General features: G+C 41.7%; 2 protein-coding genes across 3 annotated transcripts in view; both read left to right on the top strand.

Moving 5' to 3' along the window:
* Positions 1 to 429: 429 nt before the first annotated feature.
* Positions 430 to 23,900, top strand: LOC130839745 (leucine-rich repeat-containing protein 37B-like; the record flags this gene model as incomplete). Its single annotated transcript, XM_057714122.1, has 5 exons — positions 430 to 801; positions 3,248 to 3,319; positions 5,633 to 5,774; positions 8,173 to 8,296; positions 22,840 to 23,900. Coding segments are annotated over exons 4-5 (1,131 nt in total), but the record flags the coding sequence as incomplete, so codon positions are not given.
* An 18,117-nt stretch (positions 23,901 to 42,017) lies between these two features.
* Positions 42,018 to 72,089, top strand: part of LOC130839744 (leucine-rich repeat-containing protein 37A3-like) — a 198,706-nt gene continuing 168,634 nt past the window's right edge. Inside the window, exons 1-6 of one of the 2 annotated variants that reach the window (XM_057714120.1) lie at positions 42,018 to 42,140; positions 51,694 to 51,765; positions 52,278 to 52,352; positions 62,995 to 63,113; positions 65,188 to 66,989; positions 67,366 to 67,470. In XM_057714120.1, the coding sequence (XP_057570103.1) occupies positions 42,121 to 42,140; positions 51,694 to 51,765; positions 52,278 to 52,352; positions 62,995 to 63,113; positions 65,188 to 66,989; positions 67,366 to 67,470 (2,193 nt within the window). In that variant the 5' untranslated portion in view covers positions 42,018 to 42,120. The remainder of the gene's footprint in view (positions 42,141 to 51,693; positions 51,766 to 52,277; positions 52,353 to 62,994; positions 63,114 to 65,187; positions 66,990 to 67,365; positions 67,471 to 72,089) is intronic. The other variant, XM_057714121.1, reaches the window with a different exon arrangement.

Consider the following 72,089-nt stretch of genomic DNA (forward strand, 5'->3'; position numbering starts at 1 on the left):
CCAATGCACGAGTCATGGGTTCGATCCCTGGTCCAGGAAGATCCGACATGTCACGGATCAACTCAGCCCACGTGCCACAACTACTGAGCCTGCGCTCTAGAGCCTTCAGCCCACAAGTACTGAAGCCCATGAGCCTGGAGCCCAGGCTCCGCAACAAGGGAAGCCTCTGCAATGAGAACCCCTTGCACCACAATGAAGAGTAACCCCCACTTGCCATAACTAGAGAAAGCCTGGGCGCAGCAACAAAGCCTCAATGCAGCCAATAAGTGAGTTAAAAAAAAAAGTTAACCTCAGGTTGCAACCTACAGGACAAGAAAATACAGAACACTTACATTAATATGAATGCCATTAACTCATAATTTTGATAATTTAAGTTAAATTAATATTTAAATATTAACTATTTAAGCAGATGAATTATGTAAACAGTATTGTCCAGAACACATTAAGTTACCAAAAAAACAGACTGTTATTAAGGATTGCAGTGCAGAATCATTATATCAATATTAAAAATATGTAAGATGATGATTAACTGGTATATTTAGAAATGTTTACACTAAATAAGTATATCAGAAATGCACCTCACAAATATCTCTCCAGCCTCTATTTTTTTCTGTTTTTTTGTTTGTTCGCTTGTTTGTTTTGTTTTGTTCTTTGGGCTGCACCGCCCTGCTTGCAGGATCTTAGTTTCCCGACCATGGATTGAACCCAGGCCCTCGGAGTCCACTGGGCTGCCAAGGAATTCCATCTCCAGCTCCTTTATCAAAGAGGAAATGCTTGCATAGTATTTCTGTTTATTTAGGGGTAAGTAGATACTGTGTTCTTTGCTCCAAAAGCTCAATTTTTGTCCTTTGTTCATGGCATCCAAAGCTGTGTATGTCATTAATCCTTATTAAGCCAAGTAATGATTCTGTTTAGCAATCAGATTCTTCTTGCAAATATAAAAGGCTTAGGGAAGTGAGTATAAGGAGCCTGACATGCCACTAAAAATAGTTATTTTAATTATCAAACTTTCAAAGCCTTAAGGGGCAACCACTTTTGTTTAGATTACTTATTTATTTATTTATTTATTTATTGGCTACATTGGGTCTTCATTGCTACTCGCGGGCTTTCTCTAGCTGTGGCAAGCAGGGGCTTTTCATTTCAGTGTGCAGGCTTCTCATTGAGGTGGCTTCTCTTGTTGCAGAGCACTTGCTCTAGGTGCGCGGGCTTCGTTAGTTGCGGCACATGGGCTCAGTAATTGTGGTGCATGGAGTCTAGGTCGCATGCACCATAACTACTGAGCCTGCATGCTGCAACTACTGAAGCCAGTGGATTAGGCCTGTCATTACTTCTACTATGAAATACTTTATAAGCTAATTATTTCATGTTAGCATAGGTATTCTCATTCTTTAAAAAAATAGTCAATCAATAAAAAAGCTTAAAAAGAATATGCTAATAAGCACTATGCCTAGTGTTGTGAACACAAAGATGGGTAAGACAGGATTCCTTTTAGCAACTCACGATCCCACAGGGAAAATAAACATATAAGCTCAAACCATAATGACATAGTGCTGTAGAGACACAGAAGAGGGAACCATGAAGTAATAAAACTGTTTCTTTTAGAACAGTCATTTTCCTCCTTCTGTTCCCTCCTCAGATATTTGTGGATTTTATAAATATTTGAGTTTGCTTTATGTCCAAGCGTTGGCTTTAACCATGATAGACAATGTGCGTGATCTAGTCCATCCTTTAAGGAGTTTATGCACAGAAGAAGTGGGATAAATGGGATGCAAAAATAGCTATATTTAAAAAAGGAAATGGATATGGGCAATGAGAGCTGTAGGTTGGTGTTGGAGCACAGAAGAGGGGAAGAAAAAGACTTCAAGTTGGATCAGGGAAGATGTTACTAGAGCAGTGGTGTTTAAACAAGACCTTGAAGGGCCATTGGGTATCATCAGACAGACATCTTGGGAAGATTACGCTTGCAAAAGCAACGTGGGAGAAAGGCAAAACACAGGAAAAAATACTTTGAGAACCTGTAGAGTACAAGCAGGGAGAGTAGGAGATTAGAGGCAGATTATCTAGGCCTTTGGAGGCCAAGCCGAGGCTAAGATGCCAAGCCACCATGTTACCACAGCAGTGCTCTGAAACAGTCACTTGGAAGACTTGTTAAAACATAAGCTCCGGGCTTCCTAGGTGGCGCAGTGGTTAAGAATCCGCCTGCCAATGCAGAGGTCATGGGTTTGATCCCAGCTCCAGGAAAGTCCCACATGCCACGGAGCAACTAAGCCCGTGTGCCAAAAAAAAAAAAAAAAACCATAAGCTCAACCCCCATAGTTACTGATTCAGTCGGTCCAGAGTAGGGCTGAGTATTTGTGTCCTCGGTAAGTTCACAAGTGATGCTGGTGTTTGGAACCACCTTTGGAGAGTTAATTGGTAGATTGCGTGGAGGGTGGCTTAGAAAGGGAGAGAGTGGAGGTGGAAACAGCAGTCAGAAGACAGTTCTACCCATCCAGGTGAAATGAGAGACTAAGCTGGAATCAGTGGCAATAAGATAGCTATAGTCAAGAGTGAATATTTTCGGACTTCCTAGGTGGCGCAGTGGTAAAGAATCTGCCTGCCAATGCAGGGGACACGGGTTCGAGCCCTGCCCTGGGAAGATTCCATATGCCATGGAGCAACTAAGCCTGTGCGCCTAAAAAAAAAAAAAAAAAAAAGAGTGAATATTTTCAAATAAAAGTCAATGTGATAGAAGGTATAATATTGAATTAATTAAAATTGCATATTAATGAGAGGAGTAACTTCCTTTCAGGTTGTATGGAAAGATATCTTTTCTTTCTTCTGGTATTGAATTGGCCTAGGAAAAGCAGAATTAAATGGGAAGCATGTAAATATAAGCATATTCCTTTTAATATTAGAAATTACAATGACACTTGGAGATAAAAGCTTTGAGTTCATAACCTAGTCTATGATGAGACCACAAAAGGTGGAATCTAATCAATTCTTCTGCTCTCAGGAAAGATTACCTCCAAAGTCTATCTAGACCTAAACTTGTATATTTAATTTATGAAGGTCATGAGGGTGAGACTCTTAAGAGAGGTGAAGGCAGAGTTAGGGGCTCTGGAAGGTTCAAATAACATTCCTCAAGATTTGGAGTTTAGACCAGAGCTACTTATTTATTATTATCATTCTAACCTCTACTAGTGATTGCTACTAATTAGATACCTAGTAGCTACTTGAGGCAATATATTCCTTTTCCTTTTCCTAGAGATTTATCCTGCAATAAAATACAGTCTATTGAAAGACGTACATTTGAACCGCTACCTTTTTTGCAGTTTATGTAAGTAACAAATGTAACTTCATTATACTTGGAATTTTTATACAAGTTTTTATAAAATTAGTTACTCATTTTGAAATACGATTACAATTACTACTAAAATTATGTAGCAAATCCTTTTTGTCCCTAGCAAAGATTAGTGTGAGAAGTATTACACAGATCAGAGTGAATCGTTACAGAGCAGTGGTTCTCAAGCAGGGTGATTTTGCATGCAGGTGACATTCGGCAATGTCTGGAGGTGGTTTTGCCAGTCAGGCCTCTATATGCTGCTGCCACCTAGTGGACAGAGGCCAGAGATGCTGCGAAACATCCAACAGTGTACAGGAGAGCCCCCCACAACAAAGAATTATCCAGCCCAAGACGTCAATAGTGCTGCTTTTCTAGAGAAATAAAGATGACGTCACACAAGTATTTATTGAGCACTTACTATTTTCTCTCTAATGTATGACATATATAGTCATGAAAGTATAAATCATGATATCTTCCACAGCGAGATTTCTTTAAGTATATGGAAGGAGTAGTGCTGTTATGTTTCATCATATATAAATTAGAATGATTGCCAAAGGATAAATGTTCTGAAAGAACATATATTTGTCTTCTTTTGCTTGTGTCTTTTTTTTTTTTTTTTTCTAGAAATCTAGGTTGCAATTTACTCACAGACCTGAGCTTTGGAAAGTTTCAGGCCTGGCATGGAATGCAGTTTTTACATAAGTTGTAAGTGAAATAGAAGATGAATACATGTAAAAAAAATTATATGTGAAAACATCATACAGTTATTGGTTAGCTGGGTGTAAGCCCAGTATGAATTCTGGAAAGTATGTCTTGAGATCCATTTTTTGTTTTTCAAATGAGGAAACTAAGATACAAAGAGGACAAGAGACTTTTCTAACTCATGTACCTCAAATGCTCTGCTTTCCATAGTACTGATCTTTGGCGCGGGCAATCGAAGGCACCAAGTGAAAACACTCAAATTAGCATTGTCATGGAATCCCAGTGCTGCTGCTTCAATATGCGAATGGTCCGTGAAATGCCATGTTTGAATTTACACTGATTTCCTGGTCAAGTGCAGAGTTCCACACTGCTTCAAGTGTATGCAACACAGAGCTGCAAAGAACTAAGTTTAGCACAGAATTCTTCAGGGAGCAAGAGGTGTGGGTGCTTCCTCAACCATTATTCACTTCTTTTAAATGATGAAGCAGAAAGAATTTGTCAACACCCACCACAGGGCTCTCCCCAGTCTCCCAGAACATTATTTTTCAAAAAGCATGTACCTCTGAAGTGAATTATCTGTGGCCAATAAGAACTTTTGAGGTATGGAAAAAGTTGTTTGTGTTCAGCTGTAGTGTGAAAAGTATAAAGAAAATACATTACTGTAGCCTGATTCTATATGCAGTACTTTCTTTCCTGACTAGTCTTCAATAAGAAATGTGGGTTTTAGACCCCTTCAGCTGAAAAATTCTGTGATTTCTCTGTGACACAAGCAAATCATAGTGGGTATGTTCAATGGCCTGAAGAGGATTTTAGAGATTCAAGGTAAAGAGCCTCCTCTCCACCTGGCTTTGGAAAAGACTCTCTTACCTGTGTTGACTTAAAAAAAATGCACAATGTGAGAGTTTCGAGTTTAATTTTATTTGGGGCAAAATGAGGACTGGGTTGCAAAAGAAGAGCTTGGAGACAGCATCCCAGATGGCTCTGAGAAACTGTTCCAGTGAGGTAGGGGGGAAGCTCAGTATATATGTGGTTTTGGTGAAAGAAAAACATGCAATCAAGCACATAGTGTTTACAGAAGTCACTGCTAGTCTCGTGCCGGTTACAGCTAGTCACAAGGAGCAGTCGTCACCATGAAGGATTTTAGTGTTTTTCTAGATATGAGGAGATACAAGAATTGGGCCTGTAAAGTTGGCTCCTGAAAATATCTAACTATCTAAAGAGGGGTCCTGGCAGTTTTCACAGAGCACAGAGGGCCTCATTTCAGCTCTCCACTCTGAACACCTTTCAGGGAGCTGTTGGCAGTCAGAAGCTGCAGCAGCACATGATTGAATCTTTGTAGCGATAGATGGGAAATGCCAATGGCGAGTGCCAATTGTAGTTGACAGCTCTCTTGTGGTTCAGAAATCCGATGTCACACCGTTCACTTCAGGTTAATGAAGGTGCTGAGGGCGTGTCTGGAGCTCAGGTAAACAGTTCCCGCAGATGCCAATCTGTGGCGGCCTCCTTCTTCCCCTCATTAGCAACCAGCAGTGGTTGCTAATCCTCAATGTGAAGTATACTTTTTTTCCTGACTTTTAAGTGCTTCTCCTTCATTCACCTACACAGGTCCAGACTGATGGCTTATTTTTGTAAATTCTTTTCATCGCTTCGTCGGTTTTAACAATACAAGTTCCATGACTTTAGAAAACTAAAGGAATCTACAGTGTCCAAAGAGTACAGAGTACATTCACATGCTGGCTTGTCTATGGTACATCGATATTTTGATATTTTGAGGTGATGAACATTTTGACTTTGGTGATGCCTTCATGGTATGTGTGTATGTGTGTGTGTGTGAACACAGATTACTGTATGTCAATTACACCTCAAAGAGCTGTTAAAATAAATATTATATAATAGAGACAATTGGGGAAATCTGCATAGCAACTCTTTATGAGGTAATATTATTGTGTAGGAATTTAATTTCTTCAGTACTGTGTATTAACAGTAGTGTAGCTATATAGGGAAATACTTTTGAATACCCAGAGAGGAAGGCATCGAGCTGACAAGAGAGGGATCAAGATTGTGGCAGGTGCTGTGGGAGGCTGAGGAAGATGAGGCTAGAGCAGTGACCAACAGATTTGACAGTGTGGTGACGACAGTCACTTGTCAGCTGACCTGACAAAGATGATTGGAACAGACTGCTAAATGCAGGGCCCTTTCCCTATACTAATCTCATGCAATCCCCTCAACTAGTCTTGCCATAACGGGAAGTTTCTATTAGCTTGCCATATTGCAGGGGGGATGGCACAATTTAAGGTGCTGTCGGTTGTGTAATAAATTGTCACAATAGGGCCCTACAAAAATAGATTTTTAAAATGTAAAAAAATGAAATTTGACCCTTCCCACACACCACATATGAAAATTAACTCCAAATGAATCATAGGCCTAAATGTAACTATACAACTTCTGGAAGAAAACAGGAGAAAATCTTTGTGATTCTAGATTAGACAATGGGTCTCAGACACAGGTTTCTTAGATAAGACACAGAAAAGCACAAACCATATAATAAAAATTGCTAAGGGACTTCCCTGGTAGTGCAGTGTGTGGCAGGAAACAATATACACTATTCTTCCCTTCCTGGTGGCTCTGAGGAAAAACGTACATGTTTTGCGCACAGCTTATGCCAAGGGAGTGCCTTGAGGTCCCCTGGGCATTCTCCTGTAATGCGCCATCATTCCGGGGCAGCATATACTCAAACAGTTATTCTCATAGCGGCTTGTAGTTTGCTTTCCACCGTAGAAGTGCTATTTCTCTTTCAAATGGAATCAGAGCAAAAGGTCAAAAGTAGCAGGGGTGTCCTGCCATACTTCAGACATTTAACACATGCAGGCTTTGATCCACAGCCTAGGGTCTGAGCATGGGCCAGGGGCGGAGAGGTACCCCTACATGCTGGTCCAGGAGACCTTGGGGTGGCTTACAGGGCTTGGGGGAGGGCAGGCCCATTCTTGGGAAAAAGCTCCACTGATCTCTGCTGGGGTTGTGTGCTCCGTCTGCCTCTCCAGGGAAGGTGTCCGTCCTGTCTCTGGAAGGTTGAAGTCCCAGTGTAAGCAGATTGGAGGGGTGGGGGGTGGGAAGGGGTCCCAGGAGGAAGAGAACCCTATCTAGTTTTCTGACATACAGAAGCCATTTTCTGATCTAAGCCTGGCCACAATACTTGCCCTTGAACAAGTCTCAGTAATTAGTGACCTTAAAGCAACAAAGGAATGCAGGAAAAGCAATCAAGAAACAATAATTGGGCAATAAAAACAGGAGTCCTGGTTCCTCCTTAAGGGAGAGAGATAATACTCTGATACATGTCTTTGAGTTGTACTACAGGAGCTAAGGGCCCCCACCCAGGCGGAGGGCTGTAACTACATGCTCAGACCGCAGACTGGTGGAAAATTAAGGAATGATGATGTTGACCTTTTCTGACCCTCGTGACTTCCGTCAACTAAAGCCTGGACTCTGTCAACCTCTGCCCCTATTCTATGTTGGGTTCCCCTCTGCTGAAGCCCCTTCATGAAGGGGCATACACCACCCAAACCCCTTCACGAAATATGCATGTACCCTTAGTTGAAAACTGCCCCAACGTTGCTGTTTGGGGAGATGCCGTTTTGGGAAAGATCCTCAGTGTTCTCTGTAGTTGCTGCAAGTAATAAATCCTTGCATTTGGTCTTTGACTTGGTTGCGTTACTGAATTGGTCGACTGGACCTGCTCTGGGGTCCTAGCCACCGGAGACCCCTGGTCTCCACCAGGAAGGTTTCTAAATGCAGAAGTGGAAGGTAGTTCTCAAATCAAATTCTCAACCCAATTCAGGTGGAGACACCATATATATAAGAGGCTCAAGGTAAAAGGGCGTGAATTGGAAAGAGAGGGAGGAATATTCATGAGTTATCCAAGAACAGGGGTGTGGTTTGGACCCAGAACTGATGCAATACTCGTTTTCATTCCTTATATGGGGTTATCCAGTTGTTGTGGCAATTGTCAGCTGTCCTGGCGCTGGTGGGTGTGTCATTTAGCATGATAATTCATTACAAAGAGCATATAATGAGGCTCAAGGTCTATTGGAAGTCAAATCTTCTTGAACCTAGGTGGTTCTAATCAGTTCTTGTTTTTCTCTTTACAGCTTCCTCCTGAAACTTAGATAAGAGCAATTTGTTTCCATTTGAGGGAGGGGCAGATGTATGATTCTGGAGCAACCTTGGTAATAGCTGTCTTTTGGCTCCACACCAAAGAAGAGGCGAACCCAGGTAACACCAATGACTCTTCCCACTTATAGAAGTGGCTGTTGGCGTTGTGGTCTGCCCCTTCTGTAATTCTCCAGGAGGGAGAACTGTTGTGGTCCCATCAGGGGTTGGGAAAAGAATTTTCAGACATGAAGCATTTCACAAGAGAGTGCGTTTATCGAGAACAGAGAGCAGGGTTTAGTGAGGGGCGCTGTAAAGACGGCGGGACGACTTCCTGGCAGACCAGGGAGAGCCACGCTTCTGATGGTCTCACAGCCAACTTTTATAAGCCCAAGACAAGGAACATGCCTGCGAAGAAAAGGGCATTAATCAATTGGTCAGTGCACCATAAGGCAAAAGGTGTCATTAGGTGACAGGCTAGGGTCCTACGTGGTGAAGACCTTCTCTAATATGGGGTTGGGTTATTGGCTAGCCCAAGTCGTGAATCACATATTGCTATGGGGGGGGGTCAAGATAACTCCGGCATTTTGTCTTGTGACTTTGGTATAGTGTTGGAGGAACCGGTAGAGGTAGGCAGGACATCGAGGCTTATAATGCAGGACGCAATGTTTATTGTACCAGTACATGCCCAGTGGATTCACATCCAAAGACTGAGCCCAAAACCAAAGGAAAGCTTCTCCTTTTATAGACCAGTTCCCGCACTTTTGGGAGCCTGTAGCTATGTTTATCTATGCAGAAGCAATGTACAGAAGCCAGAGTGCATACCTTAGTTTTTCCTTATCTCTTTGACCCAGATGTTTGCGCTGCCCATGGCGGGATCTTGTGAAAGAGGCCATAAGTTATTTATTCCCTGGGGCTTCATTTTCCTATGTTTGCCTTGTCCTTTCCTGTGTTTGTTATTGACCTGCCTCAATAGGGCCCCACAAGAACCACCCCATCCTCAGCTTTATGCTGGATGAGTCTGACTGCTGAATGCTTTCACTAGGGTTCATGGTTGAGCAGGAAGATTTAGAACTAAGGACATAGAGGCAAAGTGTTCTCAGTGTTAAACTTAATTTAAACAAAGTGGAAAGTAAGAGATCTACTAGGGAAATCCAGTTATCTTGGCAAAAGGACAGTGTTTCTGCTCATAATTGGTACAGCAAGAGCCTCACCCGCTTGGCAGAAACACACCCTCCCTGCTAATGGAGCTTGTAACATCCCTCAGTTATTCTGATAGGGACAGGGTGAAGGGACAAAGTAGCTGATTAAACAGTTAATCCCACTAAGGGATTAGAAGCAGAAAAACAAGTATGGGAGACCCCTGTAAGTTTAACAATTACCCAAGAAAGCAGGTTTGCTTAACCACAAAACCGAGCAGGCTTGCTTAGCAACAACACCATGCCACAGAAGCATGGCATGCCCCCAAACAATAAAACAGTGGTGGAATGAGACCCACACTGTGCCCAGTGAGCTCAGTAAGCTAATAACTGCTAGGACATGCTCTCTGCACACATAAGAACAATACTTTATGGAAAGATGACTTTTCATAGTGAAATACCTTCATTGTACTGAGACCTGAAATAATTTTTCCATAGTGCCATGACAGTGCAGGCTTTACCACGTAGGGACAAGAAAACTCCACCTGACATAGAAGAGGAACTAATGATGGAAGCGTGACCTCTACTCAAGAATGAGGAAGAAGGTGGTCTTTTCCCCCTCCCTACTTTTTCTTTGATTATAAAAATGTAGCCCACTAAGTTCTCAGGGCACGGCACCCTCTTACCCACCCGTTTGTAAGCCTCACAAGCGTCCTATTCTAATCAAGCACTTCTTATCTATCACTTTGCCTCTCACTGAATTCTTTCTGTGCTGAGACATAAAGAACAGGAGTTCTTCAGGACCCCCCAAAACACCACCTAGCAGTTTCATTTCCAATGAATTTTTGCAGGGCTGCTGTCTGCAAAAGCTGTAGGAACCATCCACCCCGCCCCCCCCACCCCGCCAACCTCAGAATAGTCTATTGGCTGACTTTTCAGGAGTGCCCCCATCTCCTGGTCTTCTCTTACATCCCAGGCTTCTCAGCCTCTGTGCAAAGTCTGTGAGATTGTCTTCCTCTCTTCATCTTGCTCTACAACCCTTTGCGAAGCTGAATAAAGCCTTGGATCCTGGCGGGAGGTGGGGGGATGGGAGGGTTGGAGAGTGAAGGAGAGTGCGCATTTCCTCAAAAGATTTTACACATGGACCATGAGTCTACCAGGTAGACTCCAGCCAGGAAAAGCATCTCACACGACTACATAATTTGAACAATAAGAAAGGCACCTGCAAAGTGCTAGACAAAAGAAATAGACAAGAGAGCTTGACAGGCATCCTGGAGGAGGTGATTTTTGATCTGAGCCTTCCTGTCAAGTAGAGGAAAGGGCAAGGACTGGCAGAGAAATGGCTGGCAGCTAGGAATGCAGACTGAGCTCAGGGGAGGGTGCACCAAGAGGTGGGGAGGAAGCCAGGAAGCAAGAAAAGGGAAGAGTCAGGGGAGGGTATTAGGAAGAAAGGGAAGATAAAGATAGATTAGGCTAGAGAGAAAGGGAGGATACACAGACACAGTTGGAGGCCAGGGCAGGGAAGGCTCAAAACATTTGTAAAGGCCATTCACATCCTACTGGTCTGAAAAGCTTACATTTCTAGCACTGGATCTAACAACTACCCAGAGTTATTTGAAGCCAGCTAGAAGAACTGCAGGCATCCGAATTCCCTGGACAGGTCCAACATACAGAACCCCGCATCGACCCTAAAGAGTCCCCGTAGGATGGGGTCCTATCATCCCTCCTGTCCCCTGTCCTCGCCACAGAAGGGTCTGAAGATAATAACATGTGAGAATCTCTATCCCAGCCTAGGAGACGAGGGGTAAGGGTTTGACATTTGTGGAAAATAGAAGCTCCTACTGTATGCCAGGTTGGAACTGTGATCTGCCCTTCCTAAGCACCTGGAAGATAGGTGCCCTTGCTAGCCCCATAGTGTTGGAGGAAGGAGGCCCCTTCCAGGGTCCAAGAGCGGGCTCTTGTCTAACACTCGGAAATGAATTGTCCGAGGAGACACACCTGCTGACAAAGCAAGAGACTTTACTGGGAAGGGGCGCCCGGGCAGAGAGCAGCAGGGGAAGGGAACCCAGGAGGACTGCGCTGCCACGTGGCTCGCAGTCTTGGGTTTTATGATAATGGGATTGGTTTCCAGGTTGTCTCTGGCCAATCATTCTGACTCAGGGTCCTTCCTGGTGGCGCACGCATCGCTCAGCCAAGATGGATTCCAGCGAGAAGGATTCTGGGAGGTTGGTAGGACACGTGGACTGGAAACTCCTCTCTCCTTTTGACCTTTCCCGAATTCTTCCCAGTGGTGGTAGCTTGTTAGTTCCATGTTCCTTACCAGCACCTCCTGTCCTAAGAGAACTCATGCACATGGTTACTATCAGGCCTGGCCACAGTGGGCAGTGTCGGTCAGTGGGTTCCCTAACAGCTGTACAAACAAGAAAACAGGCTTAAGCGAGGTTAAGTGACTTGGGGGCCCAAGGCCACACAACTAATAAACAGCAGAAGCAGGATTCTCACCCAGCTCTTTCTCATTCCAGTTGGAGAGGAAGCGTAGTTCAGTGGCAGAGCAAGTGAGCTTTGGAGCCAGGAATGCTTAGATCTGAATCCCATCCTCTTCGCTGGGCTTTCCCTAAAACAGTGCAGGGTCCAGGACAACCCAGCAAGTGTGGAGTGAGGACAGCTGCCACAGTGTCATTATTTTTCATTGGTCCCTTAAGACAGCGTTGAAGATAGAAACTTCTAAATTGAATTTTATTGATGTTCAGAAAAGAGAAGTCACAACATCCTGAGGCCTCTTGGCCTCAGGCAGAGGGCTCCAGAGTGTTTGACTTCAGGGAAGTTCCCCAGACTCACTCAGCCTCAGTTCCTCATCTGTAAATTGGGGAAAACATCAGATTATATAAGATGATATCGTTAGGACAGTTTCTGGTCTGTAGTAGGTACTGGAAGATGGCCAGCTATTACTATTATAGTTCTGGCTAACTCTCGCCTTTCCAATCCAGTCAGGTCCCTGCCTTTCACTGCTCTTCTGAGCACAGGAGTGAAATATTTTCTTGTTTGGACTCCAGATAAATCCTTATTTGGCATTTGATTGAAATCGTGAAGCTAGTATTAATGCAACCGTCTCTCTCGACATGGGAATAGCTAGTGTTCTCCTGGGTTCTGTAGTAGGAAGCTGGTTCTCCTCTCTCTCTCTCTTCCTCCCTCCCTCTCTTTTCTTTTTGGCTATACCATGCGGCATATAGGATCTTAGATCCCGAATCAGGGATCAAGCCCTTGCCCCCTGCAGTGGAAGTGTACAGTCCTAACCCCTGGACTGCCAGGGAAGTCCCCTTCCCACTCTCTTTTTAAAAATGTGCTGAAGTCCAGCTCCGGCAGGTCCAGGAGTACCCAAGGGATGAGTTGCCTGGGCGCAAGGAGGAGATGGGGAGGCCTGTGTCAGCTATGCAGGATCTCTCTTTATTGTCAGAGCTTTGTGTGTTTATATAGTAAACATAGCTCAGAAAAAATCTTTTGTGGCAGAGCATATCTTCCCTCAGCATCTACCAGTTTCTTTCCTTTGTCAGTTTTGGCTGGCAAACCTTGTGACTCTAAGGTAAACATATGTAAATAACTTCTTAATCTTTTATCTAAGCACACTATTGCCCTTAACACCCATACAAAACCTTGTGGAGTTAATCAAGATTAGGGCAACTACAACAATTGCAACTGTTATGCCTAGAATTGTGGAGAGGAATCCCTTATGAGACACAAAATCGGATAAACTATCAAAAACTGACTTAGCAGCTTCTGCAGTTGAATAATCTAAGTGGGCCTTACCTATATCTTGGATTTCTTGATGAAGCCTGGTCAAATCTAGACTAATATCAGATTGATTCCAAATGCCTAGAATATGATTTTGAATGCAGTCCCAAGAATAAGACGATTCATTAGCTTTTAAGGGAGTCACACAGATCCATCTATATTCGATATGACACCTCAAAGCCAATCTAACTTTTAAGGCTGTAGTTCAGTACCTAGATGCAGAACAGCTTCTTCTAGCGCAGCAACTTTTGCCTCTAACTTTCTATCAATAATTTCTTGAGTAGCTAAGGCAAGAGGTACATTTCTTGATAATTGATTAACATGTTCAGCTGTATGTACTTGTTGAGAGTGAGATAAGTCAAATAATTCTGCTAAGCATGGAAACTGGGGTTTGGAGCCCCAGGACCCATCTTTTGCCCAACCCGATGTCAGCAAGTAGGGATTTAGTGCTTTTCTAGATCTGGGGAGAGGCAAGGGTTGGGCTCATAACATCAGCTCCTGAAAACATCTAACTATCTCAAGACCTGTTCCACCCATCCTCCAGAGCACAGAGTGCCTCATTTGTGGTCTCCACCCTGAATTCCCTTCAGGGGATGTGGAAGGTCAGTAGCTGCAGCCGCACAAAGTGATTTAGTCCTTGTACAGGCAGATGGCAAGTTCCAATTTGTAGTTGACAGGGGCCCCTCATGGTCATCAATTTGACCACGCTTTGGGAGGCATTTCATGACCATTTTGTCCCACGGTGCTAGGAAGGCTCATTCCTAGGTCTGATGAAGATCTCGCCAATAGGCCACTCAATGTGCCAGTACTGGGCTAGGTCTTTGTAACAAAAGTCAAAGCTCTCTGGACTGCCTGTATTCCTAATCTGTTATGGTCCAGGAAAAATTCCCTCTTATTGCATCTTCCCATATCCAGAGGTACACTATTACAATCATTGATCACATACAGAACTATATATTTGATCAACTGCTTCAGGTAGCCTAGTCATCATCATTTTTGTTGGCAGTCAGTCACACATTTGGTAATACGAGAAGCAATAATCTTGAAAAGCAGGCAAAATACAAATAATATAGCTAGTAGCGTCAATAGCGTTACAAGTAAATACTTAAGCCACGAGTTTCCCACGCCAAACCAGTTTTGAAGAGGTCAAGGCTTCACAGTGGGTGAAAATCGCAGAAATCTGAACAGGTATTACTAATTGGCCAGGCGAGGGGATCCCCGAACAGGACTATAATTTTTTCTTTCTCTCTCTCTTTTTTCTTTTTTTAGAGCAAACTTCCTAAGGGGCATCCAATTAGAGCCTTGCAACACAAAAGTACTAGTCATAGGTAATTGGCCGCAAACCCAACAACTGGGTTGATTTTCAAAATTAGCATAGGATTGTGCCCACGATAGAAAAACATTTGAAAGGTCCAAGAAGTCAAGAAAATATTATAAATGTTCATACAAGTCAGGTCCAGCATCTTGGGCTAGCTGTCTACTTCTGATGTCGGCTTCTTCTCGTCCTAGTGTGAGTGCAGTTTCTCCTTAGATAAGTGTCCTTCCGTCTAAGCTGCAGCTAGTCCTTTAAATTATGTCCTTTTAGTATCCATAATCACCCAAAGATAGATTACTGAGATAAGCTTCAGAAACAAACTTAAGAGTGTCCTTTTAAAAGCTTTCTTGGATTTTACATTACTATAGCGCAACAGCAAGGAACTTTCCAGGGAGTGAATCTTAGTAAATACAGACCTCCATCAGCAAAACTGGCATTTAATATTTATTGAAACATAATCTTCTTCTCTCTAAAATTACCCTCATTTTTACCTGATATAACCAGATTAAGGCTAATTTGTTTGCAAAATAAGTCTGGTTTCAAAAGAAACTTGGCCTCATCATTTAATTTATGGAACTATAATTGATCATATAGGCTTTTGGCTTTGTTGAAACTTTTATAAGGAGCCTCAGGCTGGACTTTTAAAAGACCTTTCAGGGCTAAGAAAGCCGTGCCAGGGGCTTGGGCTTATCACAGATTTTTGCCTAACAAATGTAGGTAAATTCCTCCCTTTTCAAGGTTCCCAAAATACCTTGAGTTTTCTATACCTGTTAGTGAGGTAGCCTTTCTAATTTATCTGATAAAGCTGCTGGGAACCTAAGAGTTTTCAATGTCTGGAGGGAACAGAGAGAGAAAAGATAAATGTTTCAATCCTGCTTACAAATGTACAAACTATCAAATTATTGTAAATCATTAGTTTGAAGGGAAGGTTTTCCTTATACCTGGAAAACAGATTTCAACCAGTAATTTTTAGATAGAAACCATAAAATTTATAACCATATTCACCAGTTTACTCAGTCCTATGTAACATCCTTTTGTTAACAGCTTATGAAGCCATCACGTTTCTCATTAGGATTCTTCAATTTTTTTTTTTTAAAACCCCATTCAGCATTATGGTCTGAAAGTCAGAAACTTGTATTTATCCAAAAGTCCTTTTTATAAATCTTCTTGAAGAGGAAGCATTTTGCAAAGGCATCAGAATAAAACCAGAAGCGTCTTAAGACATAAGGCTTAAGAAGGCGTGTTTAAAATCTGATTGCAAGGGCAATCAATTTGGTTATTGTTGTGTCATACAACATTTTAAGAAAATAACTAGAATTATGACTGATAACATTTTACCGGGACATATCAGAATTTTAGGAACTCCATATACTTTCCAGAATATCTATATTAATAACAGTTACCATGCACTAAAATCTAACATTTATTCATTTGACAATACTTCCTATGTAACTTAATGTACCAAATGAACCTAGTTTATATCTCTCTTTGGGATGTTTCAGGGGCCCTTTGAAGCATCCCAAAGTTAGCTAGGGGTCAAAAGGATTTCATCAGAATTTGTTTTAGGAAGTTTTGTCCAAAATACCGGAAAAAAAAGGTTTAGAACACTCTATCGGATAGGCTCACAGGTAACTGTGAAACAATAGTCAGTCACTTAGCCAAAGTAGCAAGAACAGATTACTTAAAAGGTAAGGAAACATAAAATCTTTTATCAAAGGGCAGTTCAACATTTTAAGAAAACTTGTCCTCTTAACAGAGAGAAAAACCAAATTCAAGTTTTGCACCAGCTTACTTTCCAAATTAATTTACTCAACTAAATTTATCTAAACTTAGTCAATCCTGATCATGCACAAAACTCTTTTCTCAGGGTCCACTTTCCACAAACCTTCTTATCACTTTCCGTATCATTACTTTATTTCCCATTCAGTCACCTGTAAGTCAGACCTACTTTCTTTTCCCTTAATAAAAGGTAATTCCATTCCTCAGGCTTTCTTTACTGAAAACACACATCCTGCTTTCCTTAAGCCACCATGAACTGTCCCTTGTGACAGCATTCTGTACATTGGTGAATAGAAATACCAGTGATATTTTCTAAACACATTGGCTTTCTTTACAGAACGTGGCACCAGGCATACTTATCAATAGTCCTAAATATCTTTTTGTCTCTCTGTAAAAGGAAGCCGATGTTCAGTAATATATGTTTCAGTATCTTATTTTATTTGGGAATGATCCAGCTGGTCAATAAGCTTTCATCACTCAATTTAGGGCAACTCCAGAATTTCAAGTTACCAGGATCTGGAGAGACTATTTTAGGTAGATATTCCTAAAGCATGACTCTTCTTGACAGAGTTTATCTAAAAGCTCTTATCTCATTTACATTTTCTTTCCTTAGAAGTTTCTTTCCATCAGGCTACTTTCCACACTGACAAATTTGTAACAGGCACAAGACCTTATTTAGCCTATATTACAACTAGGCACAATTAAAATTTATATAAAAATTATGCTTAATGTTGATGACTCTAAAACATGTCTATAGTAATCAAACCAATTAGCTTAAGCCATCTTTAATATCATATATCAGTTTAGTACTGAAATTTCCAGGTGTCATGAACCTGAAATTCATTCTGGCCAGACTATTTTCTATTTCTGAGTATTCATAAGCACTTAATTTTTCTTAAAGCCAATTTAGAGCTCTTTTATGAATTCTTTTGGCAATACCATACACCTACAACAAACACATAGATACACACGAACACACACACAAACACAGAGGCCTCATAATTCTCATTCTAAAATTTCAGTACTGAGTCAGGTACAACACGAACGCCATCAGTCACAAAGGGTTGGATTTAAATTGGCTTCTAGCAGATGGAACAAATCGAGGTCACCTATCTAGATGGCTAAACCCTTTTACTATTTGCAGAAAAGACACTTAGCATTTCTATTTATCTTTGACAAGTCGTTTTAAATTATTTTAATTTTAATTTTTTAATTTGCATTTAAAAGGATAGCAGAGAGAAGTATTCTTTAGATGACCAGATAAGACATTCATTCACCTCTCAAAGGTACAAGCAAGTTCCTCCTAAGATGACTTTGTCTCCCCTTTGTTGACAAGGGTAATTTCTTTCTTTGACCAGGAAGGAGAGGGGTGCACACGTAAAGGGCCTTGTCTTAGGGCCTTACAACCTAAGTAGTGCTGATGTCACCACGCCTAGAAAGCCCAGTATTCCCAGACAGCACGATTTACGTGCCTCCCTGAAGATGGCCCTAATCATTAAATGTCTCAGGGAGACGGAGCTGCAAGGAGGCGATCCCTTGTAATGGGGTTCGCAGAGGAATAACTTCAGGCGGGGCTCCAGGGGGGTCTGGGGTGACAGACCCTCTCGAGGGCACCGAGCAGGCGGAGGAGCAGTATGCGTACTCCTCGCCTAAGGGAAGAGCCTGAAATCCTTGGAGAATCAGGGGATTATGAAGGAAAGCTGACAGAGGAAGGCGGCCTCATAATGAGAATCCAAAAGTATACAAGAACATGTCAGAGTGTACCGCTCCACACGGACCGGCCCAGGGGACCTAGAGAGAGAGGTGCAGATCTGTCTGGCAAAAGGGGCAAGTCTTTTGGGGAAAACCTAATTTCTCAATCAGTCGGCTCAAAGAGTCAGCTGACGGAAGGGGAGAGTGAGCCTTAAAATTTTAAGAAAACTTTGGTGGAGGTCCCTAGGGCAAAAGGGCCGTTTGGACTTGCACAATTGCTAAATCAAATCAGTAACCAATTCCCCCCCGTGTCGGTGACGCAAAGACAAACAAGGGTGGGTGTCCCCTCCGAAGAGAAGGCCACTCAGGTGCCCACCTGGCCGTGTCCCCGTGGGGAGCTTAGGTGCCTCTTAGCTTTGGCGGGTGCTATAGAGTCCCACTTGAACCTGACTCGTAGAGAGGGACTGGTCCCCCAGAGACAGATACCACCCTGAGCCATATGAGGTCACCACGGAACCGCAGGTTAGGGCCCACTCGGACTCCGTAGCCACGAAGGCCGTGGAGCCACACAATCGCCCTGGAACGAGGACGAAGCAGGGCGCTCCCTCACACACACATTCACACCAGAGTTTGTCACAGGGCCTCCGCCCTCTGGGAAGGCCTCTAACTGGTGGGTACCTTCCCGCCCTGAGAAGGCCCCTGCCTGATGGGCACCTTCCCCCTCTGGGATGGGATCGAAAGAGTCTCTTATCAATCCCCATAAAGAAAAAGTTTCAGCAGGGATCTTTTCCGGCCCATGAAACTTATAATAAGTTGTCAGTTGCTCTCCCACCTTAGCCCAGGTTTCTGAATTAGCAGTGCCCTCTTCCGGAAACCAGAGGCATTGCTCTTGTACGAAAGAAAAGAAGGTTAAAAGAGTAGATTTGGAGACGTTAACTCCTCTTTTTGATAACATATGTTTCATAATATCTACAAAGAGCTGTCTCTCTTTAGATTCTGATTTTCCCATTATGCCTTATATGTTTCCCTTATAGGGTCCTTTTTAACGTCTCAAGTTCTGATACTTTAAACTATCCACCCTTCACTTACCCTGCGTATCTCTGCAGGGGGGTCTGCAGCACCCAGGTGGAGTCCTAGCCACCCCAACAATTGCAAGAGAATACTTACCCTTTGGGTCCCTGTTCGGGCACCACCTGCTGAAGTCCAGCTCCAGCGGGTCCAGGAGTACCCAAGGGATGAGTGGCGTGGGCCCAAGGAGGAGACGGGGAGGCCTGTGTCAGCGATGCAGGATCTCTCTTTATTGTCAGAGCTTTGTGTGTTTATACAGTAAACATATCTCAGAAAAAATCTTTTGTGGCAAAGCATATCTTCCCTCAGCATCTACCAGTTTCTTTCTTTCCTCAGGTTTGGCTTGCAAACCTTGTGACTCTGAGGTAAGCATATGTAAATAGCTTCTTAATCTTATATGTAAGCAAACTATAGCCCTTAGCACCCATACCTAGGCCTGATGTCTATGTCTATACTTATGCCTGCTGCAATCATAAGCATTGCAAAAAGAGCCACCCCACCCTTTTCTCCAGCATTTAGTAGCCTGAGGTGCCTCCCTTTTCCACCAGGGAGTGGTGGGAGGGGACTTGGTGGGGCAGACACAGAGAAAGAATGTGTCAAACCCTGGTTCTTTCCTTGGGACAGAGAAACAGGGAGGGGAAGTGGGTGGTAAGCATAGTGTTACAAAGAAACAAAGAGCAGAATGTAAAATGGGTGGAGATGGTCTGGGGCCTGTCCTTGGGGAGAGGTCGCCTTGAGATCCTCCTGCCACGAAATGCCCTTCCAAGGAGTTCTCACTTTGCAGTCCTCCTTGGAGCCTGGTGACCTTGTCACAGCATTGGCTTGTCCAGACGGCTCCCGACAAAAATGGATTTAAATTTTTAAATTATTTGTCAATTATACCTCTTATTGGGAAAAAAATCACAAAATACTGAACTAAAAAACAACAATAAAATTGTATCATATGCATAGTTTACAGTTCAGATGGTACCAAGTGAAATGAAATGGTGATGAAACACAATGACCCACAGCAGTTCCCTGCCCCAGGCCACTTCCTTGCCCACGTTCCTGAGCCAGCTCACTGGGCCTGGTTACTTCTACGGAGCAGGTTGTAGCTGAATCTTCTGGTGCTTTTCTCCACATCTCTTTGCACATCTAGTTCTTGATTTATCCATTTTAGACCCTGGCTATTGAATTCCTAGTAACATCAGTGAGGAGTTAGTTCTCTTACACCGCTACCCCCAGTCCATTCTTGAGGTTTAGTTATGTCGCTGTTTCCAGATAATTCATAGCGTTTACACGGAATTCCCTGGTGGTCCAGTGGTTAGGACTTAGCGCTTTCACTGCCAAGCCCCGGTTCAATCCCTGGTAAGGGAACAAAGATCCTGCCAGCTGCGCAGCATGGCCAAAAAAAAATACTGTTTACAGAATTGTGACTGTAAATATTATTCACCGTAGAGCTTAATCATGTACTCATTACATTCGCTTCCCCTCCTGTGACCCCAGGGGTTTAATTTCCTCTCGGGCTCTCCCTGTTCTGTCGGCCATTCTCACCTCCTCTGTTCTCCTCCAGGCTCTGGCTTAGCAGTAGGTGCCCACCTCCTGCAGCGCCCTCTCTTCCAGGCTCTGTCCTCCAGTGAGTGCTGGATACACAGCTGCTATCCTGGAACTTCCCCTCCCTGCTTCCTGGGCTGGACTATTTCCTGGCTCTCTTCTCTTCTTGCTTTCCTTACTCTCTCTTTGCTGGAGCACATCCCCAGGTAAGAATCCCTAATTCGGGGACTTCCCAGGTGATCCAGTGGCTAAGACTCTGTGCTCCCAACACAGGGAGCCCAGGTTCGATCCCTGGTCAGGGAACTAGATCCCACCTACATGCCACAACGGAGAGCTCACATGCCACTGATGAGGAAACTGAAACTCCCATACTTGTAGTTGCTTCCTCTCCTCTATCTTGCAAAGGCCTGCTGGCCCCTTTCAGTGAAACAGTAAAGTGAATTACTAAGTGTGATCAGAGAAAGGAAGACTGTCTCGCTCTCAGGCACCCACCCCAAGCCTTTGTTTGAGACCCTTTGCACATAGACTTGTTAAGTGACCATTAACGTCAACCTGCAACCAATGTGACAATGCAAATTGTGACCTTAGTCCTGATAGGAATGGAATGTCCTGCTCCTACAAGTTCCTGTTAGGACCCCCTGCTATGTGTGTAACCCATGGCAACTCCCGCGCTCTGTAACTGCCCCTGACCTATAGTAATTTGTAGCCAATCGGTTTGTACCAATTATAGCTGTATGTTTTAACCTATATAAGGAGAAGACTCCCCTGAAACGGGGCCCCAGAATTTTGGAGCGTTCGCTCTTCTGGGTCCGCGGGCTCAATAAACCTGAGTTCTCCAACTCTCCGCGTGTTGTGCTTGGTTTCTCGTGGGATCAGTTTTTTCTGCAACACCACAACTAAAGATCCCACACGTGGCAACGAAGATCCTGTGTGCCAAAACAAAGACCCAGCGGAGCCAAATAAGCAAATTAAAAAAAAAAACAATCCCTAACTCACATTCAAAAACAACAGACCCGTTCTTACATGAGGCCCATGTTGGAATCAATTCCACTTAAAAACCATCATGTGCTAGACACTGGGAATAAGATGAAGCTCTTTGTGTCTTGGAGTGTAGATGTTAGAGGTTGTGACAGACAGTTAAAAAGGACTAAAATTAAATAGATTCTTAAAAGGATGGAAGAAAATCAACTGGGTGCTAGGAATTTTCTCGAAATTTTTTAACATGCTAACTTTAACATCCTCAGTGTCGTCTCCATGTGTGCACACAGCGCAGACCTCTGAAAAGTGACACTGCCAGGTTTTCTCGACTAATGGCTGTGTTGAGACAAGGTGGGATGGGGGGAGTCCATGCTAATGCAAAGGGCCCTTCACTTGGTTTTCAACTATCTTTCCCAGGATGAATTGTTCACTTGCTCCAAACCCTGCTACAGAAATTCTGGAGTCATCACTGATTCAGGGGTAACTGATAACAATAGAGTGGTGAATTAATAATCCGACGTAGATACTGAGAGTTTCAAGGAAATGGCAACATTTTAGAGTCACTAACTGTAAGGTATGTTGCCCTCCCGCCACCCTAACTGGTGCTCACTTTGCAGGTCAGCTACTCTTCTTGTCAGTGGTGTGGCCAAGGGGAGGAAGAATGTCTTTCAGGCTGGAGCTTTGAGGAGGAAGCGTTCAAATTGCCAGAACTGGACTAGCACTTTTGAATTTCCCAGCATGCCAGGCCCTGTGGCTTCCTTGAGAAGCTCCACATCATTCCCAACCCCTCCCCCCACCCCTGGGCTGCCCAAATCCTGCCTCATGGTGCAGGGCTGGTCAGGGGGGACTGGGGAGAGGCCCCAGCAGGAGGCAATTGTTGCCTTTGCTAGAGGAAGGATGGTTTGCACCCTGGTGACTCTGGGAAAAAGGCTTCCTCTGGTTGCTCAGATTGGATCTCCGCTGGAACCTAAGGAAGGTGGTGGAACTAAGGGTGTCATAAATAAAGGGTGGGTCGTGAGGCAGGGGAGGGGCGCCTGTGTGTCTCGGAACTCTCATAATGCTTTGGCTTCTGCTCAGAGTGCAGCGCCCGTGCCCCACTGGCCTGGGTCGCTGTGCCTGGGAGCCTCCGCATAGCATGTCCCCAATGTGCCTCTGGTTCCCATGGCTTGTCTTCATGTGGCAACCATTGTGGCTTCTGGCCCAGGCAGCTCAGCCTCTGGAGTGGGCCCTGGACCCTGTCCAGTGGACCTCCGACCCCCCGGGGCTGACTGAACCTTGGTCTCCACGCTCCTCAGACCCCCCTCCTGAATCACCCTATGCGATTACACCCCCGGCAGAGTCCAGGGGCTTTAATGACTTGTCCTCCTCTCCAGACCAGATGCTGGCGCTGCCTCATCACGAGTTGACTGAGACTTTGGTTCCACACCCAAACCCGGATTCAGCTGCAGAGCTGCTCGCAGGGCCAGATCAGTTTGCTGTTCCACATCAGGATCTGAATGACAAGCTAACCCAGCAGCAAAAGCTCCCAGCAGCGGCTCCAGTGCTGGACTGGGAACAGAATCAGGCCTTGGTTCTGCCTTTTCGACGCAAAAGTAAGACTAAAACCATAGGTCCAGATCAGGCTGAAGGTCACCAGTTATTTGAAATACTTGTTCCTCCTCTAGGTAGTAAGAGCTCAAAACCAACGAAGTTCATTGATTCAGCCCCAAACCTGAAGAAGGATTTCATTCACCATCGACAGCTTGCTAAAATTGTTGTTGGAAGTACAGGCCAGTTAGAAAATGAAACTCAGGGTCTAGAACAACAGTTGCAGGGTGATTATGTAGCTTCCGGTATGGATACCATTTATCCTGAGGAGAGCCTGCCTACAGATTTTCTGGGGAACTCAGAGCAACCCCTGGAGCCCCCTAAGGAGGCTGAAATTTCTGCATCCCAGCAAGAGGCCCAACTTCGTCATCCAGAGACCCCCGAGGAGGTTGAATCTTTTTCACCCCAGGCAGAGGTCCAGGATGAAACTGCAGAGCCCACTGAAGAGGTAGAATCACCTCCACTCCAGCAGGAGCCTCCGTCTCAGCCTCTAGAGCTCCCTCAGGCGTTTGAACCTTCCCTACTCCATCAAGAGGCCCCGACTCAAGCTCTAGGATACCCCACCGAGTATGTACTTGAAAGTCCAGTGAGTGATGAGGCAGCATCCCTAGCTGGCATTCAGCATCACGCGCATTCAAACGTTCCCAGTGTCACACTTAAACCTCTGGATTTGGAACTGACCATCACTCCAGAGCCCACTACGGAAGCTGAGTTTCCTACAGCTCAGCAGGAGTCCCTGACTTCACCTCCTGAGCATCCTGAGGAGACAGAATCTTCTGCAACCCAGCAGGAGAGCCCAGGTCAGCCTCTAGAGCCTCTTGCAGAAGCTGAGCCTTCTCCAAGTGAACAGGGGCAACCAACGCAGCCTTCTGAGCTTAGTGAGGAAGCTGAACCCTTTCCAACCCAGCATGAGACCCCAGCTCAGCCTGCAGAGTCTGTTGGAGAAGCTGAAACTTCTCCAACTCAGGAGGAAGCCTCAGCTCCGTTTCCAGCAGAGACAGAACCTTTTGCAATGCTGCAGGAGCAACCAGCTCAGCCTCCAGAGCCTTCTGCAGGGGAGGTGGAACCTTCTCCAACTCAACAGGTACAGCCAGCTCAGTCTCCAGAGCCTTATGAAATGACCGTTTCACCTCCAAGTCACCATCAGGCTCAGCATTCAAACATATCCACTATCACCATCAAACCTGCAGATTTGGAGCTTAGCATAACAGCAGGACCCACTCCAGAGGTGGGACCTTCTCCAACTCAGCACAAGCCTTCAGCTCAGCCCTCAGTGCCCCTTATTAGTGCAGAATTGTCTACAGCCCAGCACGAGGCCCCCACGCTGCCTCCACAGCCACCTGAGGAGGTTGAACCTTTGCCAGCCCAATCTATAGATGCTGTTACACCTAATAAACTTTCAGCACAAGAGGAGACCCCAGCTCAGACTCCAGAGCTCTCTAATGAGATGGTAGTTCTCTCTCCAGAGCATCACGTAACAACAGTTTCTCCTCTAGGTCAGGATGAAGCTCAGCTTCTGCAGCGGCCCACTGTCACTGTTAAACCTGTGGATCTTGCACTTGCCATAACTCCAGCATTCACTAATGAGGTTGAAAGTTCTCCATCCCAACAAGAAGCCTCAGCCCAGTTCACAGTGTCCCCTGAGCAGGTGAAACCTTTGTCAGTGCAGGAAGAGGTTTCAGATCCGCATCCAACCGCCTCTGAAAATGTTGAACCTTCTCCAGTCCAGCAGGAGCCCCCAACTCAACCTCCAGAGGCCTCTACAGATGTTGCAGCTCCACCTTCACTACCTAATGAAGTGACAGGCTCACCTCTAAGTCCAGGTGAAGCTCAACATCCAGTGCTGCCTAATATCACAGTTAAACCCTTGGATCTGGCAGTTGTCTTAAGTGTAGAGCCCACTGAAGAGGTGGAACATCCCGCAGTGCAGCAGGAGGCCCCTGCTGAGTCTCCGGTTCCCCAGGGGGGCTCAGATATATCTCCTGAGCCCCCTAAGGAGGTGGTACCTTCTGCCACACAACAGGAGCTTCAGGCTCAGGCATCAGAGCCCCCTACAGAGGTGGAACCATTGCGAGTCCAGCCTACCACAGAGGCTGAACGTTCCACAGTCCTGCAGCAGAGTGCAGTTCCAGCAGCATATCCCGAAGTGACAATTGCAAGTCCAGAGCAGGTTCAGCTTCCACATCCAACCTTGACTGAGGTCACAGTTCAACCTTTGGACCTGGAAATTACGTTAACACCTGAATCCAGTATGGAGGCTGAACCTTCTCCAACCACGCGGCAGCCCCAAGCTCAGCCTCCAGAGGCAGTTGTAGCTCAGTCTCCATCGCATCCCGAGGTGCTGGTTCCAGCACCAGATCAGGCTCATGCTGAGCCTCCAACATCACCCAGGGTCACAGTGAAACCTTTGGACCTGGGACTTACCATAACTTCAGAGCCTGCTATGGAGTCTGGATATTCTACAGCCGTGCTGCAAACTCCAGCCCCACCTCCCAAACACCCTGAGGTGACGCTTGCACAGCCAACCCTGCCTCAAGTCACAGTTCCACCTGTGGACCTGGGAGGTACCATTTCTCAGCAACCAAGTCCATCTGAGACAGTTCTTTTTCCTTCATCTCAGCTTTCAGTATCCACAGGTCTTCCTGATGTAAACTATACCCCAAAAAAGAAGCAAGCAGAACAGAATGCCATCACGAACATCAATGTATGTGAGCTCTGTACCTGCAAAGATGAGACGCTGTCCTGCGTGGGTCTCAGCCCCAAGCAGAAGCTCCACAGAGTGCCTGAGCCACAGCCCAACACCTACAAGAGCATCTTCACCACCGTGTAAGAATCCCTTTCCTCATTTGTTCTCTGCATCCTGCCTGACATGGCAGCCTTTCTTCGAGGTCTTCCTGGGCCTTCCTCATCTTCCCAACCCATGTTGACTGACTTTCCATTTCTACCTTTTGTTTGTCAATGTTGCTTATCTTCATTCTCCTTCTTGCTATTGTTCCCTCTTCTCCAGGTTTCTACTTATCATTGCCCTTATTCTTTTTCCTTCTCCATTTTTTACTCCAGTATTTAACTCCTTAACATCGACTCTTCTCCCATCTTTGCTGCATCCTCTTTACAGCAACATGTGCCTCTCCCCACCTCGTTGGTGGTAATACCACAGAGTGGTTAAGAGTGAGATTCCGGAGCCAGGCCGCCTGGGTTTGAACCCAGGTCTGTCGTTGATTAGCTTTGTGACTCCATGTCCTCATCTGTAAAGTGGGGACTGTGGCGGTCATCATCTCATAGCATTGTCATGAGATTTAGATGCCTTAATACAGGTAAAGCTCTTATATCAGTGCCTAGCATATATTTTAGTGTTAGCTATTCTTCTTATTGACTCTCTCCATTATATCTCGAAGTCATATTCGTTTCCTAGCTTTCTATTTATAGCACCCATTCTGTGCCCACCCATTCTTGCCCAGGGCCAAGTACTGTTGGAGCCACAGAAGTCCAGCATTGTCTCCAGAACATGACAATGCCAAGTGGGAAGAAAGGGGATGTGCCTTAAAAGGGAGGTAATATATACTAAAGTATTAAAAGAGATACAGATAGGGGCTGTAATTCACCAGAACCTGTAATCACTGAGGTGTGGGGGTCACAGAAATCTGCATGGATAGGCTAAAACTTTAGCTGGGACGTGAAGATTGGGTATGATTTTTTAGAGAAAAAACAGGGAGTACAGTGTAGGCAAAGGTGTGAGTGCAGGGATGATCAGGGTTTAGTAGATCCGTCTGTCTGTAAAGAATGGGGTTAGGCAGCAGTGAAAGATATGATTTTGAAAAACCTTGGCTCTCTGCAATGGGGGTTTGAAAGTTATGCTCTAAGATATGGGGGGCCACTGAAAGTTTTCAAGCCAGAGAGACAAATGTTTAGAATGAGAGAAGGATTTTAGATTCCATATGTAGAGTGATCTAGAGGGGAAAGCTTGATTCAGGGAGACCAAATAACATGCTCTAGCAAAATCTACGAGTAAAGTGAGAAGGGGCTGAATTAGAATGGTTGAGATGGGAGTGGAAAAAAAATTCTGAGAGCACTACAGAGGAAGAACTGACAAGATGTAGTAACTGACTAGAGTTGGAGGATTGGGTATACAGGAAAGAGGAAAATCACGTGTGTTGAAGGGCAGAAGGATGGTGGTGTAACAGCTGGAAATACAGCAGTGGGGAAGGAGAGTCAGTGTGAGGGAGAGGAGTTCAGTTTTAGGCATCTATTACTGGTGAGCAGAAAGCACCTAGAAGGCTCTGTTTGTGTGGAAATATCCCTTAGGCAGATGGGCAGAGAGGTATCTGTTTTGACTTCTTTCTGAGCCCCCTGAAGAATGTGCATATAAACTGAATAGTTTCATTGTTGCTGAGGGAAGAGGACAAAGCTAAAGGTAAAGATTCAAAGCCATCCACTGAATGAGTGGTTGAAACTGAACCTCCGACATTTTAACAGCTTCTCTTGAACATGTCTAATTCTCAGATACAGTCTCATTAAAAAAAAAAAGTCACAGAAGTATATAGGATGAGATGTGCAAATTGTACCCCATCTTCCCACCACCAATAAGGTAACTCCTGTTACTATTTTGATGGTGTCCTTCCTTCCAACCTCTTTCCTTTGCATTTGTTCCCCTAATGAGGTGATAACTTCACTCCTTGCTCAGTGCTTTGTGCTTTTCCCTATGCAATATGTCTAAGAGATGTTTTCATATTAGTCCTTCCAAGTTCTAACTGCCCTTATCCTTCCAACATGTGGAGAGATTTTGAGGGCACTAACCAAACCTTTGGTATTGCCTGGCATAGGATTTCTTTATATTTATCTGCTGATATTGAGCAGTGCTTGCCATTTTTCTCATTGATTGGTAGGAGTCATTTTAGACACATAAGTGATTTTGGGGAAAAAAAGACTTACATTCAAAGCAACTGGCATTACGTATCCAAGAAATTGGACAGAGAGGAAGTTCAGGTTCTGAGGAGAGGCCGCGTTGTTTGTGCCAGTGGCCTCACGTTATGTCTTTATTAACTGTGCACACTGGGCAGCTGAGAAGCTGTGGGAATGAGAAAACTGGTCTCTTCTGCACTTGAATATTCCCCACAAGGTGGCCATGATTCTTTTACTTATTCTCTTCATTCTTTTCCTGCCGACTCAAGGATGTGAACTGTGTTTCTTCACAGAAATTTCCAAGGAAACTCTATTTCTCACATTGATGAAAATGTATGGAAGGCATACCGTTGGACTGAGACACTGTGAGTATATTCTGTCCAGATATGAATACAAAGAGCTAACTGCATTGTAAGATCCTTCTTGGTCCAGAATTTTGAGGTCAATAGCTGTGAGAAAAGGTATTTCCCCCTCCGTATCCCAAAGCAACCTACTGATTGAAATTCTGTGTTTATTTTGAAATTAAATTTGGCAGGCCTTCTTTAAAATCAGTAAAAGCCAATTTAACGTCCTTTTCCATTATACACGTAATACATTATATTCTCAATATGTAAAAATGAAATAACAGGTATAGTGAAAACCCTCCTTGTGCCCTAGTCCCCCACCCATGCGACTTTGAGTTTAGTATATATCCTTGCAGACTCTTCCATATATTTGAGTAAATGCATATTTAAAGTAAGAACATAGGTTTGCCGTGTGATTTTATTTTATTTTTTACATAAATGATAATCTTCTGCAACTTGACTTTCACTTCATGCTATGTCTTAGGAGGGTGAGCCAACAATTATCCATTCTCTGGCGATAGAATTTCTACAGCCAGAGTGCAGATAATTTTTGACTCACCTTGGTAGATTTCTTTCCTTCCCGGTACATAGGTGGTTATCGCATTCATTTAACCTCCTGCATGGTATTCCATAGTGTGAATGTATCACAGTTTAATACTGCCCCCCTTGAAGGATGTTTAGATCATGTCGTTTTCTTGTTACTGCATCGATGCAGTTACTGTCCTTGTACCTGCATCTTTGTGAACCTGGTCAAATATTTCTGTAGAATCATTATCTAAAACTGGGATGGTTGGTGTGAAGACTCTGTAGATATAAAATTTTCATTGCCCTCAAAAAGGTTGAGTCAGCTTAAGCGCCAGTCAACATTCTGTGATGACTTTCATTTCCCCACACCCTTTCACCACTGATAGTCTCTCCTTTTTTTCTTTCTTTCTTTTTTTTTCTTGCTGATCTGATGGGTGACTAAAAGGGGTCCCATCTGAATTTGAATTTTTCTGGTTACTTGTGAATTTAAATATTTTATATGTTTACCGAACATTTGTATTTTATCCCTGAATTGTCTGTCCTTTGCCCTTTTTTCTGTTACTATTTTTTATATCCATTTGTAGAAAAAGCCAGTTTAGATACACAAGTGAATTTGGAAAAACACATTCAAAGTAATTTTTCATGATAGTTTGTGGTCCTATCATTAGTTCAACTTGAATAGACAAGTCATACATGACTTCCAAATTAATAATAAAAGACGTAACAGTCAACCTAAAAATAGGGTTTATGACAGCTCTTAAAGAGGTGTCCCCTTAGTCTGATATCTTATTGGATATTAGAGGAAAAAAAAATGACACTAGCAGACAATTTTTTTAATTTACAGATTTCCTAAATACTATCTGTAGTTTATATTTCCCATGATAGCATCTAAGTTGGAGATTTTATTTCCCAAAGTTGTAAGAAAAATGAAAGTCATCTGGCACAAGAAATAGATAACTTAGTTTCCTCTGGGGAGTGGAGGTGGGGTGGTAGACTGAGGGACAGAGGTAAGAGAAAAAGTTTGGATCGTGTGCTATATATTTTTGGAATTTTGAGCCATGTGAATATATATTACATATTTTTAAAAATAAATTGAAATTAAAAATTAATTTTCTAAAAAGCATGTGTTTGGGAGGTGATACACTATAACATGAGTCTGGTAAGGTTTGAAGATTTCTAAGTCAGTTTGAGGTTTATACCTTGTAAGCAGAGGTTCCTAACTTGGGTTCAATGATTCCCCAAGGCAGAATTTCTTAACCTTCCCTCCTGCTCCCCCATGTACATCTCTCTGGTGATCTGAAGAAGCTTATGTTCTTGGGATCTTGTTTTGAAATGTATAATAAGTTAAAATATATAGAAAAACAAGGCAAACTAATTATATTGAAATAGTTTTCAGAATATTTTTAAAGTTCGTGATATACTAATAAATATGCTCTTAACACATTAAATAACAGGATATGGTGGTAGGTCTTATAAATATCATAGCTCCAAGGTAGTGATGAGAATAAATGGTGTTTCGAGATATCTGTAACATATACATGGTAGCAGATGATCTGTGATTTCCATTGGGGACCAAATTAACTATAGTGCTGATCTGGTGTGATGTGTTGCCTACATTCAAAATGGAAGGAAATGCTGATTTTAGATAGAGATTTGTGAAAATTGAGATGTAATTTTGTTTCTCATCCAAGTTCTGCCCTCTGGATTCAGTCCACTCTGTTCATAGACTTCTGCCCTAAAAGGATGATCCACGGATGGAAATTGCATGCACACTTTTGCATGCGTTCAAGAGAGTGCAGTTTTCTAGGGACAAGAACCATTGCTTTTATGAAATTCTCAAAGGATTCTTGTCTCAGAAGACTGAGTCACAAATGTAGGGGAGAAGAAAGACATTTCTTTTCCTGTACTTATCTTCATGAGTGATGCTAAGTGGATGACTGCTTTAAATAAAAGTATCTGATAGTTAAATAAAAGTACCTGTCACTTTCTGAATTCATTCAATAAATATTTTTGGAGTATTTAGTACATGCCAGCAACTGTTTTACATGCTAGGGATACAGGCCCAAGAGTAAACCAGCCTAAGTATCCCAGTTCTCAGGGGGTTTACAAATACATAAAAATAAGTATATAAGTATAATAAATAGATATAATTTCAAGTATTGGTAAGTACTTTGGAGAGAAAGAAAGTAGGGGAAGGAGAGGAAATCAATTCCAGAATGGCCTACTGTTTGTATTATACACATACTTAAGTCAAACCAACCAGCAGACCAACCCTGAGGCCTCTCAGTTTCCTAGAAGTTACTGAGGTGGAGAGAAGGATAATTGTCAATAATATAGAATCAAGAATGAATGTGAAATTCGGAAGATTGCCTTAGACCAGAACCCTGGTCAGAAGTTAAACGTGGATGTTTCTTAACTGTTACTTCATGCCTGGTTTTGATATTTGCATGGTTGAGAAAGTTTTAGATCTGGCTTTAACTCTGATTCCCCATAGTCTTAAAATTTTTGCTTTAGTCATAATGAATATTTGGAGTTCTACACAGCAGTGTATTTGAGTTCAGTTATTCAGTTATTGCGTATTTGAAGCTCCTTTTTTGGAAATTTTTTGTGACTGACTCATTCTCAGTTTCCACTTTACTGCTAGGTTGAATTTGTTATTGTTATTTAAAACTGTTTTACTGTCCTGTCATGCAGACAACTTCACCGAAAGAAACCGCATTAATTGAAAATGTATAGTCTTTGTTTACTCCCTGTCCCACATGATATTCAGACTCTAACCAGGGTGATGTGGGCCTCAGCCAGTCAGAGAGATCAGCCCCATCTCTTCGCCGTCCTTGCTGAATCCTTGTCAGCGTTCAAAGTTATAATTAGCATATATGAGTTTCTCTTTTCTCTTGAGTTTTTTCATATATCGTCATTTCCTGTGACCTTTGTGTGTCATTCATGGCATACACATACAATTTTGTTACATGACATGGGGAGGGAGAGTTTTTTCCAACTTTTGAAATTATGAGAAGGGTTAGTGTAAACATTGTTGGACACATTGATTGGTTTTGTGTTTTTGGATCATTTCCATGGTGATATGAAGCCACCACTTAACAGAGGTGAGAAGACAATCCATCTTAGCACCAGCTGTTGACCATCCCCCCTAACATGGATTCTGACCATCACTGCTGCTCCTTCTAACGTGGTGAATTTCAAATGCAGGTCAGGGTCCTTGAAGCGTTGTCAGGGCTCCAAGTGTTCTTTGTGGGAATTAAAGTCTTTTGTGTTTTTGTTTTAGTGATCTTTTAAACATGTGTGTGATTGTATTCTCTATAATAGGAACCACTTTAATAGCTGAGAGTTGCAGAGTTTTCAGGTAGTAATATTTTAACTCTCATAAGCTATTAGTAAAGAATTAATTTATGAGATGGAATTAAGCTATGAGATGGAATTAATATAAATATGTGAGCAAGAGATCCTGAGTGAAAACCAGAATGTTTTAAATGCAGGACTCAATGGAAATAGTTTCACAGGGCAACACAGCATGTGCTCAGATCCCCAAGGCTCCTGAAGGACGCACCACCGTTAATAGTACGTGCAAGGAAGGGGATTCTTTGACATCTTACAGAGTTTCTCCTGTGCTGGCTCTCTACCGAACCGTCACTCCACTCTTGGGGTGCTGGTTATGTGCCTTCCTGCTCATTAGGTATAAGAAACAGGTGCAAAGTAGCACCCCATCCTCCCCCCAGCATGCTCCTAGTCTTTATTGTGAGAGCAGACCTTACAGTCCTCGGGCAGACCCAGGTGTCAGGCCTGACTGTGAGTCATCCCGGAGCCCTTCATTCTGCACTCTGGACAGGTCATTGGCTGGATCTCTGAGTTTTCTAATTGACTCTTTAACTGTCATTTCTGCTGCTCATATACTGAGTTTTTATGACTGCTAACACTTTTGATTCGTATATTCTTGAGTTGATTCTTTTTCATGGATATGCTATGTGCTTCCCTCTGTCTGAGGGTAATAATTATGCTATGCTAAGGTCCTCTTGTGCTTTGTTAACTCTGATTCATTGGCTATAAGCTCTTTTTTTTTTTTAAGAACTTTTATTGAGGTACAGTTAACAGACAATAAACAGCCTATATTTAGAGTGTACAATTTGGTATCCCAATCTCCCAATTCATTCCCCCCCCCCCCAACCCTCCCCGCTTTCCCCACTTGGTGTCCATGTGTTTGTTCTCTACACCTGTGTCTCTATTTCTGCCTTGCATTTCCTCTTTCATAGTTGTTAGCATTTGCCTTATGGATTGAGGTGCTCCTATATTGAGTGCATATATATTTATAATTGTTATCTCCTCTGCTTGGATGGATCCCTTGATCTTTATGTAATGTCCTTTCTTGTCTCTTGTAACATTTTTTATTTTAAAGTCTATTTTCTCTGATGTGACTCTTGCTACTCCAGCTTTCTTTTGATTTTCATTTGCATGGAATATCTTTTTCCATCCCCTCACTTTCAGTCTGTATGCGTCCCTAGGTCTGAAGTGGGTCTCTTGTAGACAGCATATATACGGATCTTGTTTTTGTATCCATTCAGCTAGCCTGTGTCTTTTGGTTGGTGCATTTAGTCCATTTACATTCAAGGTAATTGTTGAGATGTATGTTCCTATTACCATTTTCTTAATTGCTTTGTTTGTGTTTTTGTAGGTCCTTTTCTTCTCTTATGTTTCCCACTTACAGAACTTCCTTTAGCATTTGTTGTCGGGCTGGTTTGGTGGTGCTGAATTCTCTTAGCTGTTGCTTGTCTGTAAAGCTTTTGATTTCTCCATCGAATCTGAATTCGATGGAGATCCTTGCTGGGTAGAGTATTCTTGGTTGTAGGTTCTTCTCTTTCATCACTTGAAATATATCATGCCACTCCCTTCTGACTTGCAGAGTTTCTGCTGAGAAATCAGCTGTTAACCTTATGGGAGTTCCCTTGTATGTTATTTGTTGTTTTTCCCTTGTTGCTTTTAATAACATTTCTCTGTCTTTACTGTTTGTCAGTTTGACTTCTGTATGTCTCGGCATGTTTCTCCTTGGATTTATCCTGCTTGGGACTCTCTGCGCTTCCTGGACTTGGGTAGCTGTTAGGGAAGTTTTCAACTGGAATCTCTTCCAGTATTTTCTCGGGTCCTTTCTCTCTCTCTTCTCCTCCTGGGACCCCTACAATGAGAATGTTGGTGCGTTTAACATTGTCCCAGAGGTCTCTTAGGCTGTCTTCAGCTCTTTTCATTCCTTTTTCCTTATTCTTTTCCGCAACAGTGATTTTTACCATTCTGTCTTGCAGGTCACTTATTTGCCGTTCTGCCTCAGTTAATCTGCTGTTGGTTCCTTCTAGTGTATTTTTCATTTCAGTTATTGTGTTGCATGTGTCTGTTTGTTCTTTAATTCTTCTAGGTCTTTGGTAAACTTTTCGATCTTTGCATCCAGTTTTTTTTCAAAGTCCTGAATCATCTTCACCATCATTATTCTGAATCTTTTTCTGTAAGGGTGCCTATCTCCTCTTCATTTAGTTGTTTTCCTGGGTTTTTATCCTGTCCCTTCATCTGGTACAAAGTCCTCTGCTTTTTCATTTTCTCTCTCTTTCTGTGCCTGTGGTTTTCAGTTCCACAAGACAAAATACTGCTGATACTGCTTGATACTGCTGTCTGCCCTCTTGTGAAGGAAGCTATCTAGGAGGCTTGTGGGTGCTTCCTGATGGGAGGGACTGATGGTGGATAGGGCTAGGTGGGCAGAGCTCAGTAAGACTTCAATCTGATTTGGTGGGCAGAGCTCAGTAAAACTTTAATCTGCTTGTCTGCTAATGGGTGTGGCTGTGTTCACACCTTGTTGGTTGTTTGGCCTGAGGCTACTTAGCACTGGAGCTTACAGGCTCTTTGGTGGGGCTAATGGTGGACTCTGGGAGGGTTCATGCCAATGAGCACTTCCCAGAACCCCTGCTGCCAGTGCCCCTGTCTCCTTGGTGAGCCACAGCTACCCCCCACCTCTGCAGGCAACCCTCGAACACCAGCAGGTAGGTCTGGTTCAATCTCCTATGGGGTCACTACCCCTTCCCCCTAGGTCCTGGTGAGCACACTTTCTTGTGTGTCCTCCAAGAGTGGCATCTCTGTTTTCCCCAGTCCTGTGGAGGTCCTGCAATCAAATCCCGCTGGCTTTCAAAGTCTGGTTGTATGGGGTTCCTCCTCCCGTTGCTGGACTCCCATGTGGGGAAGCCTGACATGGGGCTCAGAACCCTCACTTTCGTGGGTGGACTTGTGCAGTATAACTGTCCTCCAGTTTGTGGGACACCCACCCAGCATTTGTGGGATTTGATTTCAAGGCGATTGCGCCCCCTCCTACTGTCTCATTGCAGCTTCTCCTTTGTCTCTGGATGTGGGGTGTCTTTTTTGGTGAGTTCCAGTGTCTTTCTGTTGATGATTGGTCAGCATTTAGTTGTAATTCTGGTGCTCTTGCAAGAGGGAGTGGCTATGAGCTCTTATGTTTGCTTTTGTTTTCTGTGCTTGATGGGGTTGGCTCTCTCACATTGTTTGGTCATTCCTGAGTGCAGTTCATCTTTGTAGTTGAGATGCTACTGCTTTTGTTTCCCAGCTTTAGGGGAGAAGTGAAATGAGCTGCTGGGGCTTGTTACTCCCAATGGGTTCCCCTGAGAATAAGGCAGAGGTGGAAGGTGCCTTCTGGTGGCTAGTCAGGGAGTGCAAAGCTTTCTTCCAGGGTCCTGGGACCTTGCCTCCTTCCTGACAGCAATTGCTGCTACCTGGAAGAGGACACTTTTGCCACCTGGATCAAGGAGGAAAGATGTGGGGTTGATGTGTGCTGTAGGCTGCTCCTACCACACGGTTACAACGGTTCACCCTGTAGGCAGTTCCAGGACATTTCTGGTAGGGGAGCATTTGTGGAGCTGTTCCCATGCATTGAGCTAAGGTGGTAATTTTTAAGTTATATCTTTTCTAGCATTCCTGGAGATTTTGGTGGAAGTTGAATGGGTGGAGACTAGACATGTTTCAATCTGCCAACTTGAAACAGCACACCTTAGGAAAACAATTTTATATCCCTGTTACATCCTAGAGAAACTCAGGCAAATATGTATCAGGAAACAAACACAAGCATGTTCAAAGCAGTATTGTTTTTAATAACTAAAAACTAGAAAAGTCTCAGTGTGCACCAAGAGTTGAATGAAAAAATAAAGTGTGGTATAGTGATAGAGTTAGAAGGCATACACTTCATCAGAAACATAATGCAGACCACACAGGTAATCTTAAATTTTCTGCTAGCCACTTTAAAATAAAAGTAAAAAGAAACAGAAAAAATAAATAACTTTTACTTAACCCTTATATCCAAAATATCATTTTAATATGTAATCATTGTATACATTATTAGTAAGATACTCTACATTTTTTCAACAAAGTGCGTGTCGTAACTAAGAAGCTCACATGCCGCTGCAAAAAGATCTTGCATGCTGCAATAAAGACCCAGCACAGCCTAAATAAATAAATATTTTTTAAAAATGTAGAGAAAAAAAGTTAGAATTAAAAAAATGTTAATGAGAGACTCTACATTTTTTTCCACGCTAATTCTTTGTAATTACAATTTAGTTGCAAAGTTTTATCACAAATGCTTGAGGTGTATTTAGATTTCATAAAATTTATAGTTGAAAAAGTAGTATCACATACACAAATTGTTGCAAACATAAACATTTTGCAGTAATTACATTGTCGGTTTTTTAAATTTCAATTTTAAAATAATTGAAATGAATTAAATTAAAAATTCAACTCTGTCACATTAGCCACTTTCACATACCCAGAAGCCTCATATACTTGGACATGCAACACTACATGCTACAGGCAAAAATAACATTATTTTACAAAATAATGTTGAGTGAAAGAAGCAATGTAGGAAATAATACATGTAGTAGGATTCCACTTAGCTAAAGTTGAAGAAGCAGCAAGAGTAAAGTGTGTTGTTTATGGCTGATACAGAAAAGACAAAACTACACTTAAAAAGCAAGGAAATTCTTATGAAAGTCAGGATAGTGGTTCCCCCTAGAAAGTCAGAGAGGGTTGTGATTGGAAAGGGGTACACGGGGGGCTTCTGGGATGTTGGCAGGATTCTTTCTTGACATGAATGGTGTTACCTGGGGATTTGTTTTATAATTATTAACCTGAACAATTACATTATGTATCTTTATAGACATTTTAGCTTTCAAAAACTTTTTAATGGGGGAAGAATCAGATGGCTTCATTTGCAGCGTTGACAGAGTTGTGTATGGGACTTCCCGATAAGGTTTGGGGAAAGATGGGAGGGAAGGACAGCTCTGCAACACTGGGTTAAAACCCAGAGCTGGGTTCTAACAGAGACTTGGTGATCTAGAGAGTAGGCATTAATTATATGATTTGGTGGAAGAATGGATGGGGTGTGTGTGTGTGTGTGTGAGAGAGAGAGAGAGAGAGAGGGAGAGAGAGAGAGAGAGAGGTGGACACAAAGGAGGACGTGAGAAGAAAGGTTTAAATGAAAACAGAGCAGAAATCACCATCCCTAAATTAAATAAGAAATAGGATGTTTGGGTGGCACCATTACCCAGCTTTCCTCCACATATAGGAGTTAGTCCTATGTAGTAAATAGTTGTACTTCTTTTGCATTTTGATCCAGAAATAACCTTTTCATTTTTCAGGATCCTCAGTGACAATCATTTGACTGAATTACATAAGGACTCCTTTAAAGGCTTGCTATCCCTCCGGTATTTGTAAGTTAATTAATCATATTTGTTTATGAGTTCTTATCTATAAAGTGGATTATCTATAAAGTGGATTATCTTTAAAGTACTTAAGGGATTCAGGTTAGATAATCTCTTCAATTTTCTTCCAGCAATAAAATCCTGCAATTCTGTAAGTCTGTGTAGGACCCCAGCCCATCTCTAGCATTAAATACCTCCTATTCTTTTTCAATTTTTTAATTATGTAGACAAGATATACATTAAAAAAAAAAACCTTTATTTGTAGAGGAAAAGTGGTGATGAGGTTTGAGCAATAATAGACTCCCCTATGAACCTTACTGTATGTGTTCATATACTCTCTGTTTATATTTTGTGTATGACCTACAATCAAATCTGGCCCACAGTCTGTTTCTATACAGCGTATAAGTTAAAAATGGTTTTTAAAGGACTGTCAAAGAAAAAAAAAAGAAAGAAAAATATGCGACAGAGACTGTATGTGGCCAGCAAAACCTAAAATATTTACTATCTGCCCTTTACAGAATAGGTTTGAAAAAGTTCCTGAGTAAAATGAAAGGAATTAAAATTAACCTCAGGACTTCCCTAGTGACACAATGATTAAGAATCCGCCTGCCATGCACGGGTCATGGGTTCATTCCCTGGTCCAGGAAGATCTCACATACCACGGATCAACTCAGCCCGTTGCCACAACTACTGAGCCTGTGTGCCGCAAGTACTGAAGCCTCCGTGCCTGGAGCCCGTACTCCAAAACAAGAGAAGCCACCTGAATGAGAAGCCTGTGCACCACAATGAACAGTAGCCCCCGCTCGCCACAACTAGAGAAAGCCCACATGTAGCAACAAAGCCCCAGTGCGGCCAATTAAAAAAAAAAAAAGTTAACCTCAAATTGTCACCTACAGGACAAGAAAATATAGAACACTAACGTTCATATGAATGCCATTAACTCATAATTTTCATCATTTAATCGAAATTAAATTAATATTTCAATGTGAAATAAGCAGATGAATTATATAAACAGTATTGTCCAGAATACATTGTTACTAAAATAAACAGACTATTGTTAAGAATTGTGATGCAGGAATCATTATACCAATATTAAAAATGTTTAAGATGATGGTTAAGTGGTATATTTAGAAATGTTGACACTAAACAAGCATATCAGAAATGTACCTAACAAAAATCTCTCCAGCCTCTTCTTTTGTTCCTGTTTTTTTGTTTCTTCGTTTGTTTTGGTTTGGTTTTTTAGGTTGCGCTCCACAGCTTTCAGGATCTTAGTTCCCCCAAGCAGGAATTTGACCTAGGCCCCCAGAAGTAGAAGGGCTGAGTCCACTGGGCCTCCAGGGAATTCGCTCTCCAGCTTCTTTATCAAGGAAGAAATGCTTGCATAGTAGTTCTGTTTTTTTAGGGATAAGTAGATACTGTGTCCATTGCTATAAAAGCTCAGTTTTTGTCCTTTGTTCATGGCATCCAAAGCTGTGTATGTCATTAATCCTTTTCAAGCCAAGTAATGATCCTCTAGGGAAACAGATTCTTCTTGCAAATTTAAAAGGCTTAGGGAAGTGAGTATAAAGAGCCTCACATGCCACCTTTTAAAAATAGTTATTTTAATTATCAAACTTTCAAAGCCTTAAGGGGCAACCACTTTTGTTTAGATAGATGTATTTATTTATTTATTTATTTATTTACTTACTTACTTATTTACTGGCAGCATTGGGTCTTCGTTGCTGCTCTAGGGCTTTCTCTAGTTGTGGTGAGTGGGGGCTTTTCATTGCGGTGGCTTCTGTTGTTGCAGAGCACTTGCTATAGGCATGTGGGCTTCAGTAGTTGTGGCATGTGGGCTCTGTAGTTGTGTCCTGCAGGCTTTACAGCACATATGCTGTAACTACTGAGCCCACATGCTGCGACTACTGAAGCCACTGCCCCTAGAGTGCAGGCTTAGTAGTTGTGTCACACGGGCTTAGTTGCTCCATGGCATGTGGGGTCTTCCCAGACCAGGGATCAAACCTGTGTTCCCTGCATTGGCAGGCAGATTCTTAAGCACTGTGGCCACCCAGGACGTCCCACAACCACTTTTGTATTAGCCTCCTTCTCTGCTATCTGGGCTGCAAACCTTACAAACACAGTTTGGAGAAAAACAAGATAACTGCTCAGTGGATTAGGCCCGTCATTCCTTCTACTATAAAATACTTTATAAGCTGATTATTTCATGTTAGCATAGGTATTCTCATTCTTTAAAAAGCAATGCCAATCAATAAAAAAGCTTAAAAAGAATATGCGAATATGTACTATGCCGAGTGTTGTGAACACAAAGATGGGTAAGACAGGATTCCTTTTAGCAACTCCTGATCCCACACGGAAAAGAAACACATAAGCTCAAACCATAATGACAAAGTGCTGTAGAGACACAGAAGAGGGAACCATGAAGTAATAAAACTGCGTTTCTTTTCAAACATTTTCCTCCTTCTGTTCCCTCCTCAGATATTTGTTGATTTTATAAATATTTGAGTTTGCTTTATGTCCATGCATTGGCTTTAACCATGATAGACAATGTGCATGAGCAAGACCTAGTCCATACTTCCAAGGAGCTTATGCTCAGAGGAAATGGGATAAATGGGATACAAAAGGAGCTACATTTTAGAAAAGAAATGGATATGGGCAATGAGAGCTGTAAGTTGGTGTTGCGGCACAGAAGAGGGAAAGAAAGACTTCAAATTGGATCAGGGAAGATGTTACCAGCACAACGCTGTTTAGATGGGACCTGGAAGGGCCGTTGGGTATCATCAGACAGACATCTGAGGAAGAATAAGCTTGCAAAAGGAAGGTGGGAGAAAGGCAAAACACAGGAAGAACGCTTTGAGAACCTGTAGAGTACAAGCAGGGAGAGCAGGAGATTAGAGCCAGATTATCTAGGGCTTTGCAGGCCAAGCCGAGGCTAAGATGCCAAGCCACCATGTTACCACAGCAGTGCTCTGAAACAGTCACTTGGAGGACTTGTTAAAACACAAGCTCCACCCCCATAGTTACTGATTCAGTCGGTCCAGAGTAGGGCTGAGTATTTGTGTCCTCGGTAAGTTCACAAGTGATGCTGGTGTTTGGAATCACCTTTGGAGAGTTAATTGGTAGATTGTGTGGAGGGTGGCTTAGAAAGGGAGAGAGTGGAGGTGGCAACAGCAGTCAGAAGACAGTTCTACCCATCCAGGTGAAATGAGAGACTAAGCTGGAATCAATGGCAGTAAGATAGCTATAGTCAAGAGTGGATATTTTCAAATAAAAGTCAATATGATAGAAGGTATGATACGGAATTAAAGTTGCATATTGATGAGAGGAGTAACTTCCTTTCAAGTTGAATGAAAGGATATCTTTTATTTCTTCTGGTACTGAAGTGGCCTAGAAAAATAGAACTAAATGGGAAGTGTGGAAATATAAGAATATTCACTTTACGATTAGAAATTATAATGATAGTTGGAGATAAAAACTTTGAGCTCATAATCTAGACTATGATGAGACCACAAAAGGTGGAATCTAATCAATTCTTCTGCTCTCAGGAAAGATTACCTCCAAAGTCTATCTAGACCTAAACTTGTATATTTAATTTATGAAGGTCATGAGGGTGAGACTCTTAAGAGAGGTGAAGGCAGGGTTAGGGGCTCTGGAAGGTTCAAATAACATTCCTCAAGATTTGGAGTTTAGACCAGAGCTACTTATTTATTATTATCATTCTAACCTCTACTAGTGATTGCTACTAATTAGATACCTAGTAGCTAATTGAGGCAATATATTCCTTTTCCTTTTCCTAGAGATTTATCCTGCAATAAAATACAGTCTATTGAAAGACGTACATTTGAACCGCTACCTTTTTTGCAGTTTATGTAAGTAACAAATGTAACTTCATTATATTTGGAAGTTTTATACCACAAGTTTTTATAAAATTAGTTACTCATTTTGAAATACGATTACAATTACTACTAAAATTATGTAGCAAATCCTTTTTGTCCCTAGCAAAGATTAGTGTGAGAAGTATTACACAGATCAGAGTGAATCGTTGTAGAGCAGTGGTTCTCAAGCAGGGTGATTTTGCATGCAGGTGACATTTGGCAATGTCTGGAGGTGGTTTTGCCTGTCAGGCCTCTATATGCTGCTGCCACCTAGTGGACAGAGGCCAGAGATGCTGCGAAACATCCAACAGTGTACAGGAGAGCCCCCCACAACAAAGAATTATCCAGCCCAAGACGTCAATAGTGCTGCTTTTCTAGAGAAATAAAGATCACATCACGCAGTATTTACTGAGCATTTACTGTTTTGTATCTAGTGCACCACATATATAATCATGAAAGGATAAAGCATGATATCTTCCACAGTGAGATTTCTTTAAGTGTATGGAGGGAGTAGTGATGTTATGTTTCCTCACATAGAAATTAGAATTATTACCAAAGGATAAATTCTGAAAGAATGTATATTTTTCTTCTTCTGCTGCTTGTCTTTTCTTTGTAGAAATCTAGGTTGCAATCTACTCACAGAACTGAGCTTTGGAACGTTTCAGGCCTGGCATGGAATGCAGTTTTTACATAAGTTGTAAGTAAAGTAGAAGATGAATACATATAAAAATTTCTGTGTGAGAACATCATACACTTATTGGTTAGCTGGGTGTAAGCCCAGTAGGAATTCTGGAAAGTATGTCTTCAGATCCATTTGGTTTTTTTCGAATGAGGAAACGAAGGTACAAAGAGGGCAAGAGACTTGTCTAACTCATATGTATGAAATGCTCTGCTTTCCATAGTACTGATCTTTCGCACAGGCAATCAAAAGCACCAAGCGAAAACACTCAAATTAGCATTGTCACGGAATCCCAGTGCTGCTGCTCCAATATGCGAATGGTCCGTGAAATGCCACGTTTGAATTTACACTGATTTCCTGGTCATGTGCAGAGTTCCACACTGCTTGAAGTGTATGCAACACAGAGCTGCAAAGAACTAAGTTTAGCACAGAATTCTTCAGGGAGCAAAAGGTGTGGCTGCTTCCTCAACCATTATTAGCTTCTTTTAAATGGTGAAGCAGAAAGAATTCCTGAACACCCACCACAGGGCTCTCCCCAGCCTCCCAGAACATTATTTTTCAAAAAGCATGTACCTCTGAAGTGAATCATCTGTAGCCAATAGGAAGCTTTGAGGTATGGAATAAGTTGTTGTTTGTGTTCAGCTGTAGTGTGAAAAGTATACAGAAAATACATTGCTGTAGCCTGATTCTATATGCAGTACTTTCTTTCCTGACTAGTCTTCAATAAGAAATGTGGGTTTTAGACCCCTTCAGCTGAAAAATTCTGTGATTTCTCTGTGACACAAGCAAATCATAGTGGGTACGTTCAATGGCCAGAAGAGGTAAAGAGCCTCCTCTCCACCTGGCTTTGGAAAAGACTCTTACCTGTCTTGTGGTTCAGAAACCCACTGTCACACAGTTCATTTTAGGTTAATGGAGGTGCTGAGGGTGTCTCTGGAGCTGGAGTAACAGTTCCTGCAGATGCCAATCTGTGGCGGCCTCCTTCTTCCCCTCATTAGTTTGCTGATGCCTACCTTGGGGAGAGAGCACCCAGCGCACCAGAGAGCAGGCTCCTGAGGTCCCTCCACCAGGAGGTTTCAGTAGCGTCAGTACAATGTCTTACACTCACCGCCTTTTCTGAACATTTTATGAGACCAGGCATCTCTTATAAGAATCGGAGTTTCACTATGGTTATGTAGGCAACACAGGAAAATAAACAGTGGGAAATAAATAAGTAAATAAATAAATAAAGGCATCACAGTTGATAAAAATGAATGAATTCATTCAAAAACATTCACCAAGTGCCATGCCCACTGTGTATCAGCACTGTACTAAGTGCTGGGCACACAAACAAGACTAGGACAGGGACTTTGTCCCCAGGAAACTGGAAGGAGGAAGATGGACGTTGATGGGAAAACATATGAGAGCCATTCTAGCACCTGTGCAGCAGGGTAACAAGACCGACAACAAAGTAGAAAATGGGTGGTGGGTTAGAAGAGATTCCTAATGGAAGAGGCAGCAATGTCTTCCTTTGGAATGTCTGTGTTCATCTTAAAAGACAGAAAAAGGTAACGCAAGAAGCAGAGCTATCTGGTGTTGGAAAGAAATTAACACTATACTCCTAAAACTCACTCACTGTTACTTTCAAAAGATTGTCACAATATAGTAAGTGTGTATTGGGGGTAGACCTCTTTCTTTGTTTTGGGTCAGGTCTTTCTAATAGACAAACTAATTTGCTTCAGGAAACATTTGCCATGCTGAGATATGAACGTTATCGCATCTCTTCCAAAGGCAAGCTGCCAAGGGAAGATGCCACCCTCGCGTTGTCATTTTATTACCTATAATGACACATTACTGGGATGTTTATAAGTTGAAGCAGTGTTTTCCTCTGCTTAAATAAGTTTGGAAAAGGGCCCCAGCTGAGATGGATTTATCATGAATTGAATGAAGCTTCCACTTCAGGGCTCCTCACTGTCCTGGGAGGGGGTCCTAGCGATTTTCATATTCATCACTTTGCATGTCTTTCTTTATTAGATAGGATTTCCCAAAGTAGATGAGGTGTAGGCCTCACAAAACCTTGATTCCTCGCCAGGTTTCCAGTGATTATAACGCAGTAGGTTTCTTGAATGAAGCCTCTAGGTTATTGACAAACACCGGGGGAACTAGTTAGCAGTGTGGCAGTCCTGTTTGAATCTGAAATCTACCTCACAGATGAGCCAAGAGCTTATTAATTAATAAGGTACCACTCTTTGAATGGTGGTAATAATCACATCTCTTTCAGATGAAATCAGGAATGAAATGTATTTTGGAGAACCAGCAGTGGTTGGTAATCCTAAATGTTAAGTATACTTTCTTTTCTGAGATTAAAGTGCTTCTCCTTCATTCACCTACACAGGTCCAGACTGATGGCTTATTTTTAAACATTTTTTTAGTCACATCATTGGTTCTAACAACACAAACTCCATGAGTTTTAGAAACTGAAGGACTCTACAGTGTCAAAAGGCAATATAGGGATCGTTGCCCGCATCCTCCACCAAAAAAAAATTAATTAATTAAAAAAAAAGAAAAAAAGAAAAAAAAAAAAGGCAATATAACTCATCCAGACAGAGCACATTCACATGCTGGCTTGTCTGTGGTACATCGATATTGTACCAAGGACATGAGCACTGAGAGAGATTAAGAGGAAACTCCAAGCCTTATCCCTATTATTTACCCCTCGGTTGAGAATATCAATGAGATAGGTGTGGCCACACTGTGAAGGCAAATTGAGCTGGGGTCCCAGAGCCGCCCTCATGCTCCCCCAGTCAGCCAGCATTGGTTTCCTTTAGAAGCTGTGTGCACACAAAAGTTTACACTGTTCAGGGTGTTGTTATCACTGTTTAGTATGTACTGGCATCCTGGCAGCTTCTCAGATTCAAAAAGGCATACACATTAAAAATGAAAATAACTTGGGTCTGGCCTTTGGGGTGATTTAAGGTGGCTGTTTTATTTGTAAGAGTTCCAAATGTTGAGACTGTCACACCCAGCAACTACTATACTTTTCTTCTCCCAACTACATCTTGTTCTTCCCACCTGTATAACAAGGTATCTTCTTTTTCTCAGAAGCATGGTAATTCTCCCGTGCCCTGTAACGTTTCTTTAATACCTACACTTCTTAGGTGCTTATTATGTTCCAGGCAGTATACTAAGTACTCGTACTTATTACACAGGTAAGATAGTGTGCCTAAGGCTTTTAGCATAGTGCTTGGTACGTGGTAAGTGCTGAATACATATGACCTCACAATTCTATTTTCCCAGCAGCGCTTATTATCCCCATTTTGGGGATGAGGAAACTGAAACTCAGAGATGTTGGATAACTTGCTAGATTCACACTGTTGATAAGTGGCAGAACCACTTCTGAGCTTTGCAAGCAATTGTCTACGCGGCTCTTCATTTCCTTGTAATAGGAGCTAAATAATGACCACTTGGCTTTTTCTGCATTGTATCTTGCAGTTGGCTTCTAACTTGAATAGGCCCTTTAGAGCAGAGAGCTTTTTCCCTGTGAGAATTTAACGGCTCTGGAGCTCCTGGCTGTGTGACCTCTGGGCATCCCCAGAATTTCTGCCAGTGGCCAGTGGAGATATGACATCATTACTTCTGTTTGGTTTTTTTCATAAATTTATTTATTTATTTATGTATTGGCTGTGTTGTGTCTTTGTTGCTGCGCGAGGGCTTTCTCTAGTTGTGGTGGGCAGGGGCTATTCTTTGTTGTGGTGCACGGGCTCTAGGTGCACGGGCTTCATTAGTTGTGGGACATGGGCTTAGTAGTTCTGGCTTGCGAGCTCTAGGTGCAGGCTCAGTAGTTCTCGTGGATGGGCTTAGTTGCTCTGCATCATGTGGGATATTCCGGGACCAGAGATCAAACTGGTTTCCCCTGCACTGGCAGGCAGATTCTCAACCCCTGCACCACCTGGGGAGTCCCAACATCATTACTTCTGAGCACCTACTCTGTGCCCAGCCTATGCTAGGTGCTTTGCATACACTCTTTTCATTTCATCCTCAAATTGCCTTATGAGGTAAATGGTACTAAGTAAGACTCAGAGATGTTCATTGCTCAAGTCACTGTACCAGACAGTGACAGCCAGAATTCAAACCCAGGTCTGCCTGATTCCACAGCCCTTGCATCTTCCTCTGTTCCTCACTGCCAGGGACTCTACGTCAAGGCTATTCTCAGAACTTGACTTAAGATACAGATTCACCATTTCAGATTCTTTCGGATTTTCCTCCTGAGAAAGGGTTTACATGATGCAGTTGGACATCCTGTATTGCAGAGCCTCTCATGGGGAGTCGTGTTCTCATGGACCTATGTAGATGAATAACAGAAGAGGGTTACTCCATCCCAAAATACTTCACACATATTGGAACAGGGTCTAGGTCACTCTGCTTATTTCTTTGACTACCTGCCCCCTGCCTTGGGATTCTAGCATAGAGATTTTAGAGTTGTCTTATTTTAAATTTATTTTCACGGCCTGCTTTGGACATTTTTTTCAGTTAAAGCTCTTAGGATTTCCGTACATTCAGGACAGTGATGACATGCTTCAGTCCTCAGTTCTTCTGTGTCTCCTCAGTTAATAAAAAGGAAATGTAGTCCATCTGTCTGGACCTGTATAGAAGAATGTGGAGAAAAAAAAATAGCAGGGAAGAAGTGTTCCCTTATTTTGTGAGCTTCCTTTAATCTGTCCCATTGTTCTACAGCAAAAGGCTCATGCAGAAACATCTGAATTTTCTTCTTCAAATAAGATATATTTTTAAGAACCATTGAGAAGAACATTTTTTAAACTTTGACTCTGAGATGGTCTTTTGAGGCTGATAAACACTGTTGCCACGTTTTACTTCTGTAAAGATAAGCTCATGAATATCAAAAAGGCAATGGACTAGGAGTCAGCATACCTGTTATCTGTAAAATGAGGAAGTTGAACCAAAATGGAAATAAGCTCTAGTGCAGTGTCCACTGTGAATCTAAAGCCATCTGTGCTGTGGTTTGTGGGAAATCAGTTGCTGTAGGGTCCCCAAATTGAGCTGTTGACTCCGTTCTCACTCATTCTCCCCGTTGCCCAGGCACAAACTTAGTGAATAAAAGATGGCACTAAAGACAGGAGGAAATAGGATAATTTGGCCCCATAGTTTGATTTCATTAGGGATAAACACAAGGATATTACTCTGTTAGAGAAGGGCTGCTTGGTTGAGAAGAAACACTGAGCTTATGGGACCAAGGCCGTGGACCTCTAAAGAAAAGTGAAGGGTTAGAGGACTGCGATAATTTTGGAGGAAGGAGAACACACTGCTAAATTGTTTTGACTCATATTGCTTTATAGTCATTCTTGATGACTGGGGAAAAGTGGGCAAAGGAAGATGCAGAGGTGAAGGAATTTACTTGCACAGGAGCGCACCAGTGATCTGGCAGGATTTAATGCCAATTTTTTTTCTCATAGCCTCAAAGTTTGAGGAACTGTGCTTAACCAGACATGTGACACTCACATTCTTTCTAACGTTATCATACTGGCTGTTAACTGAGTGTTACAAATCAAACAAGTTTAATTGTACTAAGAAAATCTAGAAGAATGGGCTACAGTAGGAAGCATAGGGGACTTGCCAAGGCAAGAACAAGCTGCATGGCTCCCAGCCTCACCACTGACCGCCTCTGACCTTGGTCATGGAGCAGTCTGAACCTTCACTCCTGCTTTCTCCATCTGCCAACATGTTTGGTCTGCAGCCAACTGGTGTCCTGTATTTTACAAGATACTTTCTTTTTCTTGAGATACAATCCACATAATGTGAAATCGGACATTTTAAAGTCAATGATTCAATAGACAGACAGTTTCATCAGTTCCACAAAGAGATACTGCACCCATGAGCTATCACTCTCCATTTCTCCCTCCTCCCAGGCCCTGGCAACTACGAATTTGCTTTCTGTTTCTACAGATTTGCCAATCCTGCACACTTCATACAAACAAAATATGTGGCTTTTTTGTGTATCTGGCTTCTTTGACGTAGCGTTATTTCCAAGGTTCATCCATGTTGTAGCATATAGCAGTACTTCACTCCTTTTTAAGGCTGAATAATATTCCATTGTGTAGATATGCCACGGTTATTCTTCCATCCATCAGTTCATAGACATTTGTGTTGTTTCCACTTTTTGGCTGTTATGAAGAATGCTGCTTTGAACATTCACAAGTGTTTGTTTGGACATAGTTTTTAAAATCTTTCTTGGGTGTATAGCTAGGAGTGGAATTACTGGGTCACAGGATAAGTGTTAGCTGAACTTTCTCAAGGACCTGCCAGACTGTTTCTTGCAGTGGCTGCACTATTCCCACCAGCAAGGTATGAGGTTTCCAGTTTCTCCATATACTCGCCAGCATTTGTTATTGTCTGTTTGATTATAGCCATGTTAGTATTAAGTATCAATAGTATCTCATTGTGGCTTTGATTTGTACTTCCGTAATGATTTAAGACATTGAGCATCTTTTCATATGCTTATTGGCCATCTGTATATCTTCTCTGGAGCAATTTAAAAATTACTTATCTTTTTATTGAGTTGTAAGAGTTCTTTATATTTTCTGGTTGTTCTGAATACTAGACCTTTATCAGATATATGAGTGGCAAATATTTTCTCCCATTCTATGTGTTTTTTCACTTTCTTGATAGTGTCCTTGGAAGCAGAAGCATTTTTAATTTTTATAAAGTCCATTTCATCTATGTTTCCTTTGGTTGTTTGTGCTTTGGTATCATATCTAAGAAACTGCTGCCTAATGCAAGGTCATAAAGATTTATTCTTGTGTTTTCTTCTAAGAGTTTTACAGCTTTAGCTCTTACATTTGGATATTTGATCCATTTGGAGTTAATTTTCATATATGGTGGGACGTGGAGGAGTCCAGCTTGCTTATTTTGTGTGTGGATGTACACTTGTCCCAGCATCATTTGAAAAGACTGTTGTTTCCACATTGAGTTGTTTTGGCCCCCTTGTTGAAAATCAATAGACTATAAATGTGAGGGTTGACTTCTGTACCATCAATTCTGTTCCATCGATTTACATGTCTATTCTTATGCCAGTACCACACTCTGACTGCAGTAGCTTTGAACTGAGTTTTGAAAGCAGGATGTGTGAGTCCTCCCACTTTGTTCTTTACCAACATTGTTTGGGTTATGCGGTTTCCTTGAACGGCCATATGAATTTTAGAATTCGCTTGGCAATTTCTGGAAAGAAGTCAGCTGGGATTTTGATAGGAATTGCACTGAAACCATACACCAATGGGAAGTAGTGAAATTTTAATAATATTCTCTTCCGATCCGTGAACACAGTGTGTCTTTACATTGATTTAGATCTTCTTCAATTCTTTCAACAGCTTTGTACTTTTCAGTGTGACTCTTGCACTTATTTGGTTAAATGTTTTCCTGAGTACTTTATTTTTTTGATGCTGTTACACATGGAATTGTTTTCTTAATTTCATTTTTGGATTCCTCATTGCTGGTGTATAAAAATACAGCTCGTTTTTGCATATTGATCTTCTATCCTGCAACCTTGCTGAACTCCTTTATTAATGCTAGCAGTTATTTCCGTAGATTCCCAGGAATCTGTCTTGTGGTCGTCCAGCTTCCCAGCAATATGTGGGGACATTTCAAAGTCTCTGTGGACATCTCATTCCTCAGCTCTTCTTTTTAAGCATTTTGGTTAGGCTGTTTTTTGCCCCAAAGTGTCATCCATTGCCTCATGCAACTGCCATGTTAAAGTATTTACTTGAAAATGTGTTCCAAAACTGCCACCTGAGGAGAGGCTTTTCGTTCTAGGCAGCTCTCAGTCAGGTCAAAGGCAAGGCTTTCAAGTGAGGTCTTCCAGGGAACCACCAGACATGTAAAACAATGGCAGTTCTTTGGGAATGAGGCTTTGAAGGGCCTCCCAGTCCATTCTGCCCCCTCTGGTACCAGGGATGTGGGCTATTTTTCAAGGTTACCGCTGGCATGGAGAGCAAAGGTCAAGGACAAATTAAAGCAACACAGATCTCATTGTTCTTATAGAAATTCATTCATTTTCCTTGAATAAGTTGTCCCCCTTGCCGTTTGCTGCAAGCCCATTGGTTAAATTGCCCGAGTTCAGAAAAAGTTGATTCTGACCTATTTTTGCCAGTTTTGTTGTTGTCGTTGCTTTTAGGGAGGGATGAATTTTCAGATGTCCTTACTCCATCATTTTTACTGATTTGCCTGCAACATTTTAAAAAATCTCTAAAGTCTCAGTGAGCATAGGCTAATTAATATTTATCATGGGAGATGATTCAGGAAAAGAAATAAAAAGAGAAAATAGAATTCTCATAGATGCTCTCCCACATGGGCAGATGAAGTTTGAAAATGTATTTCTGTATTTATTGCTCTCAAAATTAAGGTTAAAATAACAGATATTTTATCCCCCTGCCTTTTTTTTTTTTTCGCCCCTTTTTTTAAATACAGGTTAAACACAGGCTTTAGAGTCAGAACTGAGTTCAAATTCCAGCTCTGCTTCTTAGCTTGATGACTTAGGACAAGTTATATAATTTCTCAGTCCCTCAGTTTCCTTAACTGTTAAATGGGGTAATATATCTATCACATAAGGTTACTGTGAAGATTAAATGTGAAATGCTGATCACACATGCCTGGCAACCCAAAAGATATTAGTTGTGATAATTATCTTTATAATAGTCTACCAAAATATGCTAATATTTCTTGAGTAGAATTAGCCTAAAGGCAGATTTTGTTTTCTTTCTTCCTGTTTCTTTTGGTTCTTTTTTTCTCCCCCTATGTGTCTTAGAAAATCGATTGCAGCATTTTGGAATAAAAATTTGTTCCCCAAAATGAATTTGTTCATTTATTGATGTATAAACAAAATGTTATTTATTTATTCAACAACCATTTATTAAATACCTAGTAAAGAATAGGCACTATGTCAGGCACAGGGATAACAATGAAAATGAAGTGTGGTCCCTGCTCTCAAGATGCTGATAACCTAGGAGACTGACAAGTAAGCAGGTGATTACATACACAGGAACAAAGGCTCTGATACAAGGATACACATGGGACTCCATGATGGCAGTATGGCTTTCACCAGTTCCTTTTGGATTTATGTCTTCTTTGGCTTCAGAATGAAGGAATTGGTCCTCTTTTTGTCTTTAACTGGGTAGTTTAAACCATGAAATTTAAAAAAATTTCTAGATATGAAAAAAAAAACCACCTTGAATTATAAAAGACACTAGAAATAGTATTTCTTACAGAGCAAGGGCTTGCTAGCAGCATAGTCACTTCTAGGATTTTTGACCTGAAAAGTTCCTTGGCATATTTGTTCTTTGCTATCCACTTTTTTCCTATTGTGTTTTTCTGTTTCTCTTCTCCACTTTATCATCTAGAGACCTGGGTAGTTCCCAAAGCAAGAATGCTTTACGGATTCTAAGGGTGATTCATAGGTAAAGACAGAAAATGATTTTTTTTTTTACCTTCAAGTTCCATACCAAAAAAAAAAAAAAAAAAGAATGCAAACTTTCATGGAAGTAATTGAAAATGCCAATAATTTTAATTCCATCCCATTTTCCAGAATTCTCAATCGTAATCCTTTGACAACAGTTGAAGATTCTTACCTTTTTAAATTGCCAGCGTTAAAATATTTGTAAGTATTGCAGTTTCATGGCTCATGAGGTAATTTCTGTTCTTTTTTACTTTCGTCAGATTGAGTATTTTGGCTAAAAAGCCATAATTTTAATTTTAACTGGGTTATTGAAAGAAGAGTTATTGGCAAAGAAAAGGATTAAGAAAGAATATATATGCGTAAGACAGCCAGCAGAGGAAGCGAACAGTGTTGAAGAGCACATATAGATATGGAACATGTAGATGCATGCAGGACTATTGTTTATCCCAGAAAGCAAAAAAAAAGAGTGATCAAAAGAGGTAGATGCAATTGAAAACAAAAAATTAGGATAATAAAACAAAATTGTACTATTCAGCACCAAGGTCATTAATATGATGATGCAAACTTAAATTTCTTCCCTAAGAGCTGTTTGGAATTATCAGCTATGGCAAATAAGAAGCCAGAATTGAAGGAATCACATGTTAAGTATCTTTTTGAGTTTAGAATTTTTGTCTTTCGGTTTATATCATTGCATGTTTGGGCTTCTCCTTCAGAGACATGGGAAGAACACACGTGTCACTTACAACAGTTGAAAGCATCCTGATGATGAACCTTGAATTGGAGAAACTGTAAGTTGGTTTTCTTACATTTATTTTCACTCAATTGTTTTTATAGGCTTTTTTTCATTATTTTCTTAAGTCAGATTTCTTTACGTACGAGGGTGAGTCAAAAATTATCTGTACTCTGGCTGTAGAATTTATAGAAGTTTTAACATAACTGGAGGAGTGTGGATAAATTTTGACTCACCCTCGTATAATTGTCATTGAATGAAATTCACTGTTTCTAAATATACAGTTTGATGTGTTTTGACAAACGTATAGTTCTGTAGCCACCACCACATCTGAGATATAGAAAACTTGTGCACTCCCAAAGACCCCTCATGTCCCTTTGCAGTCAAGCCAACCTCCTCCCACTACCAGCCCCTGGCAACCACCCGTCTGATTTCTGTCCATGTAGCTTTGTCTTTTCCAGAATATCTTATTAATGAAATCATGTGGTATGTGGCCTTTTCTTTTTGGCTCCTTTCACGTAGCCAGTCTCTTTGGAGAGTCATCTATGTTGTTGCAGCTGTCAGTAGTTCATTCCTTTCTACTGCTGAGTAGTAGTCTAGTTGTGTGGATATACAGGTTGTTTACACATTCATCATTTCATGAACATTTGAGTTTTTCTCGTTTTTTTGGCTGTTATGAACAAAGCCTCTAAAAACATTCATGTGTGTGAACATGTTTTCATTTCTTTGGTGTAAAATCCCTAAGGGTGGGTTGCTTCATCACATGCTAAGTGCATATTTAACTTCTTTAGAAACGGCTACACTGTTTTCTCAAGTGGCTGTGCCATTTTGCTTTCCCACCAGCCGTCTGTGAGAGTTGCAGCTGCTCCACGTCTTCATCTGATCCTTGTATTTGTTTTTTTTTTTTTTTATTTTATTTATTTATTTTTATTTTTTAATTTTTTTTGGGGGGATACACCAGGTTCAATCAACTGTTTTTATACACATATCCCCATATTCCCTCCCTTCCTTGACGCCCCCCCTCGAGTCCCCCCCATCCTCCCTGCCCCAGTCCTCTAAGGCATCTTCCATCCTCGAGTTGGACTCCCTTTGTTATACAACAACTTCCCACTGACTATTTTACAGTTGGTAGTATATATATATATATATATATCTTGTATTTGTTTTTAAACAAAGTTTAGCCTTTCTCGGAGGTGTGTAGTTGCATCTCATTGTGGTTTTCACTTGCTTTTCTCTAATAGCTGATGATGTTGAATGTCTATTCATGTGCAAATATCTTTTTAAGTGAAGTGTCTATTCAACTCCATTTTTAATTGGCTATTTATATTGTTTTAAGTGTGCTTTATATATAAAGCAATGGAAAAAGTCCTTTAAGATACGTGTTTAATAAATTTCTTCTCCCAGATTGTAACTTACCTTCATTGTATTAATGTGTCTCAGAAGACCAGAAGTTTTACAATTTTGATGAATTCTAAGTTAGCAATTTTTCTTTTTTTTTTTAATATTTATTTATTTATTTGGTTTTACTGGGTCTTAGTGGTGGCAGGTGGACTCCTTAGTCGCAGCTCGGGGGATCCTAGTTGTGGGTCACGGGCTTCTTAGTTGGGGCCTGTGAACTCTTAGTTGCTACATGTATGTGGGATCTAGTTCCATGATCAGGGATCAAATCCGGGCCCCCTGCATTGGGAGGTTAGAGTCTTAACCACTGCACCACCAGGGAAGTCCCTTAGCAATTTTTCTTATACGGTTTGTGCTTTTTTGTGTCTTATCTAAGAAACCTTTGTCTGAGACCCATTGTCTAATCCAGAATCACAAAGATTTTCTCCTGTTTTCTTCCAGAAGTTGTATAGTTACATTTAGGCCTATGATTCATTTGGAGTTAATTTTCATATATGGTGTGTGGGAAGGGTCAAATTTCATTTTTTTACATTTTAAAAAACTATTTTTGTAGGGCCCTGTCGTGACAATTTATTACACAACTGACAGCACCTTAAATTGTGCCATGCCCCCTCCAATATGGCAAGCTAATAGAAACCTCCTGTTATGACAAGACTAGTTGAGGGGATTGCATGAGATTAGTATGGGGAAAGGGCCCTACGTTTAGCAGTCTGTTCCAACCATCTTTGTCAGGTCAGTGGACAAGTGACTGTCGTCACCACACTGTCAAATCTGTTGGTCACTGCTCTAGCCTCATCTTCCTCAGCGTCCCACAGCACCTGCCACAATCTCGATCCCTCTCTTGTCAGCTCGATGCCTTCCTCTCTGGGTGTTCAAAATTATTTCCCTATATAGCTACACTACTGTTAATACACAGTAGTGAAGAAATTAAATTCCTACACAATAATATGACCTCATAAAGAGTTGCTATGCAGATTTCCCCAATTGTCTCTATTATATAATATTTTAACAGCTCTTTGAGGTGTAATTGACATACAGTAATCTGTGTTGACACACACACAGACACACACACACACACACACACACACAGACACACACACACACACACCATGAAGGCATCACCAAAGTCAAAATGTTCATCACCTCAAAATGTTGCTTGATATCTCTTTGGAATTCTTCTTTCCCATCATTCCTTGCCCTTCCCAACCCCCATGCAACCATTGATCTGCTTTCTGTTTGCATTTTCTAGAATTCTATATAAATGGAATCATACAGTGTATACTCTTTCTAACTGGCTTCTAACTCAGCATGATTATTTTAAGGTTCATCCCTATTGTTGCATATGTCAATATTCATTTCTTTTTCTTGCTGAATAGTATTCCATTATAGGGATATACCACTGTTTATCTATTCACCATGGATGGACATTTGAGTTGTTTCAGTTTTTGCCTGTTACAGATAAAGTTGCTATGAATGTTTGTGTACAAGTCTTTGTATGGATGTACACTTCCATTTCTCTAGGGTAAATACCTGCCAGTAGAATGGCTGGATCATTGGTAGGAGTATGCTTAAGTCTTTTTGTTTGTTTGTTTTGTTCTTTAATTTATGTTTTGTTTTTTTTTTGGCTGTGTTGGGTCTTTGTTCCTGTGCATGGGCTTTCCCTAGTTGCGGTGAATGGGGGTTACTCGTCTTTGCAGTGCGAGGACTTCTCAGTGCGGTGGCTTCTCTTGTTGTGCAGCCCAGGCTGTAGGTGCGTGGGCTTCAGTAGTTGTGGCATGCAGGCTCAGTCGTTGTAGTGCATGGGCTTAGTTGCTGTGCGGCATGTGGGATCTTCCTGGCCCAGGGATGTATCCTGTGTCCCCTGCACAGGATTCTTAACCATTGTGGCACTGGGAAGCCCTATGCTTAAGCTTTTAAAGAAACTTTTAAAGGAACCTATTTTCCACAGTGGTTTGATCATTTTACACCTCTACCAGCAGTATATGAGAGTGTATGCATTTTCTTTACATTTTGGCCAGTTCTTGCTATGCTCAGTATTTTTGATTTTAGGCAGTTTAATAGGTGTGTAGTGGTATCTCACTGTTGCATCCCTGATGATTCATCATGTCAGACATTTTCCCATATGCTTATTTTCCATCTGTATATCTTTAAATCTTTTGTCTATATTTTTTCTGGAGTTTTGAGGGGTCTTTATATATTCTTGAAACTAGTTCTTTATCCAGTATGTCAGTTGGTATTTTCTCCCATTCTGGGACTCATCTTTTCTTTGTCTCAGGAGAGTCTTTTGCAGGGCAGAAATTCTCTATTTTGATGATGTCTAATTTATCCATTTTTTTCATTTATTGATTATGCATTTGGCCTTATATCTAAGAAATCTTGCCTAACTCAAAGTCATAAAATTTTTCTCCTGTTTTCTTCTAGAAATTTTATAGTTTTAGGCTTTACATTTAGATCTTGAGTTCATTTCTGTACATGGTGTGGATTGAAGTTCATTTTTTTCCCCCTTGTGGATATTCAGTTGTTCCACCATCATGTGTTGAAAAGACTGTCGTTTCTATACTTAAATGCCTTTGAACCTGAAAGTTAGTTGTCCACATTGCTCTACTTCGGATCTTTCTATGTGTCCCTTTCATCTTTTTGTCTATCTTTACACTAATATCACAGTGTCTTCAAAGTGTAGCTTCATAAGCCTTGAAATCAGGTAGTATTAGTTCTTCAAGTTTGTTCTGTTTCAAAGTTGTTTTCATTATTCTAAATTTTATTTCCATATGAATTTTAGAATTAGCTTTTCAATTTCTGTAGAAAAGCCTACTGGAATTTTGGTCTATAAATCAATTTGGGGAGAACTGACGTTTTAACAATATTGAATCTTCAGATCCATAAATACATCATATCTCCATTTAATTAGGCCTTCCTTAATTGCCCCCAGCACTATTTTCCAGTTTCCAGTGTGCAAGTCTTTTACATCTTTTGTCAGATTTATCCTAAATATTATGTATGTTTGGTGCTATTATAAGTGGTATTTTAAAACTTTAATCTCTGATTGTTTGTTGAGACAAATTAATCTTTTTGTATGTTGATCTTGTACCCTGCAGACTTGATAAAGTTCCAGTAGCATTTTTGTAGATTCTGTCAGGTTTTCTACATAATCATGTTATCTGCAAATAAAGATAGTTTTACTTCTTCCTTTCCATTCTGAATATCTCTTTTCTTTTTGTTGCCCTGTTGCAGTGGCTAGAACCTTCAGTGCAATATCAAATCGAAGTAATGAGAGCAGTCATCCTTGCCTTTGTCCTGGTCTTGGAGAGAAAGCACTTTGCCTTTCACCATTAAATATGATGTTAGGTTTTCTGTAGAAGTCATTTATCAAGTTGAGGTAGTCTCCTTCCATTGCCAGTCTACTGAGGGCTGTTTTTTGCTTTAATCAGGAATGGATGTTAGATTTTGTCATATTTTCCCTATATCTGTTGCAACGATTATGTGATTTTTCTTGTTTAGTGTATTAACTTGGGTAAATTGATTTTCAAATATTAAACCAACCTTACATTCTTGAGATAAACCCCACTTGGTCATGATATATTATCTTTGTGTATATTATGGGATTTGATATGCTAAAATTTTGTTAAGAATGTTCACCTCTGTGTTCATGAGAGATATTGGTGTATACTTTTGTGTTCTTATAATGTCATTGTCTAATTTTGATATGGTGAAAGTTGGCCTTATAAATGAGTTGGGAAGTATTCTCTTCTCTTCAACTTTCTGGTAGAGGTTGTGTAGAATTGGCATTATTTTATTCCTTAAATGTCTGGTAGAATTCATCAGTTAAGCCACATGGACTTGAAGCTTTCTTTGTCCGAAGGTTTTAAACTGCACATCCAATTTCATTAACAGTGCTGTTTAAGTCACATCTTTATTTTTGAGGAAACTTCAGCAGTGCATGTCTTTCAAAGAATTTGTCCATTTCATCTTGAATTTATTGGTATAAGGAATCCTGTGATATTCTCTTATTATCCTCTTAATATCTGTAGTATTTTTTTCTTTGCCATTTTACTCATTTCTACTTTGATGTTTATTGTGTTCTTTCTTCTCTTACTCTGTGATTAATTCGCTCTCCTTTTTCTAGTTGAAGGTGGAAGGTGAGGAAGCTGAGGTTGGCATTAGCAACATCCCACATGTTGACATATTATGTTTTCAGTTTCAATCAGTTCAAAATAGTTTCTGATTTCCATCTTGATTTCTTCTTTGACCATAAAGTTACTTAGAAGTGTGTTGTTTAGTTTCCAAATATTTGGAGATTTTTTGGATTTGTTAATTTCTAATTTTATTCCTTTGTGGTCAGGGACATATACTGAATGACTAAAATCCTTTTAAATTCATTGAGACTTGTTTTATAGCCAATAAATTCTGGGAATAGACAAGAATATGATCTATTTTGGTAAATGTTATGTGTTCACTTAATACAAAATATGTATACTGCTGATTTGGGTGGAGTGTTCTATAAATGTCAATTAGGTCAAGTGGGTTGATAGTGTTGTTCAAGTCTTCTCATCCTTACTGATATTTTACCTACTTGTTCTATCAGTTGTGAGAGAGGAACATTGAACTCCCTAACTATAATTGTAGATTTTTTTTGTTTCTCCATGCCACTCTCACTTTTCCTTCATAAATTTTGAAGCTGCATTATCAGGTGGACAATTTTTTAGATTATGTCTTCTTCATTAATTGACCTTTCTATCATCATGAAATAACACTCGCTATCCTTGGTAATATTCTTTGCTTTGACATTGATTTCTCTTAAACTAATATATCCCACTCCAGCTTTCTTTTGATTAGTATTAGCATAGAATAGTTTTTTCTATCCTGTTAACCTGTTATTTTCCTATTGAAGATATATATTTGGCTTTTGCTTTTTTATCTAGTGTGACAGCTCTTCTAATTAGGGTGATTAGATCATTTACATTTACTGCAATTTTTGATATGATTACATTTAAATCTACTGTCTTGCCATTTGTTTTCTATTTGTCTCATCTATGCCTTATTCCTTTTTCCCTTTTCTTCCTGCTTTTGGATTGAGTACATTTTATTATTTTATTTTATTTCCTTTGCTAATTGGTTATAACTCAGATTTTGTTATTTTAGTGGCTGCTTTATGGTTTATAGTGTCCATCTTTAACTTATCACAGTCTATCCTCAAATGATATACAGTTTCTGAGTAATATAGGAGCCTTACAATAGTGTACTTCCATTTCTCCCCTCCGGGACTTTGTGCTATTTTTTTCATATCTTTTGCTTTTACTTATGTCATAAACAGCACACTATATTATGGTTTTTTGTTTAAATGATGAATTATCTTTTAAAGAGATTTAAATAATAAGAAAAAACTTATAGGGACTTCCCTGGTGATGCAATGGTTAAGAATTTGGCTGCCAATGCAGGGCACACAGGTTCCATCCCTGGTCCAGGAGGATCCCTGTGGAGCATAGATGCTGTGGAGGAACTATGCCCATGTGCCACAACTACTGAGTCTGTGCTCTAGAGCCCGTGGGCCGCAACTACTGAGGCCCACGCCCTAGAGCCTGTGCTCTGCAACAAGAGAAGGCACCACACTGAGAAGGCCTCGCACTGCCAACAAAGATCCAATACAGCCAAAAAATAATAAAGTTCTCTTTAAGAAAAAGAAAAGACAATGGGTTCAAGTCTCAAAAGAAAAAAAAAGATAAAAGAAAAGACATATATTTACCTATGTCATTACCAATTCCAGGGTTCTTTTTTAAAATTTTTTATTTAGTTAGTTTATTTTTTATTTTTATTTGCTGCAGTGGGTCTTCATTGCTGCACATGGACTTTCTCTAGTTGTGGCCAGTGGAGAATGCTCTTCATTGCAGTGGGCAGGTTTCTAACTGCAGTGGTTTCTCTTGTTGTGCAGCACAGGCTCCAGGTGCACAGGCTTCAGTAGTTGTGGTATGCAGGCTCATTAATTGTGCCCTGCAGGCTTTAGAGAGCAGGCTTAGTAGTTATGGCACATGGGCTTAGTTGCTCCACAGCATGTGGCATCTTCCTGGACCATGGATCAAACTCGTGTCCTCTGCATTGGCAGGTGGATTCTTAAGGACTGTGCCACCAGGGAAATCCCAATTCCAGTGCTTTTATTCTTTTGTACATCCATATTTCAATGTTATTATTTTTCCTTCTGCTTAAAAATACTTCTTTGAGCATTTCTTAGAGTGGAAGTCTACCAGTGATTAATTCTTTCAGCTTTTGTATGTCTGAGATAGTCTTTATTTCGCTTTTGTTTTGAAAGATCTGGGTATAGCATTCCAGCTTGATAGAATTCAATTCACTGCTTTAAAGATGTTATCCCACTGAGTTCTCGTTTACATTGTTTCCAACAAGAAGTCTGCTGTCATTGTTATCTTTGTTCCTCTGTATGTAGTGTATAGTTTTTTCCTCTGTCTGCTTTTAAATTTGTTTGTTTCTTGCTGGTTTTCAGTAATTTGAGTATTATTTGTACCTTGGTGTAGTTTTGTCCATGTTTCTTATGCTTAAAGTCCATTGATCTTCTTGACTTTGTGGGTTTATACTGTTTACCAATATGGGAAATTTTTGCCTATTATTTCTTCAAATTTTTGTATTTCTCCTCTCCTTCATGGACTCTAAGTACACATATATTAGACCACTTGAAATCGTTGCACAACTCACTGATGCTCTATTCATTTTTGTTGGTGTTCTGTTTCATTACTCTCTGTGCATCATTTTGGATACTTCCTATTGCTATGCCTTAATGTTCACTAACCCTGTCTTCTGCACTGTCTAATCTGTCATTAACCTCATCCAGTGTCTTTTGCATTTAGACATTGTTTTCAATCTCTAGAAGCTCAATTTCGGTCTGCTTTACATCTTCCATGTCTCTTTAGTCTGGGTTTTTTAACATATGAAGTACAGTTATAGTAACTGTTTTTCATAGATAATAACTTTTTAAATGTTCTGTTTTGTGAAATGTAACATCTGTAGAGATTATGGGTTCGTTTTGATTGATTGCCTTTTCTCCTCAATAGGGGTCATATTTTCCTGCTTCTTTGCGTGCTTGGTAATTTTTCATATGATCCCAGATATTGTGAATTTTAGTTGATTGTGTGCTATATATTTTTATATCCCTATAAAATGCTTGGGCTTTGTTTCGGGTGAAATTAGGTTATTCAAAACAATTTTATTCTTTGAGGTCTAGCTTTTAAGATCTGTTGGGCAGGACTCCAAGTAGCCTTTAGTGTAGCGCTCATTATTTGCAGCTACTGAGGCAAGTGCTTTCTGAGTATCATGAGGTTTTCCAGTCTGACTTGTAGGAACAGGTACTATTCCCAACCTGGTGTGAGATCCAGTTATTCTTATTATTAATCCTTTCATATGGTTCTTCTCCTGGCATCAAGGAATTCCTCACATGGATGCACTGACCAATACTTTGTTGAGTACTCAAGAGATCCCTCTGCATATCTCGAGAGTTCTTTGTCCACTTCTTTTGTCTCCAGTACTTTGCTTTGTGAACTCTAGTCACCTTGGTTCTCCCAGACTCTCAGCTCCATTTCCTCGGTCAGGGAGTCCGTCAGTCTTTGCCTGGGCTTCTTTCCCCTGTACCATGACCTGGAAACTCTCCTAAAGAAGGAAGCTAAGCTGGACTTCCCCGATGGCACAGTGGTTAAGAATCCGCCTGCCAGTGCAGGGGACACAGGTTTGAGCCCTGATCAGGGAAGATCCTACTTGCCGCGGAGCAACTGAACCTGTGCTCCACAACTACTGAAGCCCGTGCACCTAGAACCCATGTTCCACAACAAGAAAAGCCACCATAATGAGAAGCCCCGCACTTCAACAACGAGTAGCCCGTCCTTGCCACAACTAGAGAATAGCCCGCACAGCGACAAAGACCTAAACGCAGCCCCAAATAAAAAGTAAATAAAAATAAATAAAAGTATAAGAAGTAAGCCAGGGCAGTCTTAGGGATCGCTTTATTTCCCATCTCTTGGAGATCATGGAACTTTATTGCCTGAGGTCCAGGTTCTTGAAAACTTGTTTCCTATATTTTGTGCCATATTTTCACACTTTCAGGCGGGAGGTTAAACTGGTGCTTGTTACTTCATCTTGGCCAGAAGCCAATAACATTCTTTAAGTCTGTTTTGTTTTGATACAGGGTCCAATCAAAGATTAGGCATTGCAGGTCATGTCTCTGATTCCATTAATCTAGATATTTCCCTGCTATTTCTTCTTTTTGGTCTTTTATGACATTGGCATTTTTGAAGAGCCTAAGCCACTTGTCTTATAAATTGCCCCACAGTCTGGATTTGTGTTTCCTCATTAGATCCAAAGGAAACATTGTGGGAAAGAATACTACATAGGCGATGTGTCCTTCCTACTTCAACACTTCAGGTGGCCCACTGCTAAGTTTGATCACTTGGTTCAGGTGGTATCTTCCATATCTCTCCATTGTAAAGTTATTTTTCCTCTTGGTAATTGATAAATAATATGTGGGGTGATACTTTGGGATCAGTGAAGATCCTACTTTCAAACAACTTCACCCAGCTGGGCATCAGTGATAATCCTTCTCTGAATCAATTATTACACTGGTAGTTGCAAAATGACACTTTCTTAATTCTGTCATTCCTTCTGCATTTATTAGCTGACATTCTTCTATAAAGAAGAGCTCCCCTTCTTTTCCTTTTGAGTGTCATTATGGACTCGTGCTCTTCTTTAAATTAATTGCATTATACCTTATTGTAATGATAATGTTATTCTTTAGAATGTTCCAGTTGTCCAGATTTGGCCAGTGTGATCTCTGTTATTGTTTCACCACACAATGATTTTTTGTTCCTAGAATACTTTCTGATATATTTACTACTCACAAATAGGAATTGAGAAAGGGACTCCAGAAGGTGGGGACTCATTCAGACTCTTCTTAGAAGTCTGCCTTCTTCCTGTGTACTCTCAACCCAAAGTGAGGCTTTCAGGATGGAAGGAGATACTTCTGAATTAAACTACGGATCAATGTCACCCAATTCTAATCCCTGTTCCCTTTTTTCTAGGCATACCATACCTACTGCCATCCTAATCCTTCTGTTGGGCACCTCTCTCCTCCTCTATATTTCTTTGCACTAGTCAAGAGCAGCAATTGGACAACCGGTCCCTCTCCAATTCTCCAGTCCAGATGCCCCAAGAACTCCTTTTGGCACTGGTCTGTGGTGGCCTTGGCCTGCCTCTCCTACCTACTCAAGTAACTGCTTTACCACAAATTTAATTATCTGTGTTTCCATGTATAGGATCTTACCCAGCCGCATGGCCTGCTGCCTCTGCCAATTTAAAAATACAGTTGAAGTTGTCTGTAAGACAGTCAAGCTGCGTTGCGATGGTGAATGCCTGACAAATGCCGCACCTTGTGGTGAGCCTCAATTGCCTGATGATAATTTTTCTATGTTTAATTTAATTTAATTTTTAAAATTTTAGTTTTACTAAATGAGGATACATTTTAAAATTAATGATGTAATTACATTATTTTTCTTCAGTAATTCAGAGTTCCAGCTCCCTAAGATTCTAAGAACTACTCCCTTGCTAAAAATCGTATTCTTGGTTACATTATTAAGCTAATAATAGCTCAGTTACAGTGTTAGTTTAAGAATGTAAGTGATTTGTGTACATACAGGAACAAGAAAAAGGAATGGAAGGGGGAAGGGAATTAACATTAATGGCCACATATCCTAAACTGTGCTCTCTGCAAATGAGAACTCATTCATATATAGTGCATCACAGTTTGTAAACTGATTTTATATACATTAGGTCTCGAGTACCCTTTGTCTTATAAGCCAGGTGTAAATATATTTTTGTTTATTTGGTTTGTTTTTGCAATTTCATGAAAGAGTATAAGTGATGCTGTTTTATGTCCTATTTGGGGCCTGAGAGTTTCTGGTTCCATAAGCAGAAGCAGCTACCTAGCCCTCCTAATGGATGGGAGAGCTGTCCAGCTCTGAATTTATGCTTACACTGTCCAGCTCTCGACTAGCTCTGAATCTCAAGCTTTTCTATCCACAAAACACTCAGGTGCTTTCAGCTATTTTTCTATGTATTAGATTTATTGGCACTAACTTGATGACTTCCAAAATGTGCTTTCATGCCCAGATACCTTGAATACAGCTCTCTTTCAATGATCTAGAGCACATCATAAGTAACAACACTTTGCTACTTAGTAAAGACTATATTGCAGATTTTTCAAGACAGGTGTTTTGGGGGCGGCCACACTACACAGCTTGCAGGATGTTAGTTCCCCTACCAGGGATTGAACCCGGGCCACAGCAGTGAAAGTGCCAGGTCCTAACCATTAGACAGCCATGGAATTCCCCCAAACAACTTTTTTTTTTACCAATTATATTACTCCTTTCTCGCCCAAAGTGGGCAGAAAAGGCATTTTTAATCTTTTACAGGTGAGGAACAACGAGAGCAGAGGTGTTAAGTGCTATGACCCGTGTTCCCAGATCTCCTGTCCCCAGTGTGGGGCTCTCTGCAAGCCCATGTTCCTCCTTTCTCATGACTCTCCACTGCTTCTTTGACCCTCACCATCACCACCAAATATATTTTTAATCCTTTTGGATGAGAAGCCCAGCTACACAATGGTACACATTACCTTCACACAGTCAGAAGCTTTGCATGGTTCCCAAGTAAAGCTCGCAATATTAGAAGTGAAATGAAATGAAAGCAAAGTAGGCATCTGACTGAAGTTGCTTTTTCCCTTCTGCATTTTAGGATCTCAAGTTTTACTGCATTGATTTGTTGACCATTCCACATTGGCATAGACTCTGGAAAATCTCTTAAGTTATACCTCAGGTCCCTGCCCAAATTTTAGCAAAGAGCCAGGGTAGACATAGTGTGTTTTTCTATATAGAGCCTTCTGTTATGGGGGCTGGGACATACAGAAGCAGGGACTGAGCAAAGGCTTCAGTGGGTGGGTGGAAAAGGGCTTGTCATGATGAAGACCTGTTAGCAGCAGCTGTTGTCACAGTCATCTGTGAAAGCAGCAGGAACACAAGCACACTGAAGAGGTGGAGAGAGGAACCTCACACTCCTCTGCATCTGAGGCAGGACAGGATGGGGTATGTGAACGTGGAGAGTCACAGCAGATCTGCAGAGCGCCCAGCTGAGTAGGGGAATATTTGTCTTCCAGTCTTGGCTTTTCTTGAGTCCTGGGCAGTTGGCCTCTGTCCACCAGTGGAGTAATCCTAAATACAGTTACTATATTTCATGCTTTGGAATTTTCCCAGTAGATAGCCACTTCTTCAAAAGATACTTTTTTCACCTTTTGTGGTTGCCAATCATAGTCTTAAGTTTGGGTTTCCTTTTCTCCTAAGTGGCCCTCAGATGTTGACTGATTCCTAATCTATTGGATGGGATACATGTCTGTGAACTGACAAAAAGCTGTCCCAACCGTCTTCAGTTATCAAAACCAGTCTCTTCTTTTTTGACAGATGAAGAAGCATCTCTAGGGAATGCAGAAGGATCGTTCATGAAGGTGTTACAAGCCCGGAAGAAGAACAACAGCACCGAGCTGACTATTGAGCCAGAGAGGGCATCCTCAGACCAAAGTGCTGTCAGCTTGTCAACCTTCATGAATGAGCAGCTGGACTCGAATGCTGAAAGTGATGTTATCGGTGCACTAAACTACATACTGCCTTATTTCTCAGAGGGAAATCTACGAGATGTGGAATCAACATTATTACCAGTCATTCAGCTTCTTTTTCCAAATGTACAAGATGCAGATACGCTGCTGGGCCATTTGAAAAACAATATAAGGAACCCTTCCATCAACCCTATACCCAACAATTCAGCTGATAAAAATAAATTGAGGAAAGTCTATTTTCTGGAAAATTTGTTAGATGCAGAAATTCAAGAACAAAGTGATGAGATTAAAAAGAAAGAAAAAACTGCCATGCTCATACATTCCAAACCTTTAGGTCCCAAATTGAAGCACCAAATCTTTCAAAAGAAATTGGAAACTGCCGAACCACAGGAAAACAGCCTAGCAAAGACTGAGAGTGTAGGGGAAAGGCTGCTGAGAGGGAACAGCATCCTCAAGGACCCAAGGGGCATAAAGAAAAGGCACTTCAAAGCAGTGGGAGATGAGAGCGTCAGGAGGAAACAGAATGCCCAGCCATTTGTGGAGAACACTGCCAGAGAAAGAAGTCTCACGAGCCCATCCCCAGCAGAGCTGGAACAGCTTCACATGGTGCAGAGGCCCCAGGAGTTAGTGGGAAACTCCTTCACCACAGAGCCTGCATTCATAAAGGAAGATAAGGCAGCAGCCTCTTCTTTCCTGAAACAGTATTCAAGGGGCAGGCTTTCTGGCTCCATCCCTCCAAACTCCCCATCTCAGGTTAAAAAGAAATCAAAAGACTTACCCTCCACTATTGCTGTTTTAGAAGATGCATATGCTAGAGTTATAAATCTGAAGACTTCTCAACTAATCTCACATTCCGGGAAAAAATACATCTTCCATAAAATTCAGTCTGGTCTGGTCCAGAGAAGACCCAAAGCCGAATTGCGTGGAAAGTTCACAGAGAAAGGTTCTCCCAGTAGAATGATGCTTGTGAGGCGTCCTTTCTCAGCAGTGAGAAGCCTCATAAATTCCCCTCCAAGAGAGGCTTTTTCATCTTCAGGAGAACTGACTTCTCAAGAAAATCCTTTTCCAGAATTATTTTCTCTTGCAGACCCTTCTACAGAGAAGCCTACTCCAGAAAGCAATACTGCACAAAATGTCTTTGAAGAAATTACAAACTCTATTCTGCCAGGAGGAACCGGCCCTGGAATCACTGCCCATAAGAGTGTCCCCACGGCACATTCTGCTGTTGCTGCAGACAACTTTATCCCAACTGTTCAACACACCAACGAAGCACAGTGGGAGGACCACAGCGTGGGCACTGAATTATCCTCTAAGCCCCCAGGCTCCACGTTCCCAGCACTCACATCCCCGGGTGATCAATTTGAAGCTCAGCTAAACCAGCAGCTATCATCCCTCATCCCCAACAATAATGTGAGAGGGCTCATTTCTCATGTTACCCGGACTTTGAAAATGGACTGCTTGGAGACCCACGTGCAGCTGGCCTGTGCCAAGCTCATCTCCAGCACAGGCCTCCTGATGAAGCTCCTCAGTGAGCAGCAACAAGTAAAGGCATCGAAGGCAGAATGGGATACGGACCCGTGGAAAACCGAGAACTATATCAGTGAGAGCGCAGGAGCCCAGGGTGAACAGAAGGAGCAGGAGCCCAGTGAGGTGAGGATGAGCCCTGAAACACGGGAGCTGCACGTGTACTCAGTGTAGGACGTGCCATTAAAGTGCCCAAGCAGGAATCCCAGGGGCTCCTAGTCTGTATCTTGTTTCAGCCATGAACCTGGCTAAGACAGTGATCTCCCCCTTGGCTCATGTAGAGAATGTGCCACTACTCCTAGGGTAGACGAGAAGAGGACATAACACACAGATAAATAAATGGTAGAAGAAAATGCTAATGAGAAGATGAATACCATTAAATTTGGCTTGTTCTTCTAGAAGCTTCTGGCCTGAAAGGATTGAGTTTTATAGTAATTTAAGGATAGTTCGCTTTCATCTTTTCAATCTTCTTGTTTTAAAAAAATGTTATTTATTATTTTAGCTCACAAAAGAAGTCCCAGGATACAACTATAACAAGAAACTCATCCTGGCAATATGTGTAACTGGAGCAGTGATGACTTTCATTATCATTTTCTGTCTCATTCAGGTAAGGACAATAATTAATTCAGATTCAGATTCCTGCATATCCTTTGCGCAGACTCACCAATTTTTTCATTTATTTATTTATATTTATTTATTTATTATTTATTTATTGCCTGTGTTAGGTATTCGTTGCTGCACACAGGCTTTCTCTAGTTGTGGCGAGTGTGGACTACTCTTCATTGTGGTACGCAGGCTGCTCGTTGTGGTCGTTTCTCTTGTTACATAGCACAGGCTCTAGGCATGTGGGCTTCAGCAGTTGTGGCACATGGGCTCAATCATTGTGGAGCATGGGCTTAGTTGCTCCATAGCACATGGTATCTTCCTGGGGTAGGCATCAAACCCGTGTCTCCTGCATTGGCAGGTGGATTCTTAACCATTGCGCCACCTAGGAAGTCCCCAATTTTTAATATTTTGTCCATGTTCTTTATATCCTCTCTGTTTCCCTCTATATCTCTATGTAGGTATGTAGAAGCAGTAAATCGTTTTCCTAAACCATTTCAGAAAGTTACAAAAAAAAAATTTCATATTCAGAACCCACAAACTGAAAATCAAAGCCGCCTTTCCACCTGATTCTCACTTGATCGTTCTCTTCAGTCGCTAGGACTGAGATACAGTTTGTTGTTTTACTTAAAAGTATATTCCCAGGATTTATTTTTTCTTGCAGGGGGTGGGGCATCTGCGTTGCATCTTCACTGCGGTGCGCAGGCTTCTCGTTGCACAGGCTTCTCTTGTTGCAGAGCACGGGCTCTAGGCGCACCGGCTCATTAGTTGTGGCACACGTGCATAGTTGCTCCGCAGCATGTGGGATCTTCCTGGAGCAGGGAACGAGGGATTGAACCCGTGTCCCCTGCAGTATCAGGCGGGTTCTTCTTCACTGGGCCACCAGGGAAGCTCCCCCAGGATCTTTAAAGGAACTCCTCTCCTGGGAGATCTTTCTGGAATTGGATCCTAATACCAAGCCATTAGACTATTTTGACAAGTTGAGTTGATAAGAAGGCCAGAGTTGACATGATAGTAAAATTCCTTCAACTCAAAAAGCTATGTTGATTTGATGTCCTCCCCAGTCACTCTCATTCTACCATTGCTTTCTTTCCTTGTTGGCTGAAGTGATGAGAGGTATATAATCTCCACCCTCAGGGAGCTATCGGTCCCCCTGGCAGGGCTGAAAGCACATGGTTAAAAGATAAAAGTGTGGTCTTGTCAACTCTTTAGATTCACTTAGCAGCTTTCTTCTCTGGTGTGTTAGGCTTGTGTAGCTGGGTTCCATTACAACATTGCAAGGAACATCCAGCAGCAGGCTCCCCAAAGTATGTCCTATTTACGGTAGCCTGTCCCTGGAGCCAGCCTGCTTACCTTCTGTTCACTTACATAATGAGTTATTACTTTTCCCAACAGGCACTTGCTAACCGCATCAAAAGAGTGATTTTCAACAGCTGCCAATCTTGATTCTGCCCTACCAATCCAACCTACTTTATTTGCCTTTTCTACTGTCGTGGCTGCCCTCCATTCCAGCCTAAGCAGCTCACTATATGCTAGTTACACCATACCCATTCCTACGTTTGTCTGTGCCTCTGCCCATCGAAAATCCTTTATTTTGCTTTGCCTGTGGAAGTCCTATGAACCTCTCAAAAGCCAACTCAAGTTCATCTTTCTTTGTACAGCCTTCCCTGAATACTCCAGCTCTCCTGACCCTAGTCCTGTGAGGTTTGTCACCATTTCTTAGGGGCCATAGCAAAGCAGTCCCCTCCCCTCAGAACTCACAAAAGTGGTAAACAGGTTTTTAAGAGGTGGTTCCCCAAGAGAGAAACACCAGGGTCAGCACAGCATGGACAGAGCAGAGATGTGTGAGGACCAATGGCTCCCTGGCCTATCAGACTTGAATAAAACCTGACATGACGTATGAACTGCTAAAGAGAAACGTGTCTGTCTGCAGGAGGGCTGGTCAGCAGTGAAAGCATAGAAAAGGTGAGGCGAGCCCAACACGGGTGGTGCCCATCCTCACATTGCCCGAGAGTAGAGATGGCACCTTAGGCAGCGTAACTGGAGGGTCCGGCCCAGTCGCCAGGCTGTGCCAGTTGAGGAGATGGACGGATCCAGCTACCCCAGGCCTTTCCAGTATACGCAGGATTCAGCTGATTCCTTTCATTCTAATCCTGTTCTCACCAAGTAGCCTTCCGATTGTGTGATTGTGCTTTCGTATGCCACAGAGGCCTTGTCTGTCTCTAGAGAAGGTAATTCTCTGATTGTGTAGACACACATGCCCTGTCTGTAGAACATGTACTTCTCATTATGAAGTGAGAATTCGGCATTCTGATTTTTGATCAGTCCTGTGATATTGATAAGGGGAGACTGCCACACTAGGAAGAGGTGCGTTCTCTCTTGGTGAGAAGAGCATGATTCCTGAGCCCAGGAGGCTGGGGACTAGCATGGGGTCAGCTTGCTAGTCATTGGCCATGGCCCAGACTACCCTCTACATCTCCAGGTGGCATATGGACTTTTGCTTTTTTAGAATTTGTATAAAGTCCCCTTTTTATTCTTTTTAGCTTCTGTGTAGTTTAACCTTGCATTTGTTTTGGGTTTTTTTTGGCTTGTGGAATCTCAGTTCCCCAACTAAGGATTGAACCTGCACTCTCAGCAGTGAAAGCAAGGAGTCCTAACCATGATTTCCTCTCCCCACATACACAATAAACTTTTTGAGGACAGGGGCCATGCAGTGTTTTTCCTATGGAAGTTCCATGGAAGAGATTTGAGGCGTTATGTCAGTTCCACAGTGAGGAACAATGCAACCAAATATTTATTTGAAGTAGCACAGAGAGTCCAGCAATAGACCCATGTGTTGTGAAGACTTCTGAAATGTCATGTTTCAATACTCAAATGAGTGGAAGAAAACGAACAAATGGTAATAGAGTAGCTGCCTACCTCGTTGGGGGGTGGGGGGGTGGGAAATAATAGCAGATCCCTATTTCTCACCTAAAATTAACCTATTTCCATAAATGTGAGAGAAGACCACATAACAGTATTAGAAGAGTGCCACAGGGTTCATGGCAGCACTATTTACAATAGCCCAGGACATGGAAGCAACATAAATGCCCTTCAACAAGATGAATGGATAAAGAAGATGTGGCACATATATGCAATAGAATACGACTCAGCCATAAAAAGGAATGAGATTGAGTTATTTGTAGTGAGGTGGATGGACCTAGACTCTGTCATACAGAGTGAAGTAAGCCAGAAAGAAAAATAAATACCGTATGCTAACTCATATATATGGAATCTTAAAAAATGGTACTGGTGAACCCAGTGGCAGGGCAGGAATAAAGATGCAGATGTAGGAAAAACAAAAGTATTAAAAGAGGGACTTCCCTGGTGCCGCAGTGGATAGGAATCCACCTGCCAATGCAGGGGACATGGGTTGGATCCCTGGGCCAGGAAGATTCCGCATGCCGCAGAGCAGGTAACCCCGTGTGCCACAACTACTGAGCCTGCGCTCTAGAGCCTGTGAGCCACAACTACTGAGCCCACACAATGCAACAACTGAAGCCTGAAAGGTCTAAGGCCCGCATTCCGCAACTACTGAGCCCATGTGCTGCAGCTACTGAAGCTGACATGCCTAGAGCCTGTGCTCCACAAAAAGAGAGAAGCCTCCACAATGAGAAGCCAGCGCAAAGTAGCAAAGAGTAGCCCCTGCTCGCTGCAACTAGAGAAAGTCTGCTCACATCAGTGAAGACCCAAAGTAGCAAAAAAAAAAAGTATTAGAAGAAAATAAACACAATATTTTTATAATATTATGGTGGGGAAAAGCCTTCAGAGCCTGATGGCAGGAGCAGAACCTTTGATAGATTGACCACCTTGTCTGTGACACCAACTTAGCACTGATTCATGTCAAGAGTAAGATGGAGAATTTTGCATATACTGTCTGATTTAATCCCCACAGTCCTGTGAGGATGGTGTTACTTTCCCTCTTTCATAGATGAAGGAGATCAATGTAAGGCCCCAGTGGCCAAACCAAGAGCAGAAGCCAGTTTCACCTGACTGCAAAGCCTGTGCTCCCTACTCTGCTCTTCTGTCTCCTTAGAGACAAAAGCACTGGAAGGATTTGAAACATTGAAATTCAGTGAAAGCCAATATTTATTTACTATAAAGAGATTTTTTGGGTTTTGTTGCTTTGTTCATGAGGGGATTTGGGGCCACACTGAACAGATTGTGGGATCTTAGTTCCCTGATCAGGGACTGAACCCGGGCCACAGCAGTGAAAACGCTGAGTTCTAGCCACTGGACCGCCAGGGAACTCCTACGAGTTTCAAAAATCAACAGGAAGAGGACACACAGTCCAGGGGAGACGGGGGCAAGGGCTGTGAAGAAGAGGAGGAGCTGTGTTGAGTCTGCCACCATAGCTGCCCGTCCTCTCCTCATGGCTCACGTGGCGCAGGTTTTGTCAGCCAGGCCGGTGACACCTCATGACATAAACATAATCTCTATTATATTCTTCAAGATCTTTTGTAATCTGTCTAGCATTCATTGTATTTGATTTTTAGTGTGGTTGAGAGAGGGGATCTCTCTTCCTCTACAGGAAGATCCAGTTGTTTTCAAATCTTTCACTGAATGGTTCATTCCTTCTTCCCT

This window comes from Hippopotamus amphibius, chromosome 17, assembly GCF_030028045.1.
Source record: "Hippopotamus amphibius kiboko isolate mHipAmp2 chromosome 17, mHipAmp2.hap2, whole genome shotgun sequence".
Taxonomy (NCBI): domain Eukaryota; kingdom Metazoa; phylum Chordata; class Mammalia; order Artiodactyla; family Hippopotamidae; genus Hippopotamus; species Hippopotamus amphibius.